Below are 72,089 nucleotides of genomic sequence, written 5' to 3'. Positions count from 1 at the left end.
TTATGCATAAGCTCTAAATTACAGCATGTCTCAAAAGGAAAATACTAAGGATCAAAAGAACTTGCCCTTGGAAGAACTTTTCTTTTCGTTCCTTTGATCTAATAACACGATCGTTCACCAGCACGAACGTCACGCCTCAGCAATATCCTTGAACAAGGACAAATAACACTTGACCCTCGAACATAAGCAGACACCACTAGAAGGCTACCTTGGTGTTCTCGGTGTGAGAATCTAGGAGTTGTGGTCTCTGTATAGATCTGGTAGAGGGTCGAAGGAATTGACAGATCGTATAGGTGATCGAGTAAGTGGGACTAAAGTTTGTAATATAGACTGAGTATTTGATTGTTTAGAAAATAAGTGTCTATCGTATATCAAACACGTTGCATGATCGTTTATGCTCTTAAGCTATCGTATAGCTATTTCTTTTGTGTGTCCGATTATCAATCGCTTAATGATCGCATAGTGAAAAAATGAAAACGATTTTTATTTTATCCATCAGTTACCATAACTAATCACAACTTCCCACTAAGTTGGTTATTAGGAGAAAAAACCGAAACCAATTATCCCAAATATGATTTAATTACAAATAAATAATATATTCATAACCTATAGTTCTAATATCACATCTCATGCAATATATAAACCTTAGTTCTTTTTCTCCTTGATAATATTTAATAATAATTCCTCTAATTAATGTAACTAATACATTAAGTCAATTATATCTCAACATGAATCCATTGAGCTACCAAGGGGACCTTATGAACTTGTAGCTTGAAGCTCCAACAGTACGTAAATAACTGACTAAACTTTTTGATCACGATATTCACCATCCGTTAACTACCAGACATTCTACTAAAGATTGATAGTTGCACTCTTCACGCTACATATATATTTTTGTGCCCATTGGATATAATTAATCTATAGTACGATGACCCTTCACAAATCGCTCGTAAGTACAGTTGGGCCAATTTACTGTTTTGCCCCTATAATTACATAAAACTTCTTAAGTGCAACTGATTCCTCTAATGAACAATACATCATACTCCTACTATGAGTAAATCCTTCTTGGGCCAAGAGAAAGTGTGGCACCACATTGTTCAAGTCCCAGAATCAACCTTTAAGAGAGCAATTTATCTACTTACCTCTGAATCAGGGAAGGAATGAATTCTGCCTTGTGTAGCTGAGTTCCTAGTTCCTCAATCAGACGATTCTCAAAGTGGTAGGTTTGAGTCGGCGATCTGGCCACTTTCACCCATACAAATCAAAAGACCGCCCTCATAGGTAGGAATTCCTAACTCATTCAGGATTAAGGTCATGTTACCTATAATCATCCTAGTGAAATGAAAGTCTCTGCCATGAATGATATTATATAACGAGACTAAAAATTTTGTGGTCCGGTATTATATAAACTCTTTTATATAGAGTATCCCCGCACACATGTCTAATACATGAATGGTCAGGATCAAACCATTTGTAGCATTTTACAACACTTGTAACATCTACAAAGCGAGCCAAACTCGTAGCGTCAACAAGATAAGGTTTCCATCTTTTATCCATATACTACAGACCATTTAGGTTATCACTTAAAGCATGATCCACTTGTATGTCATCACATACATGCTTAAGTTACAACAATAACCAGGGATCTTAGTTTATTGGTTTGTGGTTAATGCAACTAAAATATTTCATATTTCAAAGACTGTAGTGAATAAAATATCTCATATTATTACATCACAATATGTTTGTTCATACAAGTGTTTACAAACTACTGAACCCTACGAGATTTAGGGCATCAACCCCAATAATCTCCCACTTGTCCTAAAGCTAGTGGGATGTATAAGAAAATTACAAGTACAAAACAATAAACTAGGGCATAAAGGCCCAGTACAACAATACTTCCACTTGTCCTAGTTTACCCGCGAATGGTCCTGTAGACCCATGCTTTGAAGGTAACCCTCAAACACTGTAGCAGTGAGAGCCTTCGTAAACAAATCAACAACATTGTGCTCCAAAGCCATCTTCATGACAATCACGTCCCCTTATGCACAATCTCTCTAATGAAATGGTATTTGCGCTTGATATGCTTGCCGCGCTTGTGAATCCTAGGCTTTTTGGAATTTGCCATAGCACCACTATTATTACAATAAAGGGTGATGAGGCTAGACATATCTGGAATCCAGATCAGTCAGGACTTCCTAAGCCAAAAGGCCTTCTTAGCAGCTTCACAAGCCACTACATATTTGGCCTCCATAGTGGAGTTAGCGACGCACCCCTACTTAGTGATTCGTCACATTACAACCCATCCGTTAAGATTGAACATTGATCTTAAAGTGGATTTTCGAGAATCCTTATCAGTCTGAAAATTATAGTTTGTGTATCCTGTAAGGATCAAATCCTTAGAACTATACACAAGCATGTAGTCCCTCGTTCTCCGAAGATAATTGAAGATATTCTTAACAGCAGTCCAGTGACCCTGTCCTGGATTAGACTGATATCTATTGACTATCCCCACAACGTAGCAGATGTCAGGTTTAGTACATAACATCGCGTACATCAAACTGCCAATGGCAGGTGCAAAGGGGACCCGTTTCATTTCCTCAACCTCTTGAGGTGTCTTAGGACATTTCTCCTCAGACAATGTAACTCCATGAAGAAAAGGTAAAAGTCCCTTTTTGGAGTTCTACATCGAGTACTTGATCAACATCTTATCAATGTATGATGCTTGAGACAGTTCTAGAACTTTGTTCTTTCGATCCCGGAAGATCTGAATCCCAAGAACAAATTGAGCCTCTTTCAAATCTTTCATTTGGAATTGGGTCACTAGCTATTTCTTAACTGAAGTTAGCAAACCTACATCATTCTCAATAAGTAGGATATCATCTACATATAAATCTAGGAAAACTATCGAACTGTTGATGATTTTCTTGTAGACACAAAGCTCAACGTTTTGGTCAAAACCGTAAGATTTGATCACAGTATCAAACTTGTTTCAGCCCATAATGGACCTATTCAGTTTTTGCAAACCTTTTGTTCCTGACCTTGGGATATGAATGCCTCGGGTTGCACCATATAAATGGTCTCCTCAAGATTACCATTTAGAAAGGCAGTCTTGATATCTATTTGCTATATCTCATAGTCATAATATGAGGAAATGAACAAGAGGATACAGATAGACTTAGGCATGGCAACAGATGAGAAAGTCTCCTCATAGTCAACTACCTCCATCTAAGTATAACCCTTTGCCACAAGTCTAGCCTTGAAGGTTTGCACCTTCCCATCAGTACCCCATTTCCTCTTATAGATCCATTTGCAACCTACAGGTATAACCCCATCAAGTTGATCTACAATATCCTATATTGAGTTGAAGTACATAGACTCCATCTCGAGATTCATGGCTTTGACCCATTCATCTCTATCAATATCCTCTATTGCCTTCTTATTAGACAAAAGATCCTCAACCTCGCCATCGGCTACCATAGCCAGGATTTCAGTTAAACCCATATAACAAACAGGTGGGTTTGCAACCCTCCCACTATGTTGAGGTTCCTTCAACTCTTGAGGTGGATTTGACCTACTAGATGAACTTCCATCAACAACTCTTGTTGATGTAGCAGACCCTTCAACAACTCTTGTTGAAGTTTCAGTGGTGTATTTGGAAAGTTCACTCAATACAATTTTACTTCTCGGACTGTGTTTCCTTATATGATCCTCCTCAAGGAAGGTAGTGTTTTTCGACATGAACACCTTTTTTTCCTTAGGATCATAAAAGTAACCCCCTCGTGTCATTTTGGGGTAGCCTAGAAATAGGCACAAACCTCGAACTTGGTTCCAATTTCTTAGGATTAACCTCAAGCACATGTGTTGGGCAACCCCAAATGCGGAAGTGACGCAAACTAGCTTTACGCCCGTTCCACAACTCCAAAGGTGTTATGGCAACACTCTTGGAAGGCAAACAGTTGAGGATATAGGCTGCAGTCTTTACTGCAAAAATCCAAAACAAGTTCGATAAGAAAGCATAAATCATCATCGATCGAACCATGTCCAACAGGGTTCTATTTCTCCTCTCCGATACACCATTTTAGTGAGGTGTACAAGGTACTGAGAGTTGGGAAACGATTCCATGTTCTATCAAATAGTTCTGGAACTCATAATCCAAAAACTCTCCACCTCGATCAGATCGAAGTGTCTTAATTCGTTTATCTAATGCGTTTTCAACCTCAGCCTTGAACTCTTTGAACTTTTCAAAGGATTCTGACTTATATTGCATCAAATAAACATACCCATACCTTGAGTAATCATCAGTAAAAGTGATGAAGTACTCGTAACCTCCCCTGGCTTGCACATTCATCGGACCACAAAGATCTGAATGTACTAACTCTAGGGACACTTTGGCTCGATAAGCTTTTCTAGAAAAAGGTATTTTAGTTATCTTTTCTTCAAGGCATGACTCGCACACATGTAAAGAATTTTCCTCTAACTCGTTTAGAAGTCCATTATTCATCAATCTCTCAATCCTATTGAGATTGATGTGCCCTAATCGAAGGTGCAAAAATTGGGCATTTTTTTAGGAGAAAGTTTAAGTCATTTATTTTGAGTTACGAAAGTTTTAAACATTTTTGTGTTTTGGAGAGAATTTGTTGCTAACGGTCTTAGCACATACAAATTATTTTCCAGTAAAGCTGAACATATCTCAACACCATCTTTCAGAATAAACATTTTATTCATTGAAAAGTTGAGAGTATATTAACATTCAAGCAAACACTTCATAGAAATTAAGTTCCTCTCTAACTCGAGAACAACATATATATCATGTAAAATGAGAAATCTATTATGTAAAGTTAACTGGAGGCCTCTCACTACCACAACTGAGATGACATGTCCAGTGCCAACTCGCATCGTCATCTCACCATCCTCAAGCTGTAGCCAGGATCTAATCCCTTGAAAAGAAGAACAAACATGATTAGTGGTCCCAGAGTCTATAATCCAAAAAGAATAATCATTCTTCACTAAACAAGTTTCCAGAACCAATAAATCACATTTATCTTGTCTAGCCTTGGCCTTTTCCTTCTTCCTCTTCTTTAGTCAACGTGGGTAGTTCCACTTCCAATGCCCATCTTAGTTGCAATGAAAACATTTTCCTTTTTCAACTGATGCTGGTTACCTACCCCACTGTGCGGCAGGTTGTAGGTTAGCCAGTGCTTTCCCTTTCCCCTTATGACTCTTCTTCTTCTTCCACTTGTTAGTGTTGGAAGTAGAAGGTGCAGACTTAGTTCCTGAAGTCGAACCTCGGTGGAACTTTTTAGATGATGAAGCAACATTTTCCTCACCAACTGTCTTCTCCTTTCTTTTCAGCACAGATTGGAACGTTTGCAACTCGTTGAGGAGAGTTGTAAGGGTGTAATCAACCCGATTCAGAATAGTGTTGCTTACAAAGTGCAAAAATCTTTTTGGCAACGTTTGCAGAATAATGATAACTTGGCTTCCCTTATTGATGCGGGCCCCGTTCATCTCTGCCACATTAAAGTGGACCATCATGTTTATAACATGTTATCGGACAAATGTACCTTCCTTCATTTTGGAGTAGAAGATGTTCTTTAGAGCTTCATGCTTGAGCTGCCCGGACAGTTGTCCAAACATTCCTTTCAAGGATTCCATGATCTCACGTGTAGTGACCATGGGCTCATTCTTCTTGGCCAAGACATCATTTATGCTGGCCAAGATGTACGCTCGGGCCTTCTCGTTCGCCCGTGTCTATCGCTCATACGCCTCTCGAACGTTTTGAGCAGCAGTAGGAGGTGGAATAGGAGGAAACTTCTCCATAAGGAGGAATCGTAGATCATTGATCATTAATATTTTAAGTATTGAGTTTTTCCAACTAGAGTAGTTTTCGCCAGTTAGATTATCGGTGGCTAGTAAAGTGAATGTCGTGGTTGCCATAATTTAAAAGTTACTGAAAAACATGAACAAACTTAATAAGTCTATTTGCATTACTACTTTCAATACCAATTTTAGGTTTTAGCAAAATAGTTTTATTGTACCCTAAGTGAAAAGACATCTATTTTGCATTGATGCCCCAGCGAGGCAGGACAAAAGTCACCGGTGGGGTGATCAAGTGCCCTTTCACTAGGATGAGACATTCTCAACCATTAGACAGAAACAACATTTGCAACTGACTCTAACAGTCACCATTTTTTTGGCCTAGAATTTGTTAACATTTAACAATTCTGTGTAAGTGTAACTCCTCATTTTAGGCCCTAGAGTCTTATCCTAATGCGCCCACCATAGGGAAAAGCAGATTAGGACAAGAGACTAAAGCAACGTTATCCTTTTCAGGAGATCAGATAAAGAGTCGTGCAAAACTGTCATCCTTTAGGGGGAAACTCCCAGGGTGCCTCAAGGCGATGTATAAAACGTTATCCAACCTAATGACAGAGATCATGGATATGTTGTCACACGTCCCGCTCCCACTTACTATGAACATTCTCTCTGTTCAACTTGGTATTGACTTACCCAAACACCATCCTTTAGGGGACACTCCAAGCGTGCCACGAGGTCGAACGACCCTTGCTTTTTATAATTAAACAAGTTCGAATCAAGTCTTATTAAACACTTTAACAGACTATCATCAAATTTGCATGCATGCAACAAATTTATCTAATTCACCTTTCTAGGTAGGTTCCCAGGTAGGGGTGTTCCGTTTCCGTCAGCTTAAATACCCAGCCTAGACAGAACCCGCCTTAGACAAAATGTCTCTTATAGATAGATTTGGTACATATTCAATCTTTTATTAGTCAATTTAATCCTATTAAACCGATTAAAAGATTAAACTTACATTTCTAATCTCATTAGAACCGTGATCTTAGGTCTATCTCAATCAAATTTTAAAACTCTTTTAAAACCTGATTAAACCTAAGTTTGAATGCATGTCTTTCTTATTGATTTTAGTTCTAATTTCCATTATAACTCTTATAAAAGGAAACAAGTAAAACCATCTACATTGCTAAGCTAGACTAGGTATTTATAACTTTTATAAGTTAACCCATGTGTCATGCCTCATGCAATGTTCATTTATTACTATATATAACACTTATATAACTTATAATGAACCAAGCATACATGCTTTCATACACCCTTATACTATAACACATATAATATAAAGATGATGCATGGATATACTTAATGCATGCATATATTATGACTCTTATATTATATGGTGCATGATCATGCTTTAAAGTAATTTAGTCATGCAAGTTACTATAACATAACTCTTATAATATAGAGATGATGCATGACAAATGCATAACCTATGGTAGGTTTTAAAACTATATGGCATACTTTATGACATATAAAATAAACATACATCACATGTACATTCATCAAGAATCAATGGACCGTGATGATTAGCCTAAAAAATTGGAAGAAATAAAGCTATCTATTACAAAATAACGAGCCAACCGGTTCAAACAAGCGAACTGGGTCTTGAATCGCCCGAGTGAAGCATCGTTTCTTTGATCGTATAACAGCTCCTTGTGATTGTCTAGTGACGTTGAACGAGAATAAACAATTGTGTAGCATGGATCATATGCCTATAACTATGTGATGAAGCATGAAGGCCATGCGATCGTGCAACGCACATCGTGTAACACATGACTAAACATCGAGTAGATGAAAACTATGCGGTGAAGCATGATCGTCTAAACGATCGTGGAGCAAGCATCAACTATCGTATACCAAGTGATCGAGTAGCCAGTGGCTATGCAATGACGGATGATGGCTTACTCAATCATTTAGTGTGCGCGCTTACCATGCGACGAGTATTAAAACCTCAATGATCGTTTACCTCAGCATCTACACGATCGAGTAGCCAACGCAACACGACTGAGTAAACCCTTTACTCAATCACTTAGCATCAGCCATGCAATCGTTTAGCAAATACTACACGATCGAGTAGAACTTTTCTACATGATCGCATAGTCAAATCTAAATGATCGTTTAGCTTGGGCTACACGACACAACCAACCCTTGTTCTTCTTCCTCGATGAGAACGACATCTTTATGCACTGAGGCTTCTTCACAAACGACTCTTACAAATTCAAACACTTTGAATACAGACTGGATAACATTGTCATTATGCCCAAAAACATAGGGGCCCTAACAAATAAACTTGAAATGTAAAGAAAGCTTTAATAAACAGAGGCAACCATCCCGAAAGATCCATCGACTCACATCCATAACTACATCTAACGTTTAAACGTATTACAAACTACATAAAACCCGTTAAGACCGTAAATGTAATTTGATGCATCAATGGAATTTGGACTATTAGAACAACTTAGTTCTGATACCAATTGAAGGTACTCTTATCAAAGATGCTAGTGAGTGGAAGCGAGATCATTCCAAACCCCATTGTGACAGAACATACACATTTACAAATGAAACAGTAATGGTTATGCATAAACTCTAAATTACAGCATGCTTCAAAAGGAAAATACCAAGGATCAAAAGAACTTACCCTTGAAGACATTTTCTTCTCGTTCCCTCGATCTAACAGCATGATCGTTCACGAACACGAACGTCACGGCTTAGCAATTTCCTCGAACAAGAACAAATAACCTTTGACCCTCGAACAGTAAGCAGGCACCACCAGAAGGCTACCTCGGTATTCTCAATGTGAGAATCCATGAGTTATGGGCTCTGTATGGATTTGGTAGAGGGTAAGAGAAATTGACAGTTTGTATAGACAATCGAGTAAGTGGATATGACTAAAGTCTATCGTATAGACTGAGTACTCGATCGTTTAGAAAACAAGTGTCTATCGTATATCAAACTCGTTGCACGATCGTTTATGCTTTCAAGCTATCGTATAACTATTTCTCTTGTGCATCCGATTATCAATCGCTTAATGATCGCATAGTGAAAAAATGAAAACGATTTTCATTTTATTCATCAGTTACATAACTGATCACAACCCACTAAGTTGGATATTGGGAGAAAAAATCGAAACAAGTATCTCATAATTGATTTAATTACAAATAAATAATATATTCATAACCTATAGTTTTAATATCATATCTCATGCAATATATAAACCATAGTTCTTTTTTTCCTTTATAGAATTTAATAATAAATCCTCTAATTAATGTATCTAATACATTAAGTAATTATATCTCATATAATTGATGCAATTTAATGATATCATATATAATCAAATTTTCTCTTGTTAATTTGAACACTTCAAACTAACCCAAAAACTGATTTTCAATATGAATTCATTAAGCTACTAAGGGGACCTTATGGACATGTAGCTTGAAGCTCCAACGGTACGTGAATAACTGACTAAACTCTTTAATCACGATATCCATCATTCATTAACTGTCGGGCATTCCACTAAAGATCGAAAGCTGCACTTTTCGCACTATAGATATATTTTTGTATCCATTGGATATAATCGATCAATAGTACGATAACCCTTCACAAATCGCTCGTATGTATAGTCGAACCAATTTACCGTTTTGCCTCTATAATTACATCAAACTCCTTAATAGAATTGAGAGAAAGAGGAAAGCAGAGGTACCCATGAAAGAATAAAGACAGTCTATTGGTAAATCAAATTCAAGAATAAGTTCCATTACCAAACAACATCAAAATCCAATTATTTAAAATTTCAATCTTATACCTAGAAAATCAAACCAAACAACATACAATTTCCAAAACATCTAAAAAAAAAAAATTCATAACAAAGAGGAAGAAAGATGATGTTTTACCTCACAAAATGCTTCAAATGTTGGAAATAGATGGAGAACAAGAATCAAGGTGCTCAAACTTGATTAGAATAAAATGTATGTAGATCTTGAGAGGGAAAATTTTTCAGATGCTTGAACACTATCGTGGTAATTGCTTATAATAAACCTAAAATTTCTAAAAACTAGTTATTTACCTCACATCTTTGGATGCTTGAACTTCGGATCCAACTTCATATCCTTGAATCGGTATGCTCGAATTTCATAGAACGAGAAGAGGGGTGTAAAGATATGGAGAGGCGCTAACATTCATAAGATAGATGGAGACAATGGAAGGATGAAGCAAGAGTTTGGAGATGATGAAGCAGCAGAAAACTTGAGAGAGAATGGATAGATGAAGAGAGAATCAGAGATGTGGAGAAAGAAGGCTGTGAGTGAGTGAAAATGTAAAAAAGCGTAAATTTTTTGGTAGAGGAAATTTGTGCGCCATTCCTCGCCTTTTTTTCTTTGTTTTTTTAAAAACGCTATGGTCATATGCTACTAAAAGGAATATTTGTTGTAGTGAACTATAATGAATAGAGATTTAAAATAGTGATATTGTAGGTTATAATAGTTGAAACCATCAATTATTATCATTAGAATCCAAACATACCACCTATTTGAAGTTAGAGGTCTAAATGCCTCCTAAAAGTTTTAGAATCCAAGTCTTGGACTATTTAAAATGATGTGCATGTCGGGCGAGGTTGTTCGCGATCAGAGTGACACTTTCAATTAGTCAGTAGGAACCTTTAATTATTCATTCATATATTATGTCCTTTCCTTTTTGCAACTTCCACCAAATCAATGAATATACCTCTATCAATATAAAATGTGGGCATGCTTCAATTGCTTTTTAGATGCCTTTTAAGGTAGCCCTGAAGAAAATAGACTAGACAATTTTTAGACAATAAATTCGAATATATTAAATATATGTGCACATATATTAATTTTTTAGATCACTAAAAAGTAAGAATATTATAAATATTATAAATAGGTGTTAGATACTCATGCTTAGTGTCCAATGTGTAATGTCATTTTTTTCATTACTACATATGTTGTCCATGTGTCATTCAACCACTAATGCATAGTGTCCAAAGTGTACCACATCCTACTTACCACTTTAGTTATAAATAGTGGCATTTGATAGATCTTGAAATAACACATAATGTTGAGAAATACATTTCAAAATTCCACTCAATTTTTCATATTATCAAATTTTCCTAATTTTAGTTATTTTATTTTATTTTATATTTCATTTATTTATGTATTATTATATTTATATACTATTATATAATATTTTCTCCATATATATGTTCCCATTGTGCTCCTCAATTTCACAACACATTATCAGCACGAGCTCTTGTCGCTTCCCTTATTTAAGGTAGGTCAATTTTTTCTCTTTATTATAATTAATAAATTAAAATTTTCAAAATTTTCATATTTAGTACATGTTTAATTTATAATATATATACAATGTTTTGTGATAGTGTTGTCATGACAAACCTTATGAAATTAGAATTCCTAGCCCTTGACATTAATGACAATAATTATTTGTCATGGGTGTTCGATGCCGAAATCCATCTAGATGCTATAAACTTGGGAGAAACAATTAAAGAAGGAAGTACGATATCCAGTCAGGACAAAGCAAAAGTTATGATTTTCCTTCATCATCATTTTCCGAGGGATTGAAAATAGAGTATCTTACAATAAAAAATCCTTTTATCTTGTAGAAAAATTTGAAAAAAAAGTATGATAATAAAAAAACAGTTATTATTCCTAAAACTCGTTATGAGTGGATGCATTTAAGGATACCAAGATTTTAAATCAGTGAGTGATTACAATTCGGTATTATTTAAAATGCGTTCAAAATTGTTGTTATACAGAGAGAAAATTATCAATGTTGATATATTAGGGATGACATTTTCTGCATTTCATGTCTCATATATATTCCTGCAGCAATAATATCGAGAGAAAGGTTTAAAACAATATTATGAACTAATTTCATGTCTTCTCGTAGCTGAACAGAATAACGAATTATTGATGAAGAACAACAAATCTCGACCAACTGAAACAATACTATTCCCTGAAGTGAATGCTGTGAATGTTAATAATCATGGTCAAGGTCGAGGTTGTAACCGTGATAGAGGAAGAAATAATTATTATTTTCGTGGTGGTCGTTCTAATCATTCAAATTTCAAAAGAAACATGCAAAATAGTGATCACAAAGGAAAAACTCCACAAGATAAGAGTTCAAAGAGTGTTGAAAATAAATGCTTCTGATGTGGAATGACTGAGCACTGATCATGTACTTGTCGTAAGTCAAAACACTTAGTTGATCTCTATCAAGCCTCCCGGAAGGAAAAAGAGAAAAATATAGAAGCAAATTTTGCATATCAGGATAATGATATATTTGACCCATGGATGTGATGGACTTCTTTGAATCTTCTGAAGAGAAGATTGACACAGTTGATGGAATATTAAGTGCTTCTTTTGACTTTGAGAATATTTAGACTTAATGTTGTTGTTTTCTCTCATCTATCTTCACGTTTTTTAGTAAGTGTTAACCTTTGAATATTCCAAATGTTGTTTTTCTTATTGTAATTATTTCTTTTAATGAAGAAACATGGATAATTTTCATATGTTGGGTGATTAAAAAATGAGTAAATAAGATCTATGTCTAGCAGATAGTGTAATTACACATGCAATGCTTACAAGTAAAAAATATTTTTCCAAACTGACATGGCTGGAAGCAAAATTACATCATCAGGTTCTAAAACCTAATTGAAGGGTTTGGAAAAGCAAATATTATTTTTCCTAGATGAACAAATTTACAATTGGTAATGCATTGTACCCTAGTCAATCGAAGAGAAATATTTTAAGTTGTAAAGATATACGTTGAAATGGTTATCATATTGACACTGATAGTAAGAATAATGTGGAGTATCTATATATTATCTCTATTGTCTCAAATGAAAAAAATGTATACTGGAAAAGTTGCTTGCTTTATCTTCTGGATTATATTATACTCATATACGAGTAATTGAAACATATACAACAATGAACCTGAAGTTCATGAATCCAAATATATTTACAATTCGGCATGACAAATTAGGTCATCTAGGGTCTATAATGATGAGAAAAATTATTTACAATTCAAAAGAACACCCATTGAAGAGCCAAAAGATTCTTCAATCTAATGAATGATCATGTGATGCTTGCTCTCAAGGCAAATTAATCATTAGACCATCACTAGTCAAAGTGGGGATTGAATCACCTGCATTTTTAGAACGAATTGACCCACCAAGTGAACCATTTAGATTTTTTATGGTATTAATAGACACATCCAACAGATGGTTATATGCTTGTTATCAAGTCAAAATCTTGCATTTGCAAGATTACTTGCTCAAATAATTAAGTTAAGAACACAATTTCCTGATTATATGATTAAGACCATTTGTCTTGATAACGCTGATGAATTTAAATCTCAAGCTTTTGATAATTATTGTATGTCAATTGGGATAAGTGTTGAACATCTTGTAACTCATGTTCATACACAAAATGATTTAGCAGTATCATTTATAAAATATTTGCTGTTAATTGCAAGACCATTGTTTATGAGAGTTAAGCTTCCTACATCTGTATGAGGACATGCTATTTTGCATGCAACGTCACTTGTATGCATTAGACTAGTAGCTTATCAAAAGTACTCGCATTACAATTAGCTTATGGACATGAACCAGATATTTCCCATTTGAGAATTTTTGGATATGCAGTATATGTTCCAATTGCTCCACCACAACGTACTAAGATGAATCCTCAAAGAAATTTAGAAATATATGTTGGATATGATTCCTAAAAAATTATCAAATATCTTGAACCCGTGACAAGTGATGTATTTATTGCACGATTTGTTGATTGTGATTTTAATGAGACAAATTTTCCAACATTAGGGGGAGAATTAAGAAGTTGGAAAAAGAAATTACATGGAATGCATTGTTATTATCTCATTTAGATCCTCGTACAGATCAATGTGAACTTGAAGTTCGGAAGATAATTCATTTGAAAAATATAGCAAATCAATTACTAGATGCATTTATAGATGTAAAGAAAGTAACTAAGTCACATATACCAGCTGCAATTGTTCCATTAAAAATTGATATCCCAACACAATAAGTTGTCACTAATGAATCTGGACCATGTTAGAAGCGTGGTAGACCAGTGGGTTCTAAATATCGAAAAATAAGAATAATTAATAGTAAAAAAGACTTGGTTGAGGATGTAAATACCCATGAAGAAATCCTTGATATGGCTAGTGAGGAAGATGAAATACCTAAAAATAATAATGAGATTTTAATAAACTATATCATGACAAGAAGAAGATGGAATCAAACTAATGTAGTTATTGACAACATTTTTGCATATAATTTTGCTCTTGATATTTTATTTGAAAATGAGGATCATGAACCAAAATCTGTTGAAGAATGCGAACATAGAAAAAATTGGCTTCAGTAGAAAGAAACAATCAAGGCATAATTAAACTCACTTTTAAAACGTCAAGTTTTTGGTCCAATAGTTCAAACACCAGAAAGTATCCAACCTATGAGATACAAATGGATATTTGTGAGAAAAAGAAATGAAAAATAATGAGGTCACAAGATATAATGTAAGACTAGTTGCACAAGATTTTTTACAAAGATCTGGTATTGATTATGAAGAGACATATTCTTTCGTAGTGGACAATTTCACTAAGATTTAATTCGTCTGACTGTGTATGAAAGTCTGTATAAGCATCTAATGAATGTAGTCACTACATATTTATATAGATCTCTTGATGATGATATTTATATGAGAATCTCAAAAGGATTTAAGGTACGTGAAATATATAAATCAAATTCCTGAGAATTGTATCCAATAAAGTCAACAAATTACTATATGGATTGAAACAATCAGGACGGATGTGGTACAATCGCCTAAATGAACATTTTTTGAAAGTGTTGGGGTTTGTACCCTAAAGTCTCCTGTCCTGTAGTTTGTAAACAACTTTCTACGAACACTTGTGATGTATAATATATATGATATTTACTTCACTTCTTGACTTTGTAGATTTAGATGAGGTAAAACAAACCAATAAACTTAATATCTCTGGTTGTCTTTATGTAACTTAAACATGTATGTAGTGACATACTAGTGAATCATGTCTTAAATGACAACCAAAATAGTCTGTAGTATATGGATATAGGAGGGAAACCTTATCCTGGTAACACTACGGACGCGGCCCGCTTTGTGGAATTGTTACAAATGTTGTGACTTGTCATGGATGGTCTGATCCTAATCATTTGTGTAGTAGACATGCGAACGAGGACGTCCTATACAAAGAGTTTGTATAAGACCTGACCTCGAAGTGTTAATGTCTTGTCATATAACTCTGTTCATGATTGAGACTTCACTTCACTAGAATGACCATAGGTAACATGACCTAAATCCTGAGTGAGTTAGGAACTCCTACCATTGAGGGCGGTTCTTTGAATTGTATGAGTGTAAGTGGCCAGAGCTCCAACTCAAACCTACCATTTTGGGGATTCGTCTGATTTGGGAGCTGGAAACTCAGCTTCACAAGATGAAGTTCACTCCTTCCTCAAAGTAGGGGTAAGTAGATAGATTGCTCTCTTAAGGGCTGATCCCCGAGGTTTGAACGATGTGGCGCCACACGCCTTCTTATGGCTCGAGAGGTGTTCACACATAGTAGAACTATGTTGTATTGTTCATTAGAGGGATCAGTGGTACTTAAGAAGGAAGATGTAATTACAGGGGCAAAACAGTAAATTGGCCTGTTGTAATTACGAGCATCTGTGAAGGGTCATCGTACTGATGATTGGTTATATCCAATGGACGTAGAAATATATCTATGGCAAGAAGAGTTCAACTATCGGTTTTTAGTGGAATGCCTGACAGTTAATGAATGGTTGATATCGTGACTAAAGAGTTTAGTCAGTTATTCGCGTACTGTTGGAGCTTCGAGCCATAGGTCCATAAGGTCCCTTTGGTAGCTTGGATACAAATTGAGAGTCAGTTTTTGGGTCAATTTGAATTGTTCAAATTGACAAGAGGGAGTTCAGTTATATATGATATAATTGAACGAGTTAATTAAATATGATATAATTAGTTTTATGTATGAGATACATTAATTTGGAGGAAATTGGATATAAATATGATTTATATTTAGTGGAGGAAAATATTATAATGGATATATGATATAATTTATATGTTACGAATATGATGAGATCATATTCATTAGACGGTTATAAAGGAAATGGGACGACGTCTCTTCTGTTCTAAATAACGGATGAGTGTATTGAAAGATCACTTTGAGATGGATAAATAGCTAATGGTGTGTTCATCATGAGATGTGCAGACATTGTGTTAAAGAGTGTGTCATTGCTTAGAAAATCAGTGCCTATACGATAGTGCCTGCATGATCGCTTACATATACGATATTGCTAAGCGTTTGCTTACCGATTACACCTTCGCGCGTTATTTACTAAATGATCGTTTACATTTTCCTAAGCGATTGTTTAGCTCCCGATATTTACTAAACGATCGTATAGACGATGACTTTGTTTTTCCTACACGATCGTTTAGACGATCGCTCACCCTTTTCCTACATGATCGTTTAGACGATCGCTTATTTTTTCCTACACGATCGTATACTTCACCTAAACAATCAAGCATCTTGTCTATGCGATAGATGACCTCATCTCCCACTTGCTTCATCGTTGTGTACGGTTTCTCTTCCTCCTTCCCTCTATCAAATCCGAACAAAACCCACACTCTAAATTCTCACTCCAAGAATATTGAGGGCTTTGCGGGAAGGTTTCATCTCCATTTCCTTATGTTTGAGTGGTGATTGTTCGAGGTAGACGGTTGGGTTTTAGACTCGCTGTGAAGAAGAAATCTTCAACTGGTATGATCTCTTGATCTCTTTAGCATTATGAATGCATATTAGTATGTTTGAATGTATATGTGGTAATTCTGTCACAATGAATTAGAAAGATCCGCTTCCGCTCATAGGTACTCTTGGTTAAGAGTTTCTTCAGAAAGAAGGATATCAAAATAATCCAATATGTCTGTGTGGTTTTATCAAGAAATCACAATCAAGATTTGTTATTATAACTGTATATGTTGATGACTGAAATATAGTTGGGACTCCTGAAGAGCTTTCAAAGGCAATAGAATGTCTTAAGAAAGAATTTGAGATGAATGATCTCGGAAAAATAAAATTTTACCTTAGCTTACAAATTGAGCATTTAGCAGATGGATATTTATTCATCTGTCAATTTATATAGAAGAAGTTTTGAAAATATTTTATATGGACAAAACACATCCATAATGGAAGTTCGTTCACTTGATGTGAAAAAAGATATATTTCGACCTCGAGATTATAATGAAGAACTTATTGGTCTTGAAGTACCATATCTTAGTGCTATTAGTGCACTTATGTATCTTGTTATAATACAAGACCAAATATTGTATTTTCTATAAATTTATTAGCTAGATATAGTTCTTCTCTAACAAAAAGACATTATAATGGAATTAAGCATATACTTCATTATCTCCAAGCAACGATCGATGTGGATTTGTTTTATTCAAATAAATCAAATTTTGATCTAGTTGGTAATGTAAATTCTGGATATTTATCCGATCCACACAAAGCTAGATCTCAAACATGTTCTCTATTCACATGTGGAGGAACTGCTATATCATGGCGATCAATGAAACAGACCATAACAACCGCTTCCTAAAATGATGCTGAAATTCTTGTAATTCATGAGGCTAGTCGAGAACGTGTATGGTTAAGATCAATAACTCAACACGTTCGTGTAACATGTGGCTTGTCTTTTAATAAAAATCTTTCAACGATATTATATGAAAACAACACAACATGTATAACCGAAATCAAAGAAGGATATATTAAAAGAGATAAAACAAAGCATATTTCACCAAAACTTTTCTACACTCATGATCTCGAAGAAAATGGTGACATCACTATACAACAAATTTGTTCGAAATATAACTTGACCAACTTGTTTACAAAGGCATTACGTACCGCAACCTTAGAAATTGATGCACAACATTAGAATGCGGCGATTCAAAGATCTCAAGTGATGTTTCCATAAGTGGAAGTCATATTATATTCTTTTAGGATTATTAGATTATATGAAATAGGTACTCTTTTTTCTTCACTAGGATTTTTTTTTCCATTCAGGTTTTTCCTATTGAGTTTTTTCCTATTGAGGTTTTAACGAGACATATTTCATATATTTATAATGGACATCTAAGGGAGAGTATTATAAATATTATAAATCGGAGTTAGATGCCTATGCATAATGTCCAATGCCAAATGTCATTTTTTATTACTACATATGTTGTCCGTGTGTCATTCAACCACTTATGCATAATGTCCAAAGTGTACCACATTCTACTTGTCACTTTGTCTATAAATAATGATATTTGGTAGATCTTGAAATAACACATATTGGTGAGAAATCAACTTCAAAATTCTACTCCAATTTTCATAATTTTATTTATTTATTATTATATTTATATATTATTATGTTATATTTTTTTTTTCCATATCCATAGTTTCGTCGTGCTCTCAATTTTGCAAACAAAAAAGAGTTTTTGTAATTATTGTTTAATGTTTTGTTTATATTAAAATATTATTGACCTTTACTCATTGAAAGGGAAAAAAATATTTGGTTTTTAATTGCTTGAGATGATATATTTAGCTTTTCGAAGCGAAAATATGGCGGCGGTCGGTGGAATTTATTGGAAGCGACGGCCCCACTGTTACCAGATGGGCCTCCGGTCGCTTCCTATGTTCCTAATTTCAAAATTAAATATATAAATATATATATTATTAATTGAAAACAATATATATGCTAAATAAAAAAAAATTATGATTTGAAATAAATATGATTATGTATTTATTGGGAAAATTGAGTTGGTATAATAAATGAGTGAGATGGGCATCATGATTATGGGACACAACAAATTATTAAATACCTTTTAAGCTAAATTATATATTATAGTTTTTTTTTTTTTTTTTGAAAAATTACATTTTTTAGATATATTTTGAAATGATACGTGTGTTTGACCTCTAAATTTTAAAAATATATATTTTTAGTTCCAAATTTATAATAATAGACCTATTTGGTTTCTAAATTTTAAAATTTTACATTTTTTATCCTTAAGTTTTTAAAAATAAATTTAAAAGGTTCTTAAAGTATTTTTTTTATTTTTTTAAAATAATTATACTAATTTAAAGTTAGTCAAAAATAGTTTTTAAAGAAGATGTAATTTTTTAAAAGTCATTTTTCTAATTTAAAATGTCATATAATTATTTAAAATAATAGTATAAAGTTATTTGAGAGATTTTTTAAATATATTTTTAAAAACTCATGAACTAAAAAGTTACATTTTGAAAATTTAGAGACTAAATAGATTTATTCTTATAAACTTGAGGACTAAAAAGGTATATTTTTAAAATTCATGTACCAAATATATATATTCTTCAAAACTTAAGGTAAGAACGAAAGGATAATTTTTTCTAATTTTTTTTTCCTTATTCTTTGTTCAAGTACACCTTTAATCACTTAAAAGTTCATTTCAATAATTTAAATTTCAAATCGAAAAGTTGAGGTTTATCTTTAAATTTGTTACCATATATTCATTTTCACTTTATTGCAATTTTCTAATTTTGTTCCATTTTTCTTTAAAAAAAATTATTCTACTTCTGCTAATTCACCTAATAAATTCTTTTTGTTTGAAATTTACACACTATTTTTTAATAAAAGGTAACATAAAATCTTTTTAAATTCACTCATCGACAAATATTATATTTTGCAAAAAATTAGCTATTGAATAACCTTATCATAACTCACAACATTTAATTAAAAAAAAATGGTTCTAATATTCTTTTCTTTGAAATTTTATCAAATTTGTACCATACATATGTTTGATAAGCCATTGAAAGCATGCATACAAGGAACATATTCGAAAATAGTTATGAAATAGTTAAATCCACTTTTGTCAATTTTTTAAATTATTCTAAAACACATTTTTAGTAATTTAAAACCAACTTGTATGATATAAGAATTACATTTAAAAATGTAACATTAGATATTAAATTAATTCGAGTAGTTAAAGGTATGTTAGAGTGTGATTCTGAATATGACAAAAATGACTTTAATAATGTTAAAATCACTCCTAAATATGACTAATGTATTTTATAAACTTTCATACAAAAACCTATAAGAAGATAAAAAATTAACCAAACCTTTTTTCACGTTTAAAATTAAGATTAAAATTGTTATGATTGAATTTAGACTTGAGTAGGTTAAAGGCCAAAAAAAAAAAAAAAAAAAAAAAAAAAAAAAAATTCTAAGAGAGGGAATTTGGCTCAAATAAGTCAAATGTCATCTAATCTTTATAGGTCTAGTTTGATATTCATTTCGTTTTTTATTTTTAAAAAACTAAAACTAAAAATCAGATGATTACCAAATGATGTCTTAAATTAACGAGATTAAATCCTAACTTCTTCCCCATAAGAAAAAAAAATCATATTCTAACCCTAAAAGATGAACCTAGGTCAAAAGTTGGAAAAAAAAAAAAAAGAAAAAAAAACATAGTAAAATCCATGAAAGAGTCCTTGTGGTTGAATCACATTTTACATGATTAGCTTAACTTTAACTAAAATGGGAACGGATACAGTAGAACATTTCTCATTTGGATTCAAATGTTTGTATTTTATTATTAATTTCTTTTTAAGTCATTTTCTCGGCTGGTTTGCGAGCTTGAAAAGCGAACAAACGAACGCACGCTTTACCCCCAAACCCGTCTCTCTCCCTCTTTCTTTCCCGATGCTTTTGATCGTATAAATTATAATAACCAGAAAATGGTCTTTTCCCACCGGCAAGTTCACGAACACCACAATCTCGACGGAACTTGACTGACAAGTTCACAGAATCCTGGCTCAATTTCGACCCACAAGATGAAATTCCTCCAAAATGGGGTCGCCGGCGAGTCACTCCGAGTTGATTCCGGCCGAACTGTGCTGGTGGGCATGAAATTGGACTCCCATAGTAGGGAGTTGCTTACTTGGGCTTTGGTTAAGGTTGCTCAGCCTGGTGACCTTGTGATCGCTCTTCATGTTCTTGGCAACGATGGTGAGTTTAATCCTGAGTTCAGAGGTTGAATTATTGGTGTGGGTTGGTGGGATTTTCGAGTTTTGTTGAATGTTTTAGTGAGATTGACCAATTTAGTGAAATGGGTTGTGTAGAAATTGTGAATCAAGATGGGAAATCTTCGCTTCTTTCTCTTGTAAAAGCGTTCGACTCTGTTCTGGCTGTATATGAAGGTTTCTGCAACTTGAAGCAGGTTTTATCTTCTTCTCATTTCGCCGTTTTTACTCTTTTTTATGTTTTTAGCCGCCTGATTGACTGTTGAGCAAATGAATTAAGATTGAAATCTCTTTAAACTTGATCTGGAATTTGAAGGTCGATCTGAAGCTCAAAATCTGCAGAGGGGAATCGGCTAGAAAAATATTAGTTCGTGAAGCAAAATCGTATCGTGCTACTAACGTGATTGTTGGGACTGCTCGTAAGCACCACAAAATCCGTTCATCGACTTCCGTTGCTAAGTACTGCGCCAAAAAATTACCCAAAGATTTTTGGGTACTCGCTGTTCATAATGGGAAAGTGATTTTCGAACGAGAGGGCTGTCCAGTAGCAACAGGGGACTGCCAAGGTTTGTGTTATTTTCATCAAGATATGAGCGTTCTTCATTTGATGTCATTTTGTGTTTCAGTTGAATTTTGATTTATGCAAATTTTTTCAGGAAATCAGGAACAACGGCATAGCAATTTGCTTGCTGCAGTTTATGGATCATCAGATAGCCCTCCGAAAGTTCATAGCGGTGAGAGTTTTGGATCTCTGTTGGCGAGGGACGGAGGTAATCTGGGAATTGGTAAGAATTCTGATCAGGGATTAGCAAAAACCATATTAGTTAGTACTAATAAACAGAACTGCTCAATTTGTGGATCGGAGTCGAGTTCTGTGGAACAATCTGCAGAGATATCTTCTGGTGACGGAGAAAAACCTGATGAATCTTTGGCTATAGTTCCAGTACAAAAAGTCGAGGTAGCTTCGAGCTCCATTACTAAGTTGATCAAGCAATTGCCTGAAGTGAAACCAGGTTGGCCTCTGCTTCGACATGTTGATCAGTCGTGTGAATCGGGTCGACAAGCTTCTTCAGACAGATCGTTGGCCAAGCAAATCTCTGTAGTTCAGTGGGCAATGAGGTTACCTAGCCGGTCTCCTTCTTATCCTGCTGCTTTGGATTACAAATCTAACACCTCTGAGCAATCTTTGTGTCTTGATGGGGAAAATGGGGCTATGGTTCTGGTGAGTTCTGAACCAGTGACTTCTCAGCTCTCCACCGACTCTGATTCTGAAACCTTACCGAAAGAATTGGAAGGTTTCCATGAGAAATACTCATCAACTTGTAGGTTATTTAATTATCGTGAACTCCTTGCAGCAACATCGAATTTCTTACCTGGTGTGTCTTGTTTCTTCCATGACTTGTGCTTCAAGTTTTGTAAATCTAGTCTTGTTTTCTAATGGCCGGATCCCATTCCAATTTGCTGCCTCTTTGACCAGAAAATTTGATTGGGAAAGGAGGAAGCAGCCAAGTTTTTAGAGGTTGCCTTCCTGATGGCAAGGAGGTAGCTGTGAAGATCTTGAAGCCATCAGAAGATGTTCTGAAGGAGTTCGTTATGGAGATCGAGATCATTACCTCCTTAAGCCACAAGAATATTATTTCCCTTTTGGGATTTTGCTTTGAAAATAACAAGTTCTTGCTGGTTTATGATTTTTTATCAAGAGGATGTCTTGAAGAAATCCTTCATGGTACTTGTAACTTCTAACTGTGCCTTTTTGTTTTAATAAATAGCAAACTTCACTTGCTATAGTGTTACTATCCTTGAATTTAATGTTAACTTATCATCATAAACCAGGGAATAGAAAGAATCCAAATACATTCGGTTGGAGTGAAAGATATAAGGTAGCTGTTGGTGTAGCTGAGGCGTTGGATTATCTCCACCGAGATGCTCAGCATGTGATCCATAGGGATGTTAAATCGTCAAACGTTTTGTTATCTGACGATTTCGAACCGCAGGTACCTCTATTTTCTAGTACACACGGTTCTATATGTACTAAGTTTCCAGATCCTCATTATACAGTTTTTTCTACTTCAGTTATCAGATTTTGGGCTGGCTAAACGAGCGTCAAACTCGTCGCATGTAACCTGTACAGATGTTGCAGGGACCTTCGGGTTTGTATCTCTAAACCTTAAATGTCTTGGTTTTCAATATTATATTCGGTAAAAATTTTAATACTCTTTGCTGCAGTTACTTGGCTCCTGAGTATTTTATGTACGGCAAGGTAAATGACAAGATTGATGTCTATGCTTATGGCGTGGTACTCCTTGAACTTCTTTCCGGGAGAAAACCGATAAGCACCGAGTATCCGAAAGGACAAGAAAGCCTGGTCATGTGGGTATGTATTCCGAAAGAAAATCCGATTGTTGCTGAATTATTCATTTACAACCTTCATTCTCAAATGAAATCATATCATCCAGGCAAGGCCAATTTTAATTGATGGAAAGGTGTCTCGATTACTCGATCCTAGCTTGGGAGGTAACTACAACCAGGACGAGATGGAGCAAGTGGTTCTTGCAGCAAGCCTTTGTATCAGACGTGCCCCACGAGCTAGACCTCCAATGAGCCTTGTAAGTTTAGATTCAACCTTCTTAAAAAAAGTCCAGCTGATGAAAGAAACTTTTGGTTCTAGATAACTGTACTCAATTCTGTCCAAATCTAAAGTTACCCTAAAGAAATGGGTCATTGATTTGTTCGCGTAATGATAAATTTACATCTGGTTGTTCAATTTCAGGTTCTTAAACTTCTCCAAGGTGATATGGATGTAACCAAGTGGGCAAGGCAACAGATCAATGCTCTAGGGGATTCCAACACTCTAGATGATGAAGTATGTCCCCGATCTGATATCCAATCACATCTCAACCTTGCGCTGCTCGATGTCGATGATGACTCGCTCTCCCTAAGCAGCATCGAACAGAGTATCTCATTGGAGGACTATTTGCAAGGAAGATGGAGCCGTTCATCGAGTTTCGACTAACAACCTCAACCGAAACAACTGCGGTAGCTTGACGAGTGCCTTCAATTTGTGTGTCTTTAGTATATTCTTCCGTTTTACTTACATCCCCTCTTTGTTATCTCTGACATACCTATGAATGGGTGAAGGATGAGAGGATGTTTGTGTTGTACCCTCCTCCCTCCATTTTAGGCCTTCTTCTTCCTTGTTGTGTAATGTTCTGATAGATTATTATACAGATTGTGAACTTAGTCCATTGCTCTCCATAGCTAAGCATTGTTAATAAGGGCAGAGCAGTTTTGCTTTTACTTCTTTGTACAAAACTTTGCAATATCTTCATCCTTCATTTAGTAATATTCACAAAAGATGAACAAATTTACAATTTTGCCTATGTTGAATATAGGACTTTAGGAGTTTGTTTTATTCATATGTATTTATGTAGGTGAATATAGATTCTCAACATTATTATTTATTGCATACAATATGGTCTATTATTACACATCCAAACTTTAGAAAGCTTTTTTTTTTTTATTTTTTTTTATTTTTTAAGAAATCTTCTCTTTTGGCTAAGTTTGAATAAAGATGGTAGGTTAGAACCTTTACATTATTATCATACCTTTTTTCTGTTGAAAGAATCATAAAAAACATATATTTTTACATTATCATCATACTTAAAGAATATATATTTCCCTGTCTTATTTTATAAACTTTTTTTTATAATTAAATACAAGATGGGTTGTGATATAAAAGTTGGATTATGCTAAATTGTTTAGTTAGCAAAAGAATAAAATAAAATAAAATAAAAATCAAGTCTTCATCATGGAAACATAATCTCACATAATCTAGAAATGAGATTTTTTTTCATACAAAAATAGAAACAATATCTTCATTAGTATTAAAATAAAAGAGTAAATTACAAGTCTAGTCTTTGAACTTTGTGATTTATGTCTATTCGGTCTCTTAACTTTCAAAATTACAAATTAGATCTCCAACTTTTGAATTTTTAAAAATTTACAGATCTAAGACACAAAATAAAAACTTTAAGTCTTAGACAAGTCAGATTTTATTTTTTATTTTCAGATTCATTGAGTTCAATGAATGATTCTATTTTCAAAATCAGTTTTAAGGATTATGTGATCCAAAGAGTACAAATGAACAACACTTTTATGCTTTCTATGTATTTAGATTTTGAATTCGAGATTTTAAAATGCATAAATATATTTTAAAAAAATAAAAACAATAACAAACTTATTTTCATGTTATACACTAAATTGTTTTTATAAAATTAAAATATGTATAATATAAAATATAATATATTATAGGATATTAGAAAATAATTATTATTCCAAAATTTTAACGTAAAACGAGTCATAAATTAATTACTGATAATTTATATTCAACTTAATATTTGGTGAATAACTATAATTAGTTTTTATGGTTTATAAATACATCATCAAACACATTCGAAAAAATTATTTAAATTTGAATTCAACTTCGAAATATGCTATCAAACACATATATGAAGAACATGAAATTATCTTTGAAACCCCACTTTCAAAATTCTGTTCAAATTTATATCTTATATGTCAACTAAAGTTTAGGGACCAAACTTATAACATAACCAAAATAATATTATACATTATTTAAATCCTGACTTTCTATATATTTTTTTATCTCAAGTCCAATAACATGTAAAAATGGAGATACATTTAAATTCACGATAAATTGAACTATATTTAAGTTAACTAATAATATCGATAGAGAAAATTAAAGTATGGATTGTGAAAGTGACACGTACATATTATTAAGTGTGAGAGAGAAAAGGATGGGCTTGAGGTTCGTGCGGCATGTTTGGTTATGCGCCAGCCAGTGGCAGTGGCTATTCTTATAATCTTTTTTGTCACTGCCCAATTTACTTCCATCAATCTCTTTCCTCCACCGACGCAAATTAATTCGTTTTTTTTTTTTCAAACTTGTAATCAATGTCTATTCATAATAAATCTCTATGAAATCTCTAATATATATTTATATATTGAGTTGACCAACCAATTTATGGATAAATTTAATTCACTTATGAATATAGTTTTCATCAAATTAATTGATTAGATTATTTGAATATATATATATATATATATATATATATATATATATTTATTTTGAGAGGAAATTTGATGATGCAGGTGATAATATTATTTTAATATACATATTTTAAGATTGGTTCAATTTTAGTTTTTATATTTTCATTGGTCTAATTTGACCATAAATCTTAAATTAGTTTTTTGAAATTTATTAAATAATAACAATAATAATTTTCAGATAGAATATCAATAGTAAAAGTGTTGGGACAATGATTCCTCCACAATAGAATGATAATGTCCATTTTAGACATAACTCGCATGTATTTATTTTTTATTTCACCAAAAAAACCTTATTAAATTGAGATAGTTATACTCACTTATATACTATATATATTGCTATTGTAGGATTTTAGTCGCACTCTAACAAAAAAAGGATAATAGATAAGAAAAGATTCTAAAATGTCAACAATAAACTAGAAGTATATTCAAGAAAAAAATAATAAACTAAGAGTAAAGAACTAAATTTAGATTTATTAAAAATATATAGATTAAAATTGAATATTTTTAACTAAAATTAACATATTTTAAAATTACATGAATAAAAAGAAATTATAATTTGTTATTATTTGTGGGGTTATTCTTTTTGCAAGAAGCTGATGAGTCGCCCCTGAGGCGGTGGGACTGAGACAGACAACAAAAGGACGACTTCAATAAATTTAATAAAGTATTGAATTATTTTTAAGTTGCAGTGTCAGTGTCACAATCAAAATAATCAAAACAGAGTCAAGTTAGATCTTCATTATGTACCATTGATTTTCCTTTTTGTTATTTATTTACTAGAGTTTATTACACAAATAGCCTATTTTTATAGGTCCAATTATACATATTCCCTAAACCCATAATTTATTTCATGAATAATCTAACGGGCTGAAAAATTTCATAAAAGTCTGGCCCAAAAGTCCAAATCACCCCTCCCATTGTTCTGATGGTTTAAAAAAAAAAGAAAAGAAAATTGAACGGTCGTATATTTGGAAGTTTCAGTTAAATCGGGCCTCAAAAATATTTTCCAAACCTATATATATTTTTTATTGGAGCGTACGATAAAATTTAGGGTTTCGTTTTGAAAAATAGCAAAATCAGTCCATAATAAGATTTATGACAATGTGATATGCACATGATCACAAATTTCTAAATACTTAATTTGCTTTCGTAGTTGTTATTATTGATGAAACTATATATGATAATTGCCGATTTTAACTACAAATGATCAAATTTCAAATTTATTATGATATTTAAATTATTTTTCATAATTTTATACATATTCTTAATAAATTAGTTGGATATTACCCATAATCTTGAAGGTTTAAATTGTTTTATATTATTTTAACCATTTGAAAAAAAATATATCCATCACTATCGTAAAAAAATACCCATCACTTTTGTTATTCACACAAACTGTTTATCGATTTAGGTTTTCTTATGCTTTTTCTCAACTATTTTTTTACTATGACTTTACAATTGATTAGACTCCTCTTTTCCTCTTTCCTTCAATTTATCTATTTTCCTCTTTTCCACTTCATTTATTCTTGTATGATGATTCAATTTTCTTTTGTTTCATTATTATAATCAAACTTTCTTTGTTTTTCGGCCAAAGAAGATGAGATCTTGTTCATTGGAGACACTACAATAAACCAGAACTTCCACGGGGAATGCCGGAGAATGATTTCTGTATGGTGATTGACTATTTTCTAATGCACCTATGAATCTTGCAAATACACTATACATTTGAATAATAATTTAAGAGAAAAGAACCTTCTCTTCAACCTCCTGAGCACATTATTATCAATTTTGATTTGTCTAACTCTTTTTCAATTGGTTTAACTTTTCATTACTAGATTTAGTTTTATCTAAATATTTTTCATTGGTTTAAACATGTTATCAACTCCAAAATGTAATATAAAGTAAACATATTTCCAGTTTGCCCTTGATGTGTTTTGAAAATTAACTAATATACATTTACAGATACAATATAATTGTAACATGAAATTATGAAATTAACTAATCTACATTTACACATACAGTGTAATTGTGATATGAAGTTATACGATTTTAATCTTCATTTTTCATGTTTCAAGATTTAAATTATAGTTTCTCCTAATTTTTCTCCAACAATATCTATTTGAATTTATCTTTTGTTATTCGATTCTGTTTTATCTTTTTTTTTTTATTATTTGTTTATACATTTTGTTATTATATTAATTTTTTGTGAATATATTATTACTATTTATATATCTATTTATTATTTTGATAAGATTTGTTTTATATTGTTTCATTTTTTTAAAAAAACCTAACCCTTATTTCCATAGTTTCAATATATTTATATTTTTTGTGAAAAAAAAATTTAAGCACTTTCTTCCCTATGTATTTAAAAAAAAATATATTTTTTTAAAAAGATCCTAATTCTACTTTATCTCCCTCTTATCCCATCCTTTTATTTCTCTCTTTCTTATTTAAGCTTGTAGTCATAACATCTTCACAAACTATCCTTTAAAATCTATGCTAGTATACCTTCCTCACCACGTCATATCTTGGGTCACATTCTTTAAAACCTTCCATTCCTTCTTCTCTCACCATCACCTTCTTTGGTACATTTCAATTTGCATAACTGTTAAATCTTCTTTTGCTCATTATCGATTGGTTTTCTAAGCAGCCGCATGCCACTAGCGGTGACCATCACATCACAAACACACCATCGTGGTCGTCCATTAAAGAAGCAGCCGCCAATTGTTTCTCGGTGAGGCCCATATTAGCGAGTTTTTAGATTTTCGAACCATTTTTAAGATTTTGACCATTTGTTTTTTAGTTTTTAGTTGAGATTGTAATTTTTTTGCTTCTAGAAGTTTAGATAGAGTGTATTTGCAGTTTTTGAGTTGTTTTTGAAGATTTGTCTATTTTTACTCAATTTGTTAGTCTTTGGGGTAGTTTGGTCATTTACCAATTTGTACTTTCTATTATTTAAATTCGTTTTATTATTTTTACAATTTTGAAACCATTTTTCCATTTTTCCAAATGAAACTTTAAATTTTACTATTTCTCTTGGCAACCTTTTTTTTTTTTTTTTTCCAAATATAACACAAAAGGAAACCCACCGTTAAAAACTCCAATTCGCGAAATTACCATATCAAAAATTCAAGAAGAAGGAGTTACGAACTTGTATATAAGAATAATTTTATGAAAGAGTTGTCAAATGTCACACCCCGCCCCGAGCCCGCCTCCTGAACCCTCGGGGAGGCGTGAAAGACCGCAGATACCACCCTTTTGTGATACCTATTACCCATCTGAAACTCTTTACTCTCATAAACTTTAAGCCAAAGATGTAAATAACAATTGTTTAATTAAGCTCATTTTATTACAACAGTACGACATTTGTACAACTCACAGGCTTAACTACAAAGTTTACATCCACAACTCTAAAACCCGGAAGTGTGACTGTGGCTGTGGCAGACCTTGACCTTAGCAGCACCCTGAAACTCCTCACTTTTCACTACCTGGGAAGAAAAACATGAAAGAAAAGAATGAGTTTTAAGAAGCTTAGTGAGTGGTAAGCAACTTCTAGAGCCTATTTCAATTCATAATAAGCATATCACAACTACGAGGTTAACATTCAAACCTTAGATTTGAATGAGTCTGTTCTCAACTCTACTTACACGCACGGTAGATAGTTACAAGTCATAAACGCTTACTCTCTTGCATTTTCTATGTTTCTTATGTCTTTTATGTGCACATATCTCCCCGCTTATGGGCTCAGAAGCTAGGCCTGCCGACCCTCTGACCATCCCATACGAGGTTCCTCCCACAAGCTCAGGAACTAACCTCTCGGTCCCTTGACCATCTTGTGAGGTTTTGTTTTCGGGCTCAGGAATTAGGCCTATTGACCCCCTGACCATCCTCGATCACATATTCTCATCCTCATACTAATTACTCATTCATAACATAAGTATATACATATATTCTAGAAGATATGTTTAAGACTTAAAGGAAAGTACCACTCACCTTTGTAAGGTAGGAACCTTTCTCTCTAGAAGTTTCTTGGTTTCCTCAGGCTCCCTTTTGAACCCTAAATTCCAGATTCAACTTCAAGCTCAGATTACTCATAGTTTCAAGTCTTATTTCGAGATACTTCCTTATATAAACATGCTCTAAAATATCTCAGAAAGCTTATAATAAAATATTAGCTTAGAACTCCTCGTGGTTTGACTAGAATCTTCAAATCATCAAGACTGGCTCAAGTTTATCTAAGAGCTCGACCCTTCTGTCTTTTCCTCACTCTCCAGCCCCATTCCTTGAAGCTTCTTCTCCGGTAGCCCAACCTTGAAAACTAGACTCTCTCAGATTTTAGGTGGCATTAGAATCATTTAAAATGCACGAGTAGCCTGGGAGAACTTTTCATCTTAAGTTGATGCTACTTTCAGACCTCACTGTCCAAAAACATCTCCTTCTCCTGAAAACGCACGATCTTCCTTTGAAACTGCCCTCAAATATTCTTCCTAATATTTTTCAAGAGGATTTCGACTGAAGAGTCACCTTGTGATGGTATTTATAGGCCAAAGGAACTGATACTTCTCATTTTTTAAAGCCTCAAATGCAAGACACCTCCTCCTTTAGCAACTTTTGGAGTGTTTGCACCAAGCTTTGCCACCACCTACTTCCTTGCCATTCATCTACTTCCATGCCATACACCTACTTGCATGAAGTTGAGTTGTCTTCTTCATGCATAAGACTTCTTTGCATGAAACTCTATTCGTCCAACTCATACTAATTCAAGCTCAATCTTCTCACGGTAAAGCCATTTATCCGGGTGAATTCATTAGCCTTGCGTAACGCAAGCCTTAACACCGCTTAACCATTTGGCCCATCGTCTAGTCCATAGTACAACTCTTGCACTTCATCGCACAACTCCATCGTTTAGTCAATCTCTCACTGTCGATTAACATCTAGCCCTCTCATTTTCGTTCATCATTCAGCCCTCTCGCTGGTGCCAATCGTTTAGTGCCTGCTTCTATCACATAGCACTTACGCCCCATCACATAGCTTAATCGTTTAGTGATCTCTCGCTCTCAACGATCTTGCTATCGCGTATCTCTCGCTGACGCTCATCATCTAGCGCATAGCTTATCGCATAGCTCCTGTGCCTATCGTGTAGCTTTCTTCGTTGTCGCTCATCGAGTAGCGGTGACGCCTATTGTCAAATGCACCACGCCCATCATCTAGCGCATCCGCTTATCGTGTAGTGCCATCATCTAGCGTTTGCGTCTATCATGCAACGCCCATCGTGTAACGCTCTGCCTATCGTGTAGCGCTTACGTTCATCGTGTAGTGATTCCGTCCATCGCCCAGCGCCCGCGCCTAGCGCATCGTCTAGTGTCTATGCTTATCATCTAGCGCATTCGAGCTCATCGTTTTATGCTATCGTCTAATGCTATTGTCTAGTGCTATCGTCTAGCTTCCACGCTTATCGTCTAGCGCTTACACTGATCGTATAGTGCCATCGCCTATTGTGTAGCTCCATCGTCTAGTGCATCACTTCACATCGTTTAACGCCGCCTGTAGCTACACAATCGTCCGCTCATCGCCTTGCACTCATTATCTCGATCTCTTACTCTCACTCATGCAGCCTCAAAGCATGAGCAACCTTTGGAAATGGCTCTTGCCAACGCTTTAGCCAACTTGCGTCCAAACCTGATAAGCTCAACGCATGGTTTCCCTTGGCTTCAATGCTTAATTTCTTTTTACCTCTACAAACTTAGCCTCATCTCACCACACGCATGGTTTCTTTTTGACTTAACACTTAGTCAAATTTTTACTAGTTAAAGCTCAACTCAAACCTACTCAAAGAAAATCTCTTCAACATATAGAAATCTTCCTTTTCTTCAATATAGGATTTAACTTAAACTTAGTTAATTCCCTTAATTACCTGCTTAAGTAGGGAAATTGAGATCCGGGTTTCACACCAAACACATTTGTGTTTATATTTTAAGGAGTTTTTATAAAAAAATAAAATAAATATATATTTTTTTTAATTTAAGTTTTTTAAAATATACTTTCTCTTTCTTCTAATTATTTTTTCTTTTGGAGTTTTTTAATTATTATTATTATTAGATTATATTTTTTAATTCTCTCTCTTCCTTTTTTTTTAAAAAAATAATATTTTCTTGATCTTTTGAGTACTCTGATTAGGGTCGTTACTCATAATTACACATTTAGATTCAAAACATTTTGACCATTGAGAAAAATAAATTTTCATTAAAATAATAAAGACAATTTTCCAAAATAAATAACAAATAAGAAAAATCTTTGTTCGGGGCCCCTAAAATAATGAAGAAAAAAATAATTTAAACAAATAAAATTTTTACCAACATTGATTTTCAAATCAAAACTTTTAAATAGCTTGAAAACGTAAACTAAACGGAAGCGATTTACATGTCCCATATGGCACGATCACATGTCTCTCTCGTCATCTGCCGGTCCGTTCTTATCATTACCTGAAAAATATAAATTAAGAAAGGTTGAGTATAAAATACTCAGTAAGTGATCCCATTATCGAGATCAGGCTATACATCCACGAGTAGAGAATGATGGCTCGTGGCTCATATAGTTACATCGGTTTTTGATGATGAAAGGGAATCAAAAGACGTACTGTCTTGCCTTGATATGCATGTCTAGCGGCCCGTAGACGCACCGTCAAACATGAAAATAACATGAACGTGAACTCGTCGACTCACGCATGTCTAGCGACCCGTAGGCACACCGTCAAACACGAAAATAACATGAACGTAAACCTGTCGGCTCACGCATGTCTAGCAGCCCGTAGGCACACCGTCAAACATGAAACATAAAAAAAATAACATGAACGTAAACCTGTCGGCTCACACATATCTAACGGCCTGTAGACACACCGTCAAACATGAAAAATAACATGAACGTAAACCTGTCAGCTCACGCATATCTAGCAGCCTGTAGGCACACCATCAAACATGAAACTAGACCCGTCGGTCCTCTAAAATAAAACATGCGTCAAGGCGAAACGGTAAACTGCCCTATTGGTCTATTCATACATCACATACATAATTTCAGTACTGATTAAAAATTCAAACATGCTCATAATACTCATAACTGTCATGCAACAAGTAAAACATAATGACAAAATCATGCTTCAAGAGTCCATTAGTTAACTTTATAATTCTAGACTAGGTCGTCTGGCACAAAGGCACCGATAATAGTACCACTTACCTCAACTTGGTTAAAGAAAAAAATCCTTAGAACTTCTTTAGCATACTTGAATCAACCTAAAGTTGTGGCTTGGTCCAAGAAAAATTCCAATACTCGATTTAATTAGCCAATCTGATCATGAATTAAATCCAAAATCAATAACTTAATTTTCTCACTATTATTCTAAATCCAAAAGAATAACCATCCAACAACTTACAAAACTTACCGATCTTCACCAATTTTCTGCAAAACAAAATGATCTCTAGCTTGATGGTCAATGAGAGGTTACTAATTTAACCTAAAATCAAAGGGGTGAACTTCACCACCCAAATTATAAGGAAAAATAAGTTTTACCCAAAGTTTGCTGGCGCGTCGACTTGCGGCTGCCATAGATAGGCAGCAGGTGTTGTTGTCAGACGACATAAATTGTTTAGGCTAGCGGCTGGTAGTGAGGGTATTGCATGAGGAGGGTTTGCGAGAGTGAGAGAGAAGAGGAATTTCTAGTTTTATAGATTTTATTCAGTAGCGATTACGAACAAACCAGAGCTTCAAACAACGATCCAACTGTTCAAAATGAAACTCTATGTGTCTCGAACAGACTGGCTAAAATTCAATATTGTTAAAGCTTTCTCCCCAATTTTTGGCCTCTTTTCACTTCATTTAATTTCGAAAAAGAGCTCAATTCTTTTATTTTTTTCAAATTTTGAAAATATTTTATCACAATATCTCCAAAATCTCCAATGATTCTATTAAATTTATAAATCAATTAACTTTTCAAATTATCTTAATTTAGGATTCAAAACCCAAAATTAAAGGGCATAAAATTTATTAATTTGATACAAATTAAATTCTTCCAAATATTCAAATCAATTCAAAATCACATAAAATTAATTATCTCTTTAATTTTTTTTTTTAAGTTGGCCCTAAAATCCAAAATCAAAGGAAGCAAAATTCAATATTTTTCAAGATAATCAGTTCGAATATCTAATCAATTAAATTCAATTTAATCAATAAAAGTTTTTCAATTATTTTAATTTAATCATATTTTCCAAATGAGAGGGAAATTTAAACTCAATAATTTTAGATAATTAATTTAAATTTTCCTGAAATTGGGGATGTTACATTATGAGACTTTTTTTTTAAAAAAATTTTTTCTAGCTAAAAAGTCGATCACCTATCTATTGCAATCTCATGTATAAGTCAAATATATTGGTAATAGCGAAAAATGTAATTATATATTGCATGTATCATGGTTTATTTTTTTTGGTTTATCACAAATATAATGAAAAATGTAAATATACATCGAATATATTGTTCTAAGATCACAAAATGTATTGTTTATGCACTTTTCAAATATACACCGATTTAATTCCCAAAAATTAAAATATTTAGTGCTATATATATCAAATAAGCTTCCCTTACATGCTTCTTTTGGTATTATTATTACTAAAGGACCGTTGAAAAAGTAAATTGGGATAAATTTTTATGTAAAATAATAGTCAATTAGCCTGCGATTGTATAATTAGACATATTTATTTATGTAAGGTGTGCAGAAAACCCAAATTTAATTTAATACATTATCATATTTTTACGTTGGTCAATTTAACTAGCTTGAAGATTAAAATTTTGGAAACAACTTAGTGGCCAAATAAAAATTAAAACTCAAACGTTTTTATTTTGTTATTCTTCAAGTGTAATTTGATTAAAACAAACTATAATTTTTCAGTAATTGAATCTAAGATTAAAGACTAGTTTATTTCAATTTGAAGTTGATAACAAAAATCGATCATTTTTAGATTAGTTAAAGTGATAGAAGTCTATGAAATTTTATTTCAAAACATAGCAAAATCAAAATACCAAATTATTAAGACAATAAATTAAATAAAACTATATTTTAGTCAAATCTCTATTTCAAAATTAAAAAATATATTTATCTAAATTTTTTAGTTTACTTTAAATTTAACTATATTGAAATAATTAAGATGACAAATTTAAAGTAATCTAAAATCTAACCATCGATTAAATACAAAAAAAAAAAAAAAAAAATTACAAAACTCAAAATTTAAAAATTTACCATTCATTCCCAAGCTTAGCCTGTACTCCAAACACAGCTTCTTAAATCCAAATTTTCAAAGCTACACTCCAAACACAGTTTTCTTAAAATTAGGTTACCTAAACCTCTCAGCTTAACCAGCTTAACATTCTGGGTTTAAAATTTCAAACTTACATATCAAACACGTCCTAAATTCTCTGGTACATTGGGTACATTTGAGACCAAAAGCCTCTATATTTTTCGAGACCTAACTTCTCCGGTATTTTATTGTCGTTCCGTTCTACATTTTCTCAAGGCTCATGTTAAAAACATCTAAAATATATATCGGCCTATTTTCATTGAAATTTCAAAATGTTCTTCAACTTCTGAGTCGGCATTTGAGGGTATATTTCCAATTGTAGCTTCATTCTTCAGCACATGAGGAGTGATTTAAAACTATGAGTAATAAAGTCGTCGATTCTGACATGCAAGAATTATTTCAGTTTTTAGAGATTTTTGGGTAGATTATAGAGTTCAACGTTCTTAATCGGACTACTTTAGTATGAAATGTGGTTGTTTTTATGTCTTAAAAGTAATCACTATATTGAAAACATTATACGTAGGTACGTTAGTATTTTGTTTGAAATCAAAATTCCAATTACTTTAGCATTTAAATGCTTTCTACATCGTGTATATTACATAAGTCAACATATATTTGTAGGATGAACAAGTACAGTTCCATATACACTGTTTAATATTATATATAGTGGTTATGGCCAATATACTGTCCTAAATCTGATATGTCTATATGGGTTTAGGGATAATATGCAACTTGTAATGAACGGAATATTTTGAGGATTGGATTATGTTTAGTGGGTACATATAGCACATAATGATCGTATATGTTAATGTGTATATATTATACATTGTATGACGAATGTGATTTATGTCAAAAACTGCATGTTTTTACCATTTATTTTAGTACTTTCATTTAGTAAAAGTTGCACTTTATTTGATATTTTGATCTCACGATGTCCAAATTATATAAAATAAACAATCACATGTTTTTGAATTGTCTAAAATGTATTTCTAGTGATTTGGGGTGATTATATGAGCTTTTGGACTAATTTTTGATTATTTTTAGATTTTGACTTCATTGTGACCGTATCACCAAATTCACTTGTGACCGTATCATAAAACCCTAATTTTTTTAGTAATTTGGGGTGATTATATGAGCTTTTTGAATTGGTTGTTATTTCCTCGATCAAAGCTGTTATTCAATGCCTAAAATGATGGATAAACGTCTAGAGCATGATTTTAGGTCATTCTTCAACCACCAAGAGGAGAAGCCTCCCAGTTCAAACATCAACCCTCCATCGAACTCCATCCACACTCCACCAACAAAATTCAATCATCCCTTGACCGAAATCTCATCTTTCCAGTTAGCAAGCTTCAAGAACGGAAGTCCCTCTGAGGCTTGAGTACTATAGGTTACTTCTACCCCTGAAAACGTGTGGAGAAGTGAAATTCGTCTTTGAAAGAGGAGAATCATCCTAGGAAAAAAATTGGATGAGTGAGAGATTGTCACAAGGTCGTTCTTATTATATTTCCAGTATTTCTTTTAGTTTCTCTTTGCAATTTTCTATCACTATTTCTTTTCTTCTCGTCGAACATTTATCTTGTAGTCATGATTTTTAATTTAATGAAATCTAGTCATTTATTATTAATCATGAGCTAAATTCTTTAAGAGGTTCAGTTATGTGAATACCCTAGGGCTTTATGGCTTGACCAATGCTTATGCTTCATACCCCATTGACTTTTGCATTTCCTTTGTTGAGTTTATGGATAAATATTATTAAGTTAGATTAATCACTTAATTTAGCAATCTAGTAGAGTCTTAATGCCGAGAAGGTTAGAATATAAACTGATTTCACAAAAGAATATGAGACTAAGAGCCTAGAAATAGGACTGTCACGTCGCCTTAGAAATAAGGGACACCATAGAGTAAAGAAATTACATGTAATTAATTTAAGATCCAGTTAACCATAGAAATATAAGCATTAGCTGCTTAGAATTCCTAAAGGAATTTGACACAAGACCGAATAGGAGGAGTTCCTACCCATGACTAAGTCACTGTTTTGGTATGATGTGACTGCATTACCCAAGGCACATTGCTCTTTTGGTTAAAACATAATTGCATCCCTGTTTAACACTCTTGTTTATTGCTTTTTATCAACATTCAACCTCAAAATTACTTATATACCGGTTGTCACTTGGTTTGTATTGAAAAAATTTTTCTTAGAAAAATTGAATTGCATAAATAGTCTTGGAATACCTCAAGATCTATTACTTCAAGGCCTAGAGCACCGCAACGTTGTGCAAATTTTGTAAAAGCCGATTTTCATTTTTAGGTCAGAAGAGGAGGAGAGTTAGGCCGATTTTGAGAGCATTAGCTTGGTTTTGGCCATCTTTAGCCAAAACTCATGATATTTTTTTGTATTTTGAGATTTATTTGTATATTTTGGCATCAGGATTCGGTTTTTGAGATTTTATACTTCTTATTGTTTTTCTTTCCTTACTTGAATGTCTAGGATGAATATATTGGTAGATTAAGTTGACAACTTAATCGTTAATGCTGGTATATTCATTCACTCATGCTACGCATGTTTTAGGTGTTCGTAATTGCATCCAAAACATGCTTAATTTGAGTAGCAATGGGTTTTAGTTATGTTATGGCTTGATTGCTAGGATTCTAGGATCACCCAATAGCGAAAGATAACGAAACTTAAGGAATGAAAATACTTTAGGTTAGATTTGACCAATTTAATTTAATGTCCTAATCAATCCAATAGCTTAATGTGATTAGCTAAGTAAATAGGTTTTCATGACACTGCTCAGTTAATTAAGAATCGACATCATGTTGGTTTTCCTTAGGGAGTCTATCCCAATTTTTGTACATTCGATTGGGCTTGAGAAGTAGGTAACCCATGAACAAAGCATGATAAACCAATAAAATGGTCTATAGATAGCCCGATAGTCTCTTAATCGATGAAGGTAATCTCGTGTATCGATCTCTCTCTTTCTCAGTCTAATTTTATTTTTCGTACTTTAAATTCCCGCATTTAGTTTTCCTGTCAAACCAAACAACCAAAACCATTCACTTTTACTGCTTTCCACAGACTAATTTAGCTTAGAGAGATCCTATCTTTGGCTCCCTATGGTTCGATCCTCGAACTTTCCGCTTGTGCTATTTAGTAGTATAGGTAGATAGTTCTATGATTTATAAATATTATTTGATTGGCGAAGAGAGGTTTACAACGACCACTCTTTCGCTCGATAAATATCCAATATATTGTCTTCAAAATATTTATGTATAAGTTGGTACGTATGTGATCTTAATGTATATAGTTGATACTTATGTCAGCATTATCACTATGCTTCATATAGAGATGGTATATATACTGTGATGGATATATATTATATATATTAACAATAAACAACATAAAAGAAGTTTCCAAAAAAATAGCAAAAAATTCTAAAACATGAATTGCCAAAATAACTAAGTTTAACTTAAATAAATAATAAAATCAACAAATAATAACCAATAAAGAAGTCTAAAACATGAAATTGCCAATATTTAAAGTACCAAAACTGAAAAATTATCAAAACTTAAAAGGGAAGGTATGAATGGTTGGATATCCCCGATTCTTCACAGTACCACCAATTATTCTCTTCACTTCTCATGAATATCCCTACTATCTAAAAGAATGTCTGCATCTCACCCGATTATGACCATGTCTTCCACAACGGCCACATTTAACGCTTCTCATGAACTCCATTTGTGAAGGAATTATAGTCTTCTTTCTTCGACCAACTGGACGTTTCACATTTGGCGGGAGGACATTAATGGACATCACGTCCTCGGGTATGAGCCATCGTCGATAATCACGATGGATCAAGTCTCGATATATTGAACCAAAAGTGGAGTTCAAATAGTATAATGAAACACATTGCTTCATAGACACATGCTTTTTGGTCAAAAAAATACATGCGTGAGAACAAGATATTTGCAAAATTTCCCACATCCTACAACTGCACATCTTCATAGGTAAGTGTACGATGTGTTGTCTGGTTCCATCAATAATCTGGTAGTTCATATTCTTAACCGGATTTACCTGTAGGTATATATGAAATATATGGATGTGTATTATATCATACAAACCTGCAGGGATAAAAGCCCTAAACGTAGCGAAAGAACCAAGACCTAACTCGAAATTAATCTAGAATCTATAATACTAGTATACTGGCAAAACATACAAATTAAAGCAGATAAAAAAAACTTCAACCCACATTATAAATTTGGTTAAGCATGCTTTACCTTTTGGGAATTTAATCTTACAGAGAATGAAAAACGTTACAAGTTTATTGACAACTCAAATGAAAAGACCAATTCTCCTTGGATGGAATATATGAATACCACCACGAACCTATTTTTTGAGAAATTGGGGTTATTGATTTGTGGGAACTAATCTAAAATTGGGAAATTAAGAGAATTTTAGAGGGAATTCTTTTTACCAAATCACTTTTTGTGCTTGATTTCTTCCAAAAAAAAAACTTCTTCATCTCTCAGGTATATCATGTGTGAGAACCTATTGGAGAGAGAGAGAAACTGTCAAACGTGGGCAGTGATCCACGTTCTTTTTTATAACTCCCACGAGTTATTTTTATTATTATTTAATTTGATAAAATAAAATAAATTAATAATAAATAATTTAATTGATTAATTAAATCCAATTTAATTAATAAACCTATTTAAATCATATTAAATTAATTAATTAATTAGTCCAATTAGTTAATTACTAAATTAAATATCACATATTTAATTTAACCTACATTTGAATCATATTCAATTGTATTTCTCTCATAACTATAATAGTTTTAATGTGCGTCTAATATGCATGAATTTTAACCTATAGTTTTAATATGAATCTAATTCATATTAAATTAATATTTGAACTCATTCAAATATTTAATTCTCTCATTAATTAATTTTGTATCATATCCAAAATTGAATTTATATTATAAAGTTTAATTAAAATATAAATTTTATATTATAATGTATCATCAGTTATTCACGTACCGTTGGAGCTTCAAGCCACAGGTCCATAAGATCCCCTTAGTAGCTCAATGGATTCAAGTTGAAAATTAGTTTTGGGTTAGTTTGAAATGTTCAAATTAACGAGAGAGAATTTGATTATATATGATATAATTAAATTGGTTCAATTATATGTGATATAATTGATTTGATGTATTAGATACATTAATTGGAGGATTTGATATAAATATGATTTATATTAAATAAAACAGAAAAGAACTATGGTTTAAATATTACATATGATGTGATATTAAAACTATAGGTTATAAATATAATATGATAAGTTAGTTATTATATTAATTTATAATAAAAAAAAATTATGAGATAATTTTTTTGGTTGGTTATTTATTTTCTCCTTTAACCGTGCAAGTGGGAGGTTATTTTTCAGTTTTTAATAACTGAAGAATAAAAATGAAAAGATTTTCATTTTTGAACGATTGCTTCATTTAGTGAATTACTAATCGATCGCTCACAAGAGACTATACATAGCCCTCATGAGAGAATAAACGATCGAGCGAGATTCGCTAGATGATTAGCTCTAAACGATTGAGCGAGAGACTAAACAATCGGCTAGATGATTGCTCACGAGAGCGAGATATTACTAAACGATTGGCTAGAAGATTCTCATAAGAGTGAGAGATTACTAAACGATCAAGTACTCTCAGTCTATGCGATAGACAAAACCTTTTTCCCACTTACTTGATCGTGTAGTTCGATCGTTTTCTTCCTTCTTCCCTCTACCAAATTCACACAGAGCCCACACCTCCTGGATTCTCACTCCAAGAATACTAAGGTTGTCGAGTGGTAGTGTCAAGGGTTGTTGTTCGTGGATTAGATAATTCATGATTGCTCACGAAAGCGAGAGATTGTTGTTTGATTGCTCATGAGAGCGAAATATTTCCAGAAGAAAAGTTATTCAAAGGTTTGTCTCTCAATTCCTTTTGTTTAGTTAAGAAAGCATGCTGTAATTTTCTTTATAATGCATAACCATTCTTGTATGTTTTTTAATGCATTTATTCTTTCACATTGGGCTTAGAAAGATCTTGCTTCCGCTCACTGGTTCTCTTGAATAAGAGTTCCTTCATCGTTCTCCGAAGATACTTGAGGATGTTCTTGACGACTATCCAGTGATCATATCATGGGTTAGATTGATATCTACTGACTATCCCTATTGCATAGCAGATGTCACGTCTAGTACATAACATTGCATACATCAAACTGCCCACGACAGATGCATAGGGGACCTGTCTCATTTCCTCAACCTTTTAAGGTGTCTTAGGACATTGTGCCTTAGACAATGTAACTCCATGCCTGAAAGGCAATAAGCCCTCTTGGAGTTTTGCATCAAATATTTGATCAACATCTTTTTAATATACAATGCTTGAGACAATGCTAGTATTTTGTTCTTTTGATCCCGACAGATCTGAATACCAAGGACAAACTGAGACTCTCTCAAATCTTTCATTTGGAATTGGGTCGCTAGCTAGTTCTTAACTGTAGTAAGTAAGCCTACATCATTCCAAATGAGTAGGGTATCATCTACATACAACACTAGGAAAACTACTAAACTGTTGATGACCTTCTTGTAGACACAAGGTTCATCAACGTTCTAATCAAAGCCATAAGATTTGATCGCAGTATCAAACCTTATGTTCCAAGATTGAGATGCCTGTTTCAGGCCATAAATGGACTGATTTAGCTTGCAAACCTTTTTCTCTTGACCTTGGACTATGAATCCCTTGGGCTGTACCATATAAATGGTCTCCTCAAGATTGTCATTCAGAAAAGTAGTTTTGACATCCATTTGCCATATCTCATAGTCATATATGAGGCAATGGATAGGACGACTCACTCTACCTGGGTATAGCCCTTTGCTACCAGTATAACCTTGAAGGTTTGCACCTTCCCATCTGCACCCCCTTTCCTCTTGTAGATCCATTTATAACCTATAGGTTCAACCCCATCAGGTTTATCTACAAAATCCCAAACTGAATTTAAGTACATAGACTCCATTTCGAGATCCATGGCTTTGATCTATTCATCTTTGTCAACATCCTCCATTGCCTTCTTATAAGATAATGGATCATCAACCTCACCATTAACTACCATAGCTAGGATTTTAGTTAAACCCATATAGCAAATAGGTTTGTTTGCAACCCTCCCACTACGTCGAGGTTCCCTCAACACTTGAGATGGATTTGACATACTAGATGAACCTACTTCAACAACTCTTTTTTAGGTAATAGGCTCTTCAACAAATTTTGTTGAAGATTCAATAGTTTCTTTGGAAAGCTCATTATGTTGGGATTGGTGTTCTAATTCTCTCGGAGTCTCGTAGTTTGTAAACTGTACACATTGTTATGAATAAAATAAGAGTTTTTTTATTTGACATTTACTCATATCCAATAAACAAAGCTCCATGGTTATTGTATGTAAACTTAAGCATGTATATGAGATATATAAGTGGATCATGCCTTAACCTAAAAAGGTATGTAGTTTAAGGATTAAGGAGGGATATTTGATCCTGGTGACACTACAGATACAGCCTGCTTTGTAGAGGTTTACAAGTGTTGTGAACTACTACAGATGGTAAATCCTAACCATTCATGGGGAGACATGCGAGCGGAGGTATCCTATACAAAGAGTTTGTATAAGACCGAACTACGAGATGAATAGTCTCTTTATATAACGCCGTTGATACTTGAGACTTACATCTCACCTAAACAACCATAGGTGACATGACCTCAATCCTGAGTGTTTTGGGAACTCCTGAGTTTGAGGGCGGTCCTTTGATTAGTATGGGTGAGAGTGGCCAGATTGCCAACTCAACATGCCTACCTTTTTGGGGATTTGTCTGATTTGGGAGCTGGGAATTCAATTACACAAGATGGAATTTACTCCTTCCTCGAAGCAAGGATAAGTAGATAGATTGCTCCCTTAAAGGTTGATTTCGGGTCTTGAACATAGTGGCCAACACTTCTCTTTAGAAGAGAGGACTCAATCACAGTAGGACTATGACTTATGTTCATTAGAGGGATTAATGATTCTTAAGAAGTTAGATGTAACTACAGAGGCATTACGGTTATTGGCCTAGTTGTACTTACGAGCGATCTGTGAAGGGTTATCGCACTATTGATGGTTGATATGGACATAAAATATATCTATAGTAAGGAGAGTGTAGCTGTTAGAGTTTAGTAGAGTGCCTAGAAGTTAATGGATGGTGGATCTCATCACTATAGAGTTTAGTCAGTTATTCACATACCATTGGAGCTTCAAGCTACAGGTCCATAAGGTTCCCTTGGTAGCTCAATGGATTCAAGTTGAAAATCAGTTCTTGGTGTTGACTTGAAATGTTCAAATTGACAAGAGGGAATTTGATTATATATGATATGATCAGTGTGATGTATGAGATACATCAAGTGGAGGGTTAATGTAAATGAGATTTACATTAGGTACCATGAAATAGACAAAAAACTATGGTTTATATGTTTCCTGAGATGAAATATTAAAACTTTAGGTTATAAATATAATATGGTAAGTTAGCTATCATATATATTTATAATAATATTAATTATTGGATAATTATATCTTTTCCTCTAATAACCAATTGAGTGAGAGGTTATTGGTGGTTTCATGGTAACCATGAGATAAAAGGAAAAATGTTTACCTAAATTTAGTAAGATGTTGCTAGAGTTTTTATTCACAGAAAGATCTCACGGATTGTTGTCAAGTGAATTGGATTCACTAAACGATAGTTGAAAAAGAGACTAAACGATCGTGGAGTGACATAATACGATAGTTCACTCAGCTAGTCGTAGCTAAACGATCACAGTGCATTTTCTATATGATAGCTTACCTTATTCTAAACGATTGAACATTCATCTATACGATAGACTCTCGTCATCTCCCACTTACTTAATTGTCTACACGATTGGTGGTGTCTTCACTCAACTTGAATAAGGTCAAGGTTTTGGAGGTCGTTCGTTGGGTTTGTGATCTTGAAGATTGTTGAATTCGTGGTTGATGTGGATCGTGCTATGTTGCGGTCATTGTACTCAAGCATTCGTGTGTTGCTATCTTGGAGATTGAACAAGTGTTCGTGATCGAGGGAGTTTGAAGATAAGTCTTCAGAGGTATGTATAATCTTTCCCTTGATCTCTTTGTAAAGTATGCTGTAGTTTCGTATTGTGCATGACCTGTAAGTTTCCAGTTCTTGACTATAATTGTATATGTTCAATATCGAATAAAATTTGGAACAATCATTCCGTTGCTCATGGAAATCCGCATGTCAGATTTCCTTCAATTGGTATCAGAGCCAGGTTGTTCTGATATTCCAAACTTCACTTTTGTTTCGAACTTCTTTTACAGTCGTAGTTTGTTTTCTGCATTTGCGTTTAAGTGTTAAATGCTTTTTTGGATGGTGTTGGTGAATGTTTACAAGTTAATTGCCTCTGTTTAAAGATTTCTTTTGATTACAAAGTGTTAATTTGTAAGGGCCCCTGTGTTTTTTGGCATAATTAACAAGCAATCGAGTCTGTAATTCAAAATGTTTGAGTTTTTCGAGTTCATGATGAAGTTTTGAAGCATGGAGATGCGGTTCTCAGCGAAGAAGAAGACCAAGAGTTGGTTGTATCGTGTAGCCTCAGGTAAACGATCATTGGGATTTGGCTAAACGACCGTGTAGATTTTTCTATGCGATCGTGTAGTATGTACTAAATGATCGTTTAGCTAATGCTAGACAATGGGGTAAAACGTTTACTCTATTGTGTAACGTTGGTTGCTCGATCGCGTAAACGCTGAAGGTAAATGATCGAGTGGGAGCATTTGATGCTCATCGTTTAGTAAAGATGTGTGCACTAAATGATCGTGTAGTTAGCATACCTCATCGCATAGTTACTGCCTACACAATCACGCAGTATACGTTACTTTGGCACTCGCTCAGCGATCGTTTAGACGATTGTGCTTCACTGCATCGTTGTCGTTTAGATGATCGTTTGAGGTTTGCGTTGTGCGTTGTGCGCTGCACGATCGCTTACCTCATGTTTCATCGCATAGTAAAAGGTACACGATCATATAGCTCTGGAAACGTTGGTAAACGATTGAGTAAAGTGTTTACTCTTTCGTGTAGGCGATCACTCGATTTTGATACACGATCAATGGAGACGCGGACTTCGACCTGACGATTCAAGACCCAGTTCGCCTGTTTGAACCAGTGACTCTTTGCTTGTGTAATAGTTAGCTTTTAGTTTTGAGGATTTTGAGGCTAATTATCCCCGTTCATCAATTTTTGTTTAATATACATGAGATGTATGTGGTTTATATGGCATAGTATATGACATATAGATTTGAAAGTCACCTTAGGTTGTGCAATTATTCATGCATCATGTATTATAAGTGTTATAATATGGCATGATGAAATTACTAGAAAGCATACACATTCATCATGAAATATAAGAGTTATATTTATGCATGTAGTAAGCATATTCATGCATCATCTTTATATTATAAGCGTTATAGTATAAGGGTGAATGGAAGCATGTTTTGCTTTGTTCGTTGTTGTTTTGTATAAGAGTTATATAAAAGTAGCAATGAATGAACAATGGATGGAGCATGATACTTAGGCTGTTTGTAAAAGTTATGAATGCCTTTTATGTGTTTGCTTCGTATTGTGGATGGTTTTGGTTGTTTATGTTATAAGCATCATAATAGAAATTAGAACTAAAATCAATAAGAAAGAGTTGCATCCGAACTTAGGCAAACTCATTTTTAAAAGGGTTTTAAAATTGGATTAAGATAGACCTAAGTTCAAGGTTCTAATAGGATTAGCAATCTAGTTTAATCTTTTTAAATCAGTTTAATAGGATTAAATTGATTGACATAAAAGATTAAAATTGTATTAGATCTATCTATAAGGGACCTTTTGTCTAAGGCGGGTTCTGTCTAGGTTAGGGTACTTAAGGCTTGCCAAGATATACGCTCGGGCCTTCTCGTTCGCCCGTGTCCAGCACTCATACACTTCTCGAACATTTCAAGTAGCGGTAGGAGGTGGACTAGGAGAACATTCCTCCGTAAGGATAAAGAGGAGATCATCAATGATTAGTATCATGTTAATGGTGTTTTTCCAACTAGCGTAATTTTCGCCAGTCAATTTATCAGTGGCAAGCAAACTAAGTGTAGCGGTAGCCATATTAAAATTGTTGAAAAATGAACAAACTTAAATAGGTCTACTTGCATTAAACCACTTTTAGAAAACCAATCAAGTTTTAGCAAAATAGTTTTAGTGTCCCTAAGTGATATCTATTTTGCAATGATGGTTCAATGAGGCAGGACAAAAGTCATCTAGAATGATCAAGTGCCTTTTCACTGAAATGAGACAATCTCATCCATTAGACAGAAACAACTCCTTGTAACTGAATCTAATAGTCACCATTGTTCGGACTAGAATTTGTTAACATCCTTAACAATTCTGTGTAAGTGTAACCCCTCATTTTAGGCCCTAGAGTCCCTCCCTAATGAGCCAACCTTAGGAAAAAATTAATTAGGACAAGAGGCTAAAGCAACCTTATCAATTTCTGGAGATCAAATAAGGAGTTGTGGAAAACTGCCATCCTTTAGGGGGATACCTACGATTCCACGAGGCGATGCACAAAAACTTTATCCAACCTAAAGAGACTGTGGGATATGTTGTCACACGTCTCGCTCCCATTTACTATGAACATTCTCTCCATTCACCTTAGTATTGACTTACCCAAATGCTACCCATAGGGGGACAATCTCAGATTGCCTCGAGTCAGAGGATAGATCTCACGGTGTGAACTTTTAGGGAGAAACGTGTAGAGATTAAAGTGAAGTATCATATACCCCATTTACCTCCCACTGAATGTTCTACCTAGGGTACATTAACTTAGAAAATCTAGCTACTGATTTTATCTAAGTGATTTGTTTAATTTGTTAAAAAATAACACTTATTTTTTATGATTAAACAACTTTGATTCAAGTCTTATTAAACTCTAATAGACTTTCATCAAATTTGCATGCATGTAACAAATCTATCTAATTCACCTTTCTAGTTAGGTTCCAAAGTAAGGTTGTGACGTTTCCATCGACTTAAGTATCCCAGCCTAGCCAAAACCAACCTTAGCCAAAAGGTCCCTTATAGATACATTTGTTACATATTTAATCTTTTATTAGAATTAATTTAATCTTATTAAACCGATTTAAAAGATTAAACTTAGATTTCTAATCTCATTAGAAACGTGATCTTAGGTCTATCTCAATCAAATATTAAAACTCTTTTAAAAAATGATTAAAGTCTAAGGTTTGCATGAAACTCTTTATTATTGATTTTAATTCTAATTTCATTAATTATAACACTTATAAAAAAATGAAATAATTAAAACTATTCAAAATTGCAAGCTAGACATACATAAGTTATTTATAACACTTATAAATTAACCTAAGGTAGTATCATGTTTTATGCAATGTTCATTCATTACTAATATATAACTTTTATATAAAAAAGTAATGAACTTAGAAATAGCATACATTCAATACATACATTCAACCTTATATTGTAACATTTAACCTTAGAAATTCCATCATTTTTTTGCCTCGTTTTCTCCAAAATTTTGCCACGAAGCATCACGAATGACTCAAAACTTTGAATACAGACTCGATTGCTTAATTATGCCCCAAAACATGGGCCTTTATAGACCGAAAAAGTAAAAGAATGCCATAAAATAATACAGTCCAATCCCGAAACATCCATTAATGCAAACCACAATAAAAATTATTTATCTCATGAACAGATCGAATGCAGTAAAAAAAATCTCCCTAAAGTTTGGAAAATGTATGGAAATTAGGATCAAAACTTGGCTCTGATACCAATTGAAGGAACCCTTTGAAGGGACCTTGAGCGGAAGTAGGATCGCCCAATTTCCCAAAATTTACAGAATTCAAATTTTACAGTAAAACATACAAATTATGTATTGAAAATAATAAAATACAACATGCTAAAAAAAAGAAGAGAATAAGAGTTTAAAGGCTTGCCCTAGAAAAACCAATCTTCACGTAATTCTCTTCTTTATGCAAATCACGAACATAATCCAAAAATGGCCAATTGGACACCACCCATTGGAAACCTCAGTATTCTCTAGGTAGAGAACCCAAGAGAACCCAAGAGGTGTGAGCTTGGTGATTTTGGATTAAGAGGGAGGGATTGATTGAGAGGAAGAGATGAGGTGCAGAGGAAATGACTTCTCTGTAAAAACACATAACTCACTTTTGTGTCAACCAACCCTTTTGCACGAAAAAGATGAAGAAGAATTTGGAACCGTTTTCCACTCATATAAAAAAAATGGAGAGAAAAGGAGGGAGGGAAGGGAGTTATAACTCCCTCCCATTAATAAATTCAAAACATAAATAAATAAAATAAATTATTTATTTAGTAAGTATTTTAATATATATTATTATGATAACTACCTTATTCTATAATATATATTAAACTATATGTTATATCAAATATAATATATAACCTATAGTTTTAATGTTGTATCATATACAATATATCCTTTAGTTTATTTGCTCTCACTAATGACATTTAATATAAATCACATTTACATTAAATTTAACAATATGAATTCAATTCATATAATTAATATTTGAATCATATTCAAATATTTATTCTCTCTCATAAATAGTTAATTTCATAATGTATCAAATATATTATGTACTTATTATCACATATAATTAAAATTTAATTAATTATATCATATATAATTAATTCTCGCAATTAATTTGAACAATTCAAATTAATCCAAAACTGATTCTCATTTATTCCCGTTGAGCTACCGAGGGGACCTCATGGACCTATAGCTTGAAGCTCCAACGATATGTAACTAATTAAACTCTTTAATTAAATTATTCACCATCTCTTAACTGTTGGGCACTCCGCTAAAGACCGACAGCTGCACTCTTCACACTACAAATATATTTCTATGTCCATTGGATATAACCAATCAACAGTACAATGACCTTTCACAAATTACTCATAAGTACAGCTAAGCCAGAATTACCATTTTGCCCCTATAGTTACATCTAATTCCTTAAGTACTATTGATCCATTTGATGAATAATAAATCATAGTCCAACTATGATTAAACCTTTCTCGGGCCAGGAGAGGGTGTGGCGCCACATTATTCAAGCCCTGGAATCAGCCCTTAAGGGAGCAATTTATCCACTTGCCCCGACATTGGTGAAGAAGTAAATTCCTTTTTGTGTACCTGTGTTCTCAGCTCCCCAATCAAATGAATTCCCAAAATGATAGGCTTGTTGAGTCAAGGATCTGGCTACTCTCATCCATACAAATTAAAGGACCGTCTTCATAGGCAGGAGTTCACAGCTCACTCAGGATTCAGATCATGTTCCCCATGGTCATCCTGGTGAAATGTAAGTCTCTATTAGGAATGACTTTATATAATGAGACTAAACATTTTGTGGTCCGGTCCTATTCAAACTTATTTTTATATAATATCCCACTCACATGTCTCCACATGAATGATCATGATTAGATCATTTCTAGCACTTTACAACAATTGTAACATCTACAAAGCGGGCCATACTCGTAGAGTCACCAGGATAAAGTATCCAACCTTATCAATCTACTACAAACCATTTAGGTTATCACTTAAACATGATCCACCTGTATGTCTCTGTTGGGGTTGATGCCCTAAATTCTCGTTGGATTTTATTGTTTGTAAACACAGTATTGAACAAACGCTTGTGATGTAATAATATATGATTTTTTCTTCATTATTGTTTATGGAACATTGGATGTTTTAATTGCTTTACCACAAACCAATAAACTAAGATCCCTGGTTGTCGTTGTAACTTAAGCATGTATGTAGAGACATACAAGTGGATCATGTTTTAAGTGATAACCAAATATCCATAGGAGGGAAACCTTATCCTGATAACGCTACGGATGCAACCCGCTTTGTAGAATAGTTACAAGTGTTGTGACTTGCTACAGATGATTTGATCTTGATCATTCATGTGGAGACATGTGAGCGGAGGCGTCCTATACAAAGGAATTTGTATAAGACCAGACCACAAATTTTTATAGTCTCGTTATATAACGTCATTCATGACAGTGACTTCACTTCACTAGGATGACCATAGGTAACATGACCTCAATCCTGAGTGAGTTGGGAACTCTTGCCTTTGAGGGCGGTCCTTTAATTTGCATGGGTGCGAATGGCCAGATCGCCGACTCAAACCTATCACTTTGGGGATTCGTTTGATTTGGGACCTGGGAACTCAGCTACACAAGATGGAATTCACTTTTTCCCCGAAGTAGGGGTAAGTAGATAGATTGCTCCCTTAAGGGCTGATTCCAGGGCTTGAACGATGTGGTGCCACACACCTTCTCATGGACCGAGAGGTGTCCACACATAGTAGGACTATGTTGCATTGTTCAGTAGAGGGATAAATGGTACTTAAGGAGTTAGATGTAACTACAGGGGAAAAATAGTAAATTGGCCCAGCCATACTTATGAGCATCTGTGAAGGGTTATCGTACTATTGATTGGTTATATCCGATGGACACAGAAATATATCTATTGTGAGAAGAATGCAGCTGTCGGTCTTTAGTGGAATGCTTGACAGTTAACGGATGGTGGATCTCGTGACTAAAGAGTTTAGTCAGCTATTCACGTACCGTTAGAGCTTCAAGCCATAGGTTCATAAGGTGCCCTTGGTAGTTCAATGAATTCAAGTTGAGAATCAGTTTTTGGGTCAGTTTGAAGTGTTCAAATTGACAAATGGGGGTTTGATTATATATGATATGATTAAACTGGTCAATTATATATGATATAGTTGACAAGATGTATGCGATACATTAATTGGAGGAAAATGATATAAATATGATTTATATCTAGTAGAGGAGAAAAGGACTATGGTTCATATGTTGCATATCATGTGACATTAAACCATAGGTTATAAATATAATATGATTATATTTATTTTTTAATTAAATGATTATGGGATAATTGTTGCCAATTTTTTCTCCATAACCGAATGAGATAGTGGGAGGTTGCATTCAGTTTTCGTAACTGAAGAATAAAATGAAAATGATTTTCATTTTGCAAAAGAGCAGATATTCGCTCACCGATTGAGTACACTACCTATCGCGTAGCAAATCGGGAGCATACACGATAGATCAAAGTTTACTAAACGATCGTGTACACACACGCATTTCCTAAACGATCGCATAGAATTACCTAAATGATCGTTTATACGATCAACCCCAGTTTACTACACGATCGTGTACCTCTACCTAAACGATCAAGCATCTGTCTATACGATAGACTCTTGATATCTCCCACTTGCTTGGTCGTGGTAAACGATCGTTCCTTCCTCATTCCCTCTACCAAATCCAACAGAGCCCACACCTCCTGGATTCTCACTCCGAGAATACTGAGTGTTTCGAGTGGTGGTGTCTTCCTTGCTGCCTTGTTCATGATGAGTCCGTTCATGGGTAGACGATAGTGAGATTTAGTGGACAATTGGTTTGGCTTGCACAGCGAGAATGAGAAGTGCAACCCGTTGACGAGAGCAAGATTTAAAGGCGAAGAAGAGTTCTTCAACTGGTATGTATCTTGCTCCTTTGTTGTGTAAAGTTCAAAGCAAAACCATAATTTGTTGTTAAATGCATAACTTGTATTCTTGAATGTGAATGCGGTATTTTTGTCACAATGAGTTTAGAACGATCTTGCTTTCGCTTAGAGGTACTCTTTGATAAGAGTTCCTTCAGTCTCTATATATATGTTTAAGCTATAAGATAACTCTGGATGTTAGTTTATTGGTTTGTGGTTAATGTAACTTATTTTTGAAATAAAACATCACACATTTTATTAGATAAATAAAATGTTTGTACATTACAATTACAAACTATGGGACCCTATGAGATTTAGGGCATCGACCCCAAACATCTACTAATTCTTCCAATATTCTTTTTCCCCTCCCCTTGGTGAAATCTACACCAATTGCCATGGATTACATTTAGCCAACAAACTGGGGAGTGAGCAGATTATTGTAAAATCTGATTGCTACGAAGCCATCAATTTAATTTTGAAGAACACATTCTCTCAACAAGAAGTTCGTCTATGGCTAGAGGAAATCTGGAAATTATCTTCTGCTTTTAATACTATCTCTTTTGAAAATGTTCCACGTGGGTTGAATGCAATGTCTAATTGTGTGGCTAAAAGTAATATGCACTAATGGATGTCTAACAGTATTTATCACTAACAGACAATATCATTTTTCTATATTTGTAAATATTTCAAGCAGTTTTATCATTTAAAACATTTACCCTTTAAAAACAAGTTAAAATGTTTATTATTTATATTATATTTACATTGGTCATATCTTTTTTTTTTTTTATTATTATCTTTTTTATATTCTAGAAGTTTCTTTACAATATAATGAAAATATCGATTCAACCCCTATAATTTATGTCATATAATTTTAATACATTTTGTGTAGGAATAATAATAATAATAAAATAGAAAATTATAAAAATGACCCTCGAAGTATGGTGATAGTTGCAACTATACTCATAAACTTTTCATTATAAAAATTGAGCATTCAAAGTTATACATGTATTAAAATTGAAACCTCAAACTTATAATAATGGTAGAAATTGAACCACAATTGTAACAATTAAAAATTTAAGGGTATAATTGTAAATATCACCTTACTTAAGGGGTGGTTTTTACAATTTATTTTTTAAAAAAATATAAAAATGGAAAAACAGTAAAAAAAAAAAAAAAAAAAAAAAAAGAAGATATTCGGGCATCTCCAAAATATCCGCTCACGAGTTTTAACTTTTTGTCACTGAAAAATAAAAATATTATTAAAAAAAATAAAATAAAAGTAAAGTAACAAACAAAAAAAGGTTTTTAATTTTTTCAGATTGCCAGCGAGGATTCGAAGACGAGGGGGACCCATTAAAACAACTGACCGATTAGCAGCTGCAACGTAGCGTCCGTTCACCGCGACCGGAGGAGAAATTCCAGATCCACAAAACTCACCTTCCATTTCGCTTCTATTTATGCAACTACCTACCTCTTCTTCATCTTCTTCAATTTCCTCCCCCCTTCTCTTGATTTGAATTTGATCGCACTCAAAACATGGCTTCCTCTGTCGATTCCACTGCACTCGAGCTTTCTCAGCTTGGAATCAATGAAGATTTCGTTTCCTCTGTTCCTAATTTACGGAAGAATCTCCACCTTCTATCTCCTGAACAGGTATGTGTGCTAATTTGTTGATGTGAATCAGGTGTTTTTTAGTTATTGTGGTGTAATTTTGTTTGGTGGTGATGGAATGGAACAGATTGAATTGGTGAAGATATTGTTGGAAATGGGGCAGAGTCATCTTTTTGAACATTGGGCCGAGCCTGGCGTTGATGATAATGAAAAGAAGGCTTTCTTCGACCAGGTCTTTCCTTTTTGTTTTTGACTTCTGATATTTTTTTTTTTTCGCTTTTCTTTTTCAGTTGTCGTGTTCTAGGGGGCAATTGGTTCTTTCTTTCTCTACAATGTATTATTATTATTATTATTATTAATTGCTTTATTTATGGAACCTGGTGTACGGTTGTGGAATGAGTGGGTTTCTTCACTTTTGATTTTTTGGAATTAATGGACAATGCCATCAGTAAATCAAAATGAACTATTTAGGTTAGGATTAAATGTTATATCGATTCAACTATACATTTTTAAGAGAGATTAGAAGCGAGAGAGAGAGTGAATAGAAATTGAACGGAAATTTTATTTTGCTTTACATTGAAGGAAATAAATCATTATTGCTATATCAAAGGAAGTAACTGAACTAAAATAAGGAGATTCTTTTGTCTTTTGAAGTAAAAAGTGTCCTTAATTTCTTGAAGGTTTAATTTTTACAAATTTCATCCGTGTTTTAAGTTTTGCTTTTGTTTCATTTTATTTTCTTGTGCTACTGTTTCTCTGGTGGAAAAGATCCTGAAGCGATTTTTCTAGTGCCTAGGATGCTCTTTAATTGGATATTTCATTGCAGGTTGCTCGGCTTAATTCTAGCTATCCTGGGGGGTTGGCCTCCTATATCAAGACTGCCAGAGGACTCTTAGCAGATTCCAAAGCAGGAAAGAACCCATTCGATGGCTTCACTCCCTCTGTAAGTAAAAAAAAAAAAAAAAAGAAAAAGAAAAAGAAAAGAAAATTATACCACTGGAGAACAGTGCACTCTCTTTGCTGCTGTAAATGGGCAATGGACGTTAACAAATAGTAGAGGAAGCTTTTGGTTTAGCGGGAAATTTTTCTTATATTTTATTTGGAAGTGATGAGATATGTATGTTAAGAATTAAATTGCACTGTAGCAATAAAACCTCTATCTATTGTAAATTTTTTCTGGGATGTGAAACTACTTTCACTGAAAATGAAATGAACAAGATCAAAGTCTACAAAGGTCAGATAATTATAAAAATTTTATTCAGTTTGGATAAATCACCGTGGTGATACTAGTGTCAAGAAATTAAGAACATAGATCATTTTGAGGTGTGAATTTAAATTATCTATTGAGCATCCCGAAATCCTGATTCATAGAATTAGTTTACTTAACTAAAGTAATTATTTACAAGTAAGTGAACTGTAGCATCCTAAGTTACTGCGATAGCAATTTTTTATTTTTTATTTTTTCAATTTTTTCTGTTATGGCGAAATATCCTCAATTTTCACCATCCTTTTAGTGATGTGTTTGGTAATGGACTGTAGTTAACAAATAAAGTTTCTGTTGATCTCGGATGATGACTTTGTAGGTTCCAACTGGTGAAGTTTTGACTTTTGGCGATGATAGCTTTGCCAGCTTTGAGGACAGAGGTGTAAGAGAAGCCCGAAAGGCTGCATTTGTTCTTGTTGCTGGTGGGCTTGGGGAGCGGCTAGGATATAATGGAATTAAGGTGATTCGTCTAACTTCACGTGGAAGTTCTATAGCCAACGATTTGTGACATATTCTATATCTTTCCATTGTTCTATGTTTCAAGATTTACATACATATTTCAGGTGGCTCTTCCAGCAGAAACCACTACTGGAACATGTTTCTTACAGAGTTACATTGAATACGTTTTGGCTCTTCAAGAAACTAGCAATAGACTTGCAGGTTCGTCATGCTAATACTATGGCCATTTGGGTATTCCTAAAGTTCTATCTTGTAATTTTTTGTTTATGACCAGTAATTTTTAACTCTCCAGTCCCTGGGGAACTTAAGCATGCAACATGTTAACATGTTTGAAAGGCTATGAATAGGATGATATCGAGCCTTGTTCTCAAACCCACCTCATTTCTGAGCAGTGGCCAACCATATTGAGCTTGATGCTGTGGCTTAACAAATATAACTGGAAAGTGGCCCTTAAATTAGAGCAATTATATTTAACTGATGGAAGAACAAGTAATTCTGGATTGTAAGCACAAGACCAGAGAGAATTGGAAGTCTATGAACAGTCATATTTGAAACATGCTTGCGAGGTTAATATGTAGGATCACGTGAACAAAGAACACTTGAAAGACAACAGAGTATGATAAAGCAGTATATTTTTTAGGACTACATTGTCATTTTGACTGGGATGGTGCTTCCTGCTACTTGGAACTGAACATTTCTGAAAGCTTGGGTATATTTTCTATTTGAACACTGGTCTAGGGATATCCATATATCCTATCAAGTTTAGTCTCTTTAGTTCATTGGGTTTTAGGAAGCTTGTCAGAGCTCAGAATATTGCAGCTGTGGTTAGATTTGCCATAAGTTTGTTGTCTCACTGAAGTGGGCAGTTGCCACTTTTCCGTGCATGGGAAGTGACAATATCTTTTCTTTTTAACTTTGTAGGTGAATGTCAAACAGAGATTCCTTTTGTAATAATGACATCAGATGATACTCATACACGTACAGTAGAACTGTTGGAATCAAATTCTTATTTTGGAATGAAACCCTCACAAGTTAAACTTTTAAAACAGGCGAGTGTTTTATATGGTTTGTTATAGTAGTTTATTTCAGTTCTAAAATAACAATTCTAAAAAGATTTACCTTCTTTTTATCATAGGAAAAAGTTGCTTGTTTGGATGATAATGAGGCCAGGCTTGCCGTTGATCCACATAACAAATATAGGATTCAGGTTTGCTTTACGCTCTCTCTCCTTCCCTTTCTCTCTCTTTTCTGTCTGGGGGTTTATGCTAAATATATGTCAAATAGTCCTTGAAGTATATGCCATTTTTTCCAATTTTATCCCCAATGTTAAAATTTTAACCAACCCCCTTCTCAATATTTTCATTGAAGTTGAAGAATGGAACGACATGATATTTCAAGTACCGTATGATTACTTTATCGAGCGAATTCGCTTTTCTTAATCGGGTGAGATGAGATGTAAAGTGCCTTATGATAACATTTTAATATTTTATTGTTTGACCTTTTAATTGGGATAGTACCATTTAGTTTATATATATAAAATCTGGGGTGTTTTCAAAAATAGAAAACAAGGGAAACTATTTACACAAAATAGCAAAATTTAATATTCTTTGATAGAGATTGATAGAAGTCTATCAGTGTCTACCGGTGATAGAAACTGATAGAAGTCTGTCATTAATACTATTTGATAGATGCTGATAGAAGTCTATCATTAATACTATTTGATAGATGCTGATAGAAGTCTATCAATGTCTATCAGTGTTTTGTTTGCTATTTCTGTAAATAGTTTGACATTTTTTCTATCTGTAAAAATTTTCCTTATAATATTTTTTTAGTACAAGCACCATTTAGGTTTTAATTATATCATAGAGGAGTGAGGTAAATATTCAACATAAAAAGGATAAACACACTTAGAAAAAAATGTTCTACTACTATGTACTTTAGTTTGGCTACCGTGTCCGTTTCCAACACACCTACACTTTGTGAACATGTAGTGGAAATTTATTAGCACAATAAATGTGTTAGACACTAGTTGAATGTGTGTGTGTTTTTTTTAAAACAAAATGTCAATTGAAATAATGAAAAGAGGCTAATGATTGTAAGACACTTTTTGAATGCTTGTTATCTATACTAGAATAGATGCATAATAATATATGAAAAATATAATAAGTTGTGAGATCGAAAAATATCACTCATTTTTTAGCATATAAATGTACACACTTATGACTTTGAATTTTGTTTTAGTACCAAAATGGTAAACAGTTTAAACAGTATATATTTTAATAAACACGTCTTTGTTGTGCTTGTGTTCTAAATTTTTGGAAAATGTTGTCATGTTGTGTTGTGTCGTATCCTTATTCGTGTATCTTAGATTATCTCATATCTTATCCCATATAAGTTAATATTTTGTTATTTAATTTCAACAATGTTTTTGGATGTAGTGTTTTAATTGAAATAGTTTTGAAAAAAGAGGGATAGGCCTGCTTCAAGAAGCAAATGATATATTTAGCCTTCTTACAATATATAATATACTATGTTCACCCTCAAACCTTTCTCATTTCATAGACCAAGCCTCATGGCCACGGGGATGTCCATGCACTTCTGTACTCTAGTGGCCTTCTCAAAAATTGGTAAGGCATATGGTCTTAACTTATACTTCTCATGACCTTGAGCTCAATTTTCCTCTAGAACTTGTTCTTAGTATTATTAGATGGTCATTTCATGTGTAGCTATAATCTTTCTAGTTATAAAGTTGGTTGGTCACATTGGTTATGCTTGCTGATCCTTAGCACATAGTACCACTGTAGGACAGGGGATGGAATAATAGTAAACAATATTTATAGGGTTTCGTTAACAAAATTTGTTTGTGAAGTTTTGAACTTACAAATGAGATTATTTTGAGATGTTTGTTCTGGATAATACTTTCTTAGTTTTGTTAATAAAATGTCTGTCTGGTAGTGCCATGACTTCTAAGTTTAAAAATTCTCTGCGAAAAAGAAATCCACCATCCACTTCCTATTTAAATAAAAACATTACTAAATAGAGGCTTTTGGCCATGAAGGGAATAGAAGATGAGTAATCTGAACTTTGGGCTGCAGAATTCTATTAAAAGAACTTTGGAGTGATGAATTTGAGCTTTATAGCTAAAGGCATCAAGGTCTGTAACTGGAATTATGTTGTGTTAGCAGTTGAAGTATTTCTGCTAGGATTGATTCACGTTGGATGGGATTTTCTTTTATTAAAATTTGGCACCTTTCAAGAGAAGGAAACCAATGAATTTTTTAAGATAAGTTGTTGCCTTTTGATTCTTTTTGTATTGGTCTCAAACCTTTCGTGTCTTGGTGGGTTCCAAATCATTTCAAACTCTTTTGTAATTACAAGATTCTTTTCAAGTTCTCATTGTAAGCAATTGTAAGGCACTTATTCATTAGTTTTTGGGAGGGGTTTCCTCTGCCCAGGCCCTAGGTTATTCTTTTGTGGCCTTGTTTTGGACTTTTTTACTACATATCTCGTTTCCTATAAAAATAAATTTCTTCTATTAACCTTCTTTATGTATTGCATTGTTTTATTGTTTGGATGATTTCCTAAGGCACAATGCTGGTTTAAGATGGGTTCTCTTTTTCCAAGATACAAATGGGCTTCTATTCAAGGTTTGGCCTTAGACCATCCAAGTCTTTTGAATATCTTTGAACTTGTAGCTATTATAATTCATTCTCTTTTACTTGGATTATGCAGGCAATTCCAGCTTCTTTGGGTGTAAGTGCTACAAGAGAGTACCATGTTAATTCTCTTGCTGTTCCACGCAAAGCAAAAGAAGCCATTGGTGGAATTACTCGTCTTACACACGCTGATGGTATTATCAACATGCCTTGTTAATATTGATTTTCTGTGCTTAGACATAGAAAGCTATTATTCCTCTGCATATTATGAGAATTCAAATGTGTAATAGTCAGCCTACGTGCACAAATAAGAATCCATGTTGATATTTTTCTTTAATTTCTAGTGGATCTTTAATCTTTGTCTAATGTGGATAACCACATTTTTTTTATAAGAGATAATTTCATTTATTTATTTTGATAGAAGCAACAACTTTCATTGACAAGAAATAATTTCATCGATGTATGAAATTAACAAAAAGGATTTACAATCCATGGATAACAGTGTTCTAAATTGATAATAGTGCAAGTGTGAGGTAGCCAATAAAACATGGGGATCTCAACTTTTACGGCCTTCTTGTCTCTTTACCTCTTGAATTGTTGTATAAATTCATTGTCACCATGTGGGCAAGGGTCAAATGCCAATTATTGGTTGCATTTTGTTTCATTCTACTCGTCAAAACAACAAAACATGCATTTCATAACAGATAATTGGTGTTATCAAAATAGAAACATTGCGATGAACATATTTTTAATCTTTCACATATACGATAGTGGTAGCTGTTATGTAATTCTTACCCTTAGGGTTCTTGAAAGTGTTCTATTTGATGAAATTTACGTGCTGGTACATGAGTACTTGATCCTGACTTCCAAAGGATAACATATGAAGCTGTATTTTTTTCCTTTGTTAGGGAGGTCTATGGTTATCAATGTGGAATATAATCAGCTTGATCCACTGCTTAGAGCAACTGGATTTCCTGATGGTGATGTCAATAATGAAACCGGCTTCTCTCCTTTTCCAGGAAATATAAACCAAGTAATCTTCTCTCAAATATCCAACAGTTCTTTTTCCCTTGTACAATATCTTACAGTTTTTTTTCTTCTCATATGTGTCCACTGTGTAAGTATTGGTATGCGTCCACTGTGCAAGTGTTGGTACTTGTGAAAATGGAAGCAGAGATGGATGCTACATCATCATTATGGACGATTGAATTTTAGTGTTAATAATTATCTAATTTCCATCGCCCTAGTTCATGTCATGGTATATATGAGAGTTGAATTTTCACATTAAGGATGGTGCGGGACTCCCATGAATCGTTAAATAGTTTAGTTAGTTGGCAGACAATCTAGCAAGTGTACAGGTTCAATTAACGGCTTTGAAACTTAGTGCAATCTATCAAAATGCTTTCAATATGTCTGGGTTACATGGTTAGAACTTAGAAAGTGAAGAAATCATTGTTCTGTGATTTTGTGCTGTTATTATATTGTGGATTGATCTATGCTTTGGTCTTATGCATGATTTGCACTTTAAAATATTTTTTGCAGCTAATTTTAGAACTTGGTCCCTATATTGAGGAGCTGAGCAAAACAGGAGGTGCTATAAAGGAGTTTGTCAATCCCAAGTATTTTTCTTGCCCCTATTTTTGGAGTTATGATATAGTTTGTATTTCTTTTGGTGGGAAACTCTTCCTTGTTTTCTTATCCATTGTTTCTGACATTACCCATTGGAAAAATTCATTTATTTTATTTTATTTTATTTTCGTATTTGAGAAGGATTCCGGGTTAAGTTCATTGAAATAGTCTGTATTCTTACCCAGTGGGATAAGTTAACCATCCTTTTCAATTTATCTCTCTATTTCTTTTGGTGTATTCTTCATTGGCCTCATAAAATTGTGATCTCCATTCTGTAACGGAAGTAACTTGCTGTATAGTTACTTAATATTAGCTTATTTAGAATCTCCCAATAATAAAATCTGTGCAAGAGATTTTCTTAGAATTCAACTTTGTTGCTTTGGAACTGCTTTGACAGTGGACCCTCCAGGTTCAAAGTTTGATAGGAATACCCCTTTACTTGGTTCAATGCTATTTATTAAAAGGTGTTGAATAAAATATATTTTCAATTTGAAAAAAAAAAAAAAAAAAAAACTCCTGTTTTTAGAATGTCCTGCATTTATGAAAAATTAATAAGAACTTTCTTAGCTTTTGAATCCTGTAAATACATTGAAAATTAAACACTTTCATATTTTTTAACATGCTCATGGTAGCTGAAAGAATTCATCTTAAACAAAATTTCAGATATAAAGATGCTAGCAAGACTTCTTTCAAGTCCTCAACCCGATTGGAGTGTATGATGCAAGATTATCCAAAGACATTACCTCCATCAGCTAGAATTGGATTTACGGTAATTTTTCTTCTCTTAGGAAGTAATGCAGATTTTCGAAAATGTAAAGAGCAACTTGACTATCTGATTCTTTTAATTATTTCTTCCTTGAGTCCGGTAGAATTTTTCTTAATTCTTTAATTGATGAAATAATCCTTCTCACTAAATCCCTACTCATTTTTGTATTTAAGCTTTCTGTGTTCCACTTTTTCAGGTGATGGATACCTGGCTTGCTTATGCTCCAGTGAAGAATAACCCCGAAGATGCTGCTAAGGTAAAGTTGAAACCCAATAGCCCAATTTATTACACCAATTAGCAAATTGTTTATGGATATCGGGAACAAATTTATAACACATTTAATCATGTTTCCCTCTTCCATTTTCTTCTTGGTTTTGCAATCTCAAGACATTTTAACCCGAAAATGAATCCTTGATATCTATATCTTTTTTTCAAGACCTTTATATAATTGTTCTTCATTGATTTGAACTTTGAATATGTATATTCTATATATCTTTGTGTAGGCTTTCTTATCATTCAGAATTGTGGATTTTGTTTTGTGTAGGTACCGAAGGGAAACCCTTATCACAGTGCTACTTCAGGGGAAATGGCCATCTACCGTGCAAATAGCCTTATTCTCAGAAAGGTATCATCTGACAGCTCTCTCTCTCTCTCTCTAAAGAAAATGAGGAACTGCATGAAGAGTACAATCTTTTTGTTTTTTTGTTTTTTTAAATTACCAAGGCAATAGATTTTAGAGTCCTATAGAAGATGGCCATAATTACAGCCTAATATGAAGTCCATTTTGAAAAATGAGAAAGTTCACTCTTTTAATTTAACAAACCCAGGGAAAATGCCCTGCTATGTTTTTTCTGGAAAAATCATTTTTTTCTGCACTGCAGTCGTTAGGTTCTTTAAGTTCTAGTTGGTTCCTTTATTTTACAAGTTGGTTTTTTTTTTTTTTTTTTAACTCTTCCCTCTCGTCTCAACTTTTGATATACATTGATCTTTTGTTTTGGATGGGATGGTTCTTCTGGCTCGAATAATCTTGTAATATGTGTCCTGGAACTGCTCTTCTATGGTGAAGTGTGTTAATTCCTTTGTCTTTCTGCAGAAATATCTGTTCTCAGCTAGAGTACTTGATTTATTTTATTTCACTGTATGATAGCTGTGGTAACTAAAAATTGGTCTTCCATGTTACATAAAGGCTCTTATCTCTAAGAAATCAAATGGTGCATGAAAAAAGTATTAGCAGTGATGTCATATAAGCATTAGTTGCTGGTAGCTTCTAAGAAAGATGAAGCATGTAACTCTCTCCTTGGTATCTTAATTTTAAGCCTCCTTTTCCATCTTGCCAGGCAGGAGTTCAAGTAGCCGATCCAGTTGAACAAGTGTTCAATGGCCAAGAGGTTGAAGTCTGGCCTCGCATCACATGGAAACCGAAATGGGGTTTGACCTTTTCAGAGATAAAGAGCAGAGTTAGTGGAAATTGCTCCATTTCTCAGCGTTCTACCATGGTTATCAAGGGGAAAAACGTTTATCTAAAAGATCTCTCCTTGGATGGAACTCTTATTGTGAATACAGCTGAAGATGCTGAGGTATGCTGAGAGCAATTTTAATTAAATTCAAAGTTCTAGTAATTACGAACAAACTTGAGTTATTTTCATTTTCCCCTTCATGGTAAGATCTGCCCACAATTATAGAAGTTTTCTCTAGCACCTACAATTTCAAAGACTTTTCGTTTCGTCATCACCATCAAGCTTGAAAGCGTATTTATCTCTTTTGGTGCACTATTTCTAACTCCATGTGCTTAGAATTTCCGCATCCTGTTTAACTCTTTGCTCTATTCCATCAAGTATAAATATTAGTTTCCATGAGCATGTGTAGACTTTAATGTTTCAAATAATAGTCTTCCAATCTGTAGTTTGTTGATTGACGTTGACCTTTCACATCATCTAGCAATTATTATCTTAACAAAAACAAAAAACTAGTTAAACAGAGCTATTCCTGTATCCATTTTGGCAGGTAAAAGTGGAGGGTTCAGTGCAAAACAAGGGTTGGACACTCGAACCCGTTGATTATAAAGATACTTCAGTGCCAGAGGAAATAAGGATTAGGGGCTTCAGAATCAACAAAATCGAGCAGGAAGAAAGAAACTGAGACTTGAACTTCAGCCTGCAATACCTTGAAGGTGAAGTTCTTATTCGTGGCGTTTGTTGGACCAGTTTTTGCTGTGAAATAATTTGTTTTCCTTACCTTAGGAAAAGAAAATTTGTAACATTTTTGATTCTATAATAAATATGTATGTTAAGTTGGTCTCAAATAATTTGGTTGAGCAATAATAATATTTTGAGATGGAGAATGAAATTTCTATGATGCTTCTCTTTACCTTATATACCTTCCAATACCGTGACATAATTGAAACTTAGACTCATGACTCTTCATGTCTATAAAGAGGTAAGCCTGTAACCCCACCTCAAAAATAGCATTACTTTTTCCAAGTTTTGGCCTGTATTCATTCTCAAAACCGGCTTCTTAATTTCCACCACAATTATATTCTTCTGGCCAAATGCTATCTTAGAATAGAAAAAAAATAACTATATCTTTTCATTGACTCTAGGAAACTTCCTGGAAGATGAGGCCTTTCATCTTTTTGAATTAGTTGAACCTAGTACAGATTTAGTTTCATGTTGTATATAACTCTTTGTGATCATTAGGAAAAGAAAAGACGGCTTGTGGCTGTTGCAGCTCCAACTAAATTACGGGTAACCATATGTTGCGTGCCTAACTTATGAATTGATTCTCAACTAGAGTGAGTTTGGGAATGATATTTTTTGAGAATGTTTGATTAGACATCCAAAAATAGTTTTCAAAACTCTTAACAAATGTCAAAATATTATTAAGAGGAATAATATTTAGGAGCATCTCGTTATATTCATTTTTGTGTATCCTATCAAATTGTCTAACCATAACTTTGTCACATGAGAAATTCATTTAACATCTTTCTTAAAATATTATATATTTTTTGTGTGATGAAATTGATATAAAGATAGGTACATATCGGGATGTACCCAAATATTGCTCTTTAGATGCATTTAGTTGTGTCGCTCTCAAAAGTATTCTAGAAAAAATGCTTTTATTTGCAAAATAATATTAAGAACAATTTCTTGAGATTTTTATACAGAGGTCCTTAAATGATTAAAGATTCACCTAAACAACAAATGAAATTTAACTTTCTACTTACAACAAAGCACACTATCGTATTTTACATATCACATTAGAGATGATCATATCTATTGTAACCCTATTGTGATTGTCATGTGTATCGTGATCATTTTTCTCCACTCCACTACAATATTCATGAGACATGATCATCTTTAATATGATATGAAAATGTGAATATCATATTAAGACTATGATAGATATGATCATCTTTAATATGATATGTATAAAATGTGGTAACGAGCTAACTAACTAAAAAACTCAGTCCTTCCTTCTCATTGCCCGTCCATGAAATTTAATATAGAAAAAAACAATTAAATCTGTCCTATTATCCGACCAAATCTGATTCATTCCGAGATGAATGGAATCGGGCCAATGAAAATACAAAGAGGGGTCAGTTCTAGAAGTTGTCATTTGTCAAAGTCCGATCAAAATATCTCCAATTTTTCTACAAAATGTTAACGAAAACAATCTTCTCAATTCCTATTATTTTTTCAATTAAATTTTAGATCCAACGGACAATATTAGAGCTGACTATTGACTTCCAATAGAATTAAGACTTGTACGGTACTCATCATGAAAACGAAAGTAGAAACTTCCAGCAAATTTCTCCCAATATTTAATTTCAAAATTCTCCTCTCACCTTTACCTATAAAAGCTGCAGCAGGCGGCTAATTTATCATAAATTCATCGACAACAATAATTCCACACATGTCTTCAATTAGCCAAGAACAAAAAACCATGTCTTCAATTAGCTTCAACGACTTGCACAGGATCTTCAACAAGCTAGACAAGAACGGCGATGGCCTCATTTGCCTTCAGGAGCTCAAGTGGCTCTTCGATAGGATTGGCATCCAATTAACCATGGAGGAGTTGGAATCATTTCTAGAGAAACCGAGCCTCGACTTCAATGAGTTCTTGTTCTTTTATGAGTCGATATCGAAGCAAAACAAAGGTGAGTGCAAGGGGGGTGTGGGCTGTTTGCAAGATGATCATGAGGAAGAAATGGAGATTGTATATATGGCTTTCAAAGTATTTGACATGAATGGCGATGGCTTCATTTCTTGCGACGAGCTCGAAAATGTGTTGTCGAGGCTCGAGCTTTGGGACGCTAATAGAAATGACATCGATTATTGTAGAAGCATGATCCGAGCTTATGACACCAATTTGGATGGGAAGCTGGATTTTGAGGAGTTTAAGAACATGATGTTGCTTACAACATAGTTCTTCATTTAGAGAGTTAAAAAAAAAAAAAAAAAGGCCCCTTTGTTATTATTGTCAAGTATATGAGTTTTATCTGTTATTTACAAGTCCAACTTGAGAAGCATGTGGGTGGCTTCAAGATTAAAAATTTTGGTCATGGAGTTTATGTAATCATCTTTTAAGAAATATGAAAACTTGAACTTTTGTTTAGGATCAATGATTGTGGTCTTATATATACACACTTTCTTTTTTTCTCATCTTTCTCTAACCATTTGTATTATTATTTTATCTATATATATATATATATATATATGATTTTATTTGAAAATGTATTGAATTGTAATAAAATTTTGAAAGTCTCCTTTGATAACTATCAAACTTTTTATTTTCTATTTTTAAAAGCTAATTTTATAAGTTGTAAACTACTTGATTCATTTGTTTTGGAATGTTCTCAAAAATTCAAGTTAAGTTTTGTCATAACTCTTTGGTCTTGAAAACATTAGAAAAACTAACACTACAAGAAAAAGAGGCACTCCTGGTGCCTAAAACCGCCATCAGAAGATCCATCGTCGGGAGACGTCGTCTCTCAAGACGACGTAAGAGATTTGTTAGGAGTTAGAAACAACTCCCGACGACGTATACTAGTCGTCAAGAGATTGGAACTATCTCCCGGTGGTGGGACGTTTCCCATCGAGAGTTATAACTCCCGGATCTTTTGACGACTATCAAGGGTTGTCGGGAGATTTGGTATAAAAACTCAGATCATGCAGAAGGTAGATCATCTGCATTCTTCTTCCCCAAATCCCAAATCCTAGGCGAAATTGAGAAAGAGAGTTCGTCCGTTCACTGTCGAGAGTCCGTTTGTTAGCCGCCAAGAGGTCGTCTGCCGCCGCCATTGTTGAGAAAGAGAGATCGTCCTTCACTACCGTTGTTGAGAGAGAGATCATCGACTAGTTCCATCGCCCATTTGATTAGCTCCGCTGTCATCGGTAATGTCTTCTTTCGCCTTTTTTTTTTTTTTTATTTAGTTTCATTGTTGATTTGTTGTTAATTAATTTAAAGGGCCTCCAAGATTAATGAGTAGTCTTTGTCCTTTATTCTCTAATAAATTGTCTTAATTATTAATTATGCTTTTTGTCCTCTTGTTTTTTAAGATATAAGTTTTTTACCATTGAGAAAGAAAAGAATATATAATGAGGTGAAGATTGCTATAGATAGATGATATAATTATGCCACCATAAAATCACATATGGTAGTATATATTAATAACCAAATTAGTGACAATATTTTCTCTGTCATATAGCTACTAGACCAGAATTTTGTGATAGGATTTGAAATTTTATGTGTTCAAGATAGAAGTTTGAGGTGCTGCAATAACCCACTATAATTTCTTCTTCTTGATCTTTTTTTTCCCTTTCAAATAAATTTGATAACTTTATAATCCAGTACTAGCACATAGCTTTCTTATTTAACTAGCTTTGGAGTTTAATAACAAATAAGCTTAATCATTGAACTGAAATATTTGGATATTTACACATTTAGTTTGGTTAGGTTTTCCTATTATGCTTATATATGATCACATTCTTATTCTTAGAGATTAAAGTTGATCAACATTTTGTTTCTTCTTACATTTCATAGAATATATGTTTGGTAAACAATTTGGATGTGATGATATGAACTTTTGACATTTTAATTAATACAGGTTATTGTTTTGGATTACAAGTTGGTTAGAAAAGATTTACTTTTAATGATGAATAAAGAATGAATCAAACTAAAGAATAAGTTATCAGTGGAATATAGAGGAGTATCCTAATTTTTATAAATTAATGGAGTATTTGAGGTATTGAGTTGAGTTATGAAATATGAAGATAATACGTACGATTAAGAAGTCTGTGTTTGAGGTGCATAATTGTAGGTTGAAGTTCATTGATAAATGTGCAAAGGAGAAAAAAAAAGAAAGATAAAATTTTTCGACAAATATGTAAACTATAATAATGTTTTTTTATCAACTACTTATAAAGTCAATGGGCCAAACACCCCCTAAAATTTGAAAACTAAAAAAATAGTTTTGAAAAACTTTATTTTGTTTTTGAAATTTAATTTAGAATGGTAATGTGTTTCTAAGACATGTAATTTATAAAGAAACTATTATAATTTTCAAAATAGAAAATAAAAACAAATTGTTAACAAATGTGATTTTAATTATATAGAGATAAATTAATTATATAACAAAATTTAGATAATTTAAATGATAAAATTGCTAAAAATATATATAAATATAATAAAATATTATTATCTCATTAGTAATAGATAATATATTGACTATTTATCACTACTACAATAAAATTTTACTATATTTCAAAATATTTTTCAACATTTTTTTATTTAAAAACAGCCCAGAAAATTTCTTTTAGAAACAATGAGGAAATAAAAAATTTTAAATAATGAATTTAGAATGCTGACGTCAAGATGATCACCGGTTTAAGATGTCAATTTTATTTCGCGTGCCAAACACACCCCAGATTCAATGCAATAATAGTTAGTAATTATTATTATTATTATTATTATTATTATTATTATTCGAAACTTCTAGGAAATTTGAGGTATGGTAAAAAATTTATCATCTTACAAGTTGGCAAGTCAAGACATATGATTGTTCTCGGAAGCCGATCCGAAAAAGTTCAAAATTTTTTCTAGTACTACGATACTATCTTTATTAATTATTTGTCATAAACGTAGTATTTTAAGAATTAGGTAGGTCTATCAGTAAATTAATAAATCATTTAATGACTTGTCATATAATGAAGGAGAGTAATATGTATTACTATAATACTAGATTTCTTTCCAAAAAATCTAGAACTAATAAAACATATTAATAATGAATAATAAAATATGATTAGTTCAATGAACTTCATATCTATATTGATTTGAGTATAGTATAGTCAGATTTTTGTAAGATTTTTCATGACAGTATTATCATAAAATATTATATTTACATTAGAAATTTAATAGATATTAAATATATAAAATAATGTTAAATTTATTAATTATAACGAAGAGGGAAAAATTGACATATCTTTGAAACCTACCTTTAACGAGGAAAACGATAGGAGCTCATGCTAATAATGTGTTATGAATTTGAGGAGCAAAATAGCGCACAATGAGAACACGGATATGGAGAAAATATAATTAGTAATAATATATAATAAAATAAATATAATATAATATATAAATATACACTACAAGAATTTTAGTTTTTTCCGACGAAACTTTTCCCGATGCCAAAAAACGAGTCGGGAGAGTCGATTTTTCCTAATGCTTTTGTGTGGTGTTAGGAAAAAGATAATCTCCTGACAAAAATTTGAATTGCATCGGGCGAAATCGGCTCTCCCAATGTCATTCTCTTCGACATAAACCACATTAATAAAAAGATTTGTTGGCTTCTCCCGACGCTAAGATTGCAGTGTCAAGAGATAGTGCGTATCCCGACGGTATAGACGAGGCAACGAGTTTAAAAAAAAGGTTGGGAAGATTTTATTAAAGTTCTCTTGGCAATGGTTCAAGCTACTGTCCAGAGAACGTACTTAGCCTGATGATTTTACAATCGTTGGAAGAAGGTCAATTTAAGAAAAAGGTTGGAAAAGTTTTATTAGAGTTATCTTGACGGTATTTTGAACCACTGTCGGGATAATGTACTTAGCCCGACGGTTTTGTGAGCATCGGGATAGGGTGAATTTAAAAGAAAAAGGTTTTAGAAATTTTATTAAAGTTCTCGCGACAGTTGTTCAAACTACCATAGAGAGAATGTACTTAGCCCAGCGGTTTTGCAATTGTCGGGAGATGGTCAATTTAAAAATAAGGTTGGAAAATTTTTATTAGAGTTATCCCGACAGTAGTTTGAACCACCTTCAGGATATTGTACTTAGCCCGATGGTTTTGCGAGCGTCGGGAGAGGGTGAATTTAAACAAAAGGTTTCAGAAATTTGATTAAAGTTATCCTGACAATGGTTCAAATTGCTGTTGGGATAACATACTTAGTCCGACGATTTTAAAAGCATCGGGAGAGGGTCAATTAAAACCCTCATCTTTTCTCTCCTCCTTTTTCAGTAGTCACCGCCCGAGTATTCCTTTCTCTCCCCCTGTTTCTTTCTTTCTTTTTTCTTTTCTTTTTTTTTTTTTCAACAATCGTCCAGAGAGCCCACCCCATGGTATCTTTGTCGGAGAGGCTAGCCCACACCATCCTTGCCAGAGAGGCCATGGTAAGTTAATTTCTTGACAAAAAAATTTATAGGCTGTTGAAATTTTAATTTTTATAGCTTGTTGCTTACTTAGAGACCATGCCTAAAATCTAATATGCCTTAAAATTACGCATGCAAGCATTTAAATTTTAATTTTTATAGCCATTAGATCTGTTTGTGGGGTGTTTCTTCATTTTAGGTTTTTTTCTTTCTTTTTTTTTTTTTTTACCTTAATTATACAAATACGCACTAAACATTTTATAAGTTTGGTTCCATTTTGGTTAATTCCATTTTGGAGGATCTAATGTAAAATCTTGCTTCAAAATAGTTTTGTTTGATCGAAGAGCTCTACAAAATTGTTTGATGGTTAGTTCCATTTTGGAGGTCTAAAACTTACAAATACCATTTTGGTTATTTTTTTGCTGGTAGGTCTCTTTTGTTTACTTCAAAATGGTTATATTAATTAGCCGTTAGATTTTATACAAATATCCTCTAAAACTTACTTTTTGGTTAGTTTCACTTTGGTTCCAAAGTTTCAAAATGTTTATGTTAATCTTTCAATTTTCTAGAAAACAACTATTTTGATTCTTGCCATGACTTATTTTGCACATGATAATATGACTTGAACATGTATATTAATGTGGGAATGTATTGCAGTTAAAATTGGCTGCCATTTAGTATTACGCGGGTGGATATTATGTAGTTGAATAATGTAAACGACCACAATAGTTTTGAATTATAATAGACGTTTAATACTGAAAGTCTAGGACTAAAGAGATTTGCTCTTTCTTTTTTCCTTCTTACACTATCATAGAATATCTCCTGCAATTGCTAACATAAAATGTAGACGAGCATTTTAATGCTTCATGATCTTTCGAAGTTCATTATATAGAAGTTGTGTAAATTTCTCCCAAATCACTTAATTCAATTATGGGATAGTTTATGGTTTATGAATGAATATTGTATTGGAGGATTATCAGGGTTACCACTGCCCCCTAATTTAGAACCTGAAATTTCAAACATATTTTTTTTTCCCTTGAGACTTGAGGCATGAAGATATTTGATGTTGTGATTCCTCCTATTAATGGTTCTCTGTTTCTCTTTATTTGTCTTCTCCGTCCTACTATTTTCTATGTTTATTAATAATAACAACAACGACGACGACGACGACGACAACAACAATAATAATAATATTTTTATTATTTTATATAAACCCAAAATTTCATTGAGAATGAAAGAAAAAGTATCAGTTGCGTACAAAAAAGAATGTTGTTGCTATTGATTTCTTTAACTTGTTTTATACTTCTTAGCAGCCGGAGGCGAAGGAGGCATATACGCTCACTAGACCGGAAGATTATTCCACTTCAACCAAGCTCCCTTTTTTGTCGCCTACATCTGCTAAAAAGCAATAGAAAGAAAAGGCATTAGTTAATCTTAGCTATTCATATTCCATCAACTATATACTCCGGGATGAAGTCTTAGCCAAGTTTCAAAACTCAAATCAAGACAATTTTTTTTTTTTTAATTTTTTTAAAATTTTTTCATTTTTTAAAAAAGCTACCACAGTTCATGTAAAGCTTTTAAAAATGAATTTCCAACCTAAGAATGGTTTAATAAACACATTTATTTAAAAAATAAAAGGTGTTTCTTAGGTTGTTTACTCTTGAAACCTAACTTTGAATTGTGTTTATGATATTTTTTTGTCCTAAGGGTGAAAAATTGGAAGAACCAAAAGAGAGAGAAAAAAAAAGAAAAGCATTCTCTCTCTGTTATTTTTATTTTTTTATTTTTTATTTTTTATATTAAGAGGTTCATGTCTATCCTATTTAAGAACAAAAGTCTTATATTCTCTTTAGTTTTAGTTTTA

The 72,089-nt window shown here is 33.3% G+C and overlaps 3 protein-coding genes across 3 annotated transcripts; all 3 read left to right on the top strand.

Annotated features, from left to right (window-relative positions):
• The first annotated feature begins 20,535 nt into the window (after nucleotides 1-20,535).
• On the top strand, nucleotides 20,536-24,389 carry LOC120075815 (kinase with adenine nucleotide alpha hydrolases-like domain-containing protein). The gene is made up of 10 exons (XM_039029490.2): nucleotides 20,536-21,004; nucleotides 21,118-21,215; nucleotides 21,335-21,584; nucleotides 21,675-22,394; nucleotides 22,496-22,744; nucleotides 22,852-23,012; nucleotides 23,092-23,168; nucleotides 23,245-23,392; nucleotides 23,475-23,624; nucleotides 23,789-24,389. Exons 1-10 carry the CDS (start codon nucleotides 20,830-20,832, stop codon nucleotides 24,029-24,031), a joined length of 2,271 nt encoding a protein of 756 aa, XP_038885418.1. The 5' UTR covers nucleotides 20,536-20,829; the 3' UTR covers nucleotides 24,032-24,389.
• A 29,030-nt stretch (nucleotides 24,390-53,419) lies between these two features.
• USP (UDP-sugar pyrophosphorylase) lies at nucleotides 53,420-63,926 on the top strand. The gene is made up of 17 exons (XM_039029318.2): nucleotides 53,420-53,848; nucleotides 53,934-54,038; nucleotides 54,633-54,749; nucleotides 55,390-55,530; nucleotides 55,634-55,730; nucleotides 56,451-56,578; nucleotides 56,665-56,736; nucleotides 58,092-58,156; nucleotides 59,116-59,176; nucleotides 59,262-59,379; nucleotides 60,094-60,218; nucleotides 60,728-60,804; nucleotides 61,478-61,583; nucleotides 61,777-61,836; nucleotides 62,125-62,205; nucleotides 62,918-63,157; nucleotides 63,585-63,926. Exons 1-17 carry the CDS (start codon nucleotides 53,732-53,734, stop codon nucleotides 63,717-63,719), a joined length of 1,845 nt encoding a protein of 614 aa, XP_038885246.1. The 5' UTR covers nucleotides 53,420-53,731; the 3' UTR covers nucleotides 63,720-63,926.
• A 1,531-nt stretch (nucleotides 63,927-65,457) lies between these two features.
• Nucleotides 65,458-66,201, top strand: LOC120076029 (putative calcium-binding protein CML44). The gene has a single exon (XM_039029814.2). The coding sequence runs from the start codon at nucleotides 65,493-65,495 to the stop codon at nucleotides 66,003-66,005; it is 513 nt and encodes a 170-aa protein (XP_038885742.1). The 5' UTR covers nucleotides 65,458-65,492; the 3' UTR covers nucleotides 66,006-66,201.
• The last annotated feature ends 5,888 nt before the right edge of the window (nucleotides 66,202-72,089 follow it).

Source organism: Benincasa hispida, chromosome 4 (genome assembly GCF_027475165.1).
Source record: "Benincasa hispida cultivar pf3 chromosome 4, pf3_genome.v1.1, whole genome shotgun sequence".
Lineage (NCBI taxonomy): Eukaryota > Viridiplantae > Streptophyta > Magnoliopsida > Cucurbitales > Cucurbitaceae > Benincasa > Benincasa hispida.
Note: the sequence above shows the minus strand (reverse complement) of the source record. Positions and strands in the feature narration are given on the sequence as shown.

Coding starts and splice junctions, on each gene's coding strand:
- LOC120075815 (XM_039029490.2), top strand. CDS start 20,830: ATGAAATTCCTCCAAAATGGGGTCGCCGGCGAGTCACTCCGAGTTGAT. Junction 21,216..21,334: donor GTTTCTGCAACTTGAAGCAG/GTTTTATCTTCT, acceptor TGGAATTTGAAG/GTCGATCTGAAGCTCAAAAT. Junction 22,395..22,495: donor AACATCGAATTTCTTACCTG/GTGTGTCTTGTT, acceptor CTCTTTGACCAG/AAAATTTGATTGGGAAAGGA.
- LOC120076029 (XM_039029814.2), top strand. CDS start 65,493: ATGTCTTCAATTAGCCAAGAACAAAAAACCATGTCTTCAATTAGCTTC.
- USP (XM_039029318.2), top strand. CDS start 53,732: ATGGCTTCCTCTGTCGATTCCACTGCACTCGAGCTTTCTCAGCTTGGA. Junction 53,849..53,933: donor ACCTTCTATCTCCTGAACAG/GTATGTGTGCTA, acceptor GGAATGGAACAG/ATTGAATTGGTGAAGATATT. Junction 60,219..60,727: donor TTCCAGGAAATATAAACCAA/GTAATCTTCTCT, acceptor TATTTTTTGCAG/CTAATTTTAGAACTTGGTCC.